Source organism: Chenopodium quinoa, unplaced genomic scaffold (assembly GCF_001683475.1).
Source record: "Chenopodium quinoa cultivar QQ74 unplaced genomic scaffold, ASM168347v1, whole genome shotgun sequence".
Taxonomy (NCBI): Eukaryota; Viridiplantae; Streptophyta; class Magnoliopsida; order Caryophyllales; family Amaranthaceae; genus Chenopodium; species Chenopodium quinoa.
Window position 1 is genome coordinate 1,239,164 of NW_018743863.1, and position 72,089 is coordinate 1,311,252.

The window sequence follows — 72,089 nt, forward strand, 5'->3', positions numbered from 1 at the left end:
AGAAAGATAGCACGTGCGTGTCTTGAAACTTTCCGGGGTTCGTGAGAAGTACGATTCGAGGGTAAGAATGTTTTTTCCTTTATTTCTCTCTCTCCCTCTTTATGTGTTAATCGCTTTATTAATTGCATGTTTATTTATTTAGTTATATTAATTATGCTTGCGGTCTGAGCGGGTTTTGGTTCAGCACGGTGCTCATGCATTGTAAAACCTAACACAAAAGACATTTTCAAAAACCATTCAAAACAAACCAAGTTCAATAGTCAAACCAAACGAAAGTAAAATCAAACCATGTCAAATAAAGTCAAACTTACAACTTGGAACCAGTGTAGGCCTTTTCAAAACCAAACCATTATTAAAACTAATTCTTTAGTCTCTTCAAGCAATAATAATAATTAAATAATAAACACATATTCGAAATAACACTAGAATAGGATTCGCTCTTCACTCAAACCCTAACATGAATATGCTGCAACGCCTGAAAAGCTTCTCTTTAAACTGTCCCTACTAATCACCATAAGAAATAGGTCGTCGTAGGGCCAAGATAAAGACAAGGCCAAACAAACATACAAACACATCAATCAGCAATGCTGAGTACATAAGCGTAAACGAAACACACTAACATGTATGCAATTTAGCAACATTCAAACTTATCTCGAGCCTTGAGTTTAACATGCAACCAATAATACAAACACAAGAAAACTAATCATTTATTTAATTTAATTGTGCATACGCATCAAACAGGTTTCCCCCCAAACCTGCTCCATTAAAGGTGCACTAAGACGGGAGCTAACCGTGCCAGTATAAATGGAACCATTCGTAAGTGGCAGAATTCGTGCGTATAATAAAAAAAGGAATGTACAGCGTCATGTACTCCTTGTAGAATTTATGATTAAATATAAATTCACATGCATAACTCCCCCCATATATTCATACTCAAGGTATATAAGCTCCAAGAGTTTTAATTTGGTGCTTAACCTCTTTTACTTTACGTTATTTACATATTTTAAACTTAGTGATGACTCTCAAACCATAAAACAACCAACATACATAATTCATTCAAGCAATCAAACATACCTACTTAATTCTTGAATAATTAGTGACCACATATAATTTAATGTTGAACCCTTTTTAGACTACCTCAGTGTAAAAACACCTTTAGTGCAAGTAGGCACCACAAATCCTGTCACTCAGTGTATAAACACCTTAAGTGCACGTAGGCACCGAAATATAATTAATCCTCGTGTACTAAGACACTTAAATAGCTCAATTCCCATGCTTAAACCATCAATAAAAATTATATGAACCTTGATAAAATTCCATTTCAATATTTTCAAACCCAATTAAACATTTAGTTTAATCAAACATGCTCTTCATCATGCCAATAATAAAAGTGTAGTTCATATATAACAAGCCAACATCATTAATTCCAATAAATAATTCATTCCAAGCTTCATAAACCAATCATCAAATCCAATCCAATTACATAAAACAAATTCAATCCAACAATTCCAACCAATTCCTAGCATGATACTAACTTTGAATTAATCGAAATAAATCCTAGCATGATTCTACACGCTTAATAAAATTTTGAGTACGCATACGTAGCACAAATAAGCCCTTAAAGTGGCCAAATACACTAGAACACTTCCCAAACAAAGTCTCCTACATAGAGGGACAATAAAACTAAATTAATGACCCTTGTATAAACAATCTCAAGCAACTTTAACTCACTTTAACTCACTCTAAATAATCTGAAAATTATTTTAAAACCCCTAATTAGTCTCTCTTTTAATGGGTAATAAACCTTTTCATTAAAATCACAATATGATGAGTGCCATTTATGACACTCATAGGGTAGATTTCTTTGTAGTTTTATGCATGTTTTTAGCCTTTTATGTCGTGTTTTTAAGTAATAATGCTTGCTTTGCGTAATCAGCATTTGGCTTATGGTATATCATTGGAAATATTTCAAGAGCTATCCAACCATTTAGGACTTGCATAAATATTACGAGGCTTAAAAATTAGATTTGCTCAATTTCAGGCTGCGATTATGAGAAGAGAAAATCAGGTTAAGGTTTATAGTTTTTGAGCTAAGAAAAGTGTTTGTGCTATTGAAATGGCTAAAATGGCTTAGGAAATGATAATTTACTATAACCAAAGACTATTCAAGTAATTCTTCGATCCATTACGCGAACAAGACCAAATTAGGCAATGAAGGTTGTTTCGTTATCGGGCTTTTTTTTAGGAGAGAAATTTTTAGGTCTCTACAAGAGGGAGTACATATATGGATAGGGTTTCTAATCCAAACAGGATACTCTGAATTTGACCCAGACCTGACTGAAAACTCAAAATCGCCTAATTGTTAGGATTGGAGATCGAACCTAAATCTTTTAGTTAGTTCCGATCTAATTAGGTTAGGTTCTAGTCCTGTTCAATCAAATTGAGTTATTGTTCAAGTTAATTAATTTTTCACACCACTTGTGGTAAGATAAGGTAAGGATGATAATTTTACTTGCTATGAGTGATGGGGATTTTAGGTTGTATCTGCCCCACTCCTGCCTCGCATCACCCCATACCCACTCCACTCCGTTTCATACCTACTTTAAAAATAAAGATTTTGAATAATATTCCTATTTAAATCACAAATCACTCAAAAGAGTCATAACCAACAAAAATAAAGTTAATTTTTTTTAAGAAACAAAATTAAAGAAAATTGAAGTACATAACTCTAATTTATAACTTTTTTCCTTTTTTTTAGTAAATACTTCCTCTGTTCCCCTAATATTACAACATGAGGAGTGAACACGGATTTTAAGAAGATGAGAGAGATAGAGAGGAATAATATAGGCATCCATGTGTTGAGGGGTGAGAAAGAGAGAAAACATGTGCAAATAAGAAAATGTTGTAATATTTGTGAGCTTCCTAAAGAAGTAATTGTTGCAATATTTGTTGAACGAAAAAAGTAAATTTTAACCAAATCATGTTTATATAATTATTGCATTTAAGTATTTTTAAGTAGGTCTTGGTAGGGATTAAGCGGGTCTTAATGTGGATTAGTTGGGGTTTTGGTGGGTATAACTTCCTAAGTGGGTGTTGGGGGCAAGGATGATTTCATTTGTACCCAGTAGGGTGAAATAGAAATGGGGACAAAAAAACGCGGCAGGAAAGGGGACGGAATTCTAACATTCGCTCTTAATGGAGACTAAAAAATGCGTCACGAAAGGAGAGGGAAGACCGACATCCGTTTTGCCCCCGTCCATTGACAACCAAAACATACAACGGGTGCATATACGACTAGTATTAATTTATTAATAGCAATGTCAAATTTCAAACCGAAACCATTTAATTACTTGACCGAGCCAAATGAGAACCGAATAGTTTATTTGAAACTGAAAACCGAACCGAACGATATTTTAGTAAACCCGAAATAGAACCGAACCGAATAATATATGTTAAAATGTATATGAACCGAACCTATTAACAAATCAAACTAATTCTAAATCGAACTGAAAAAAGAATCGTACCATTGTTAACCTAAACCGTTTTTAACCCGAAATCCGTATCAAATCGCAACTCGTTTACAAACTGGGTTAGTGTAATAAATTGGTAGCCTTAGTAGAATTAATTACTCTTGGCATCTTAATAATATAAACATATAAATTATAAAGGAAGAATAAAAATCACGTTAAAAAAAATTTAAATGAAATCTAATCATGCACACATGTTTGCTACGGAGTACATTATCACTAGAGTGCCAATTAAGTTATTAATTAGTTCGCTATTAATTTATTTTATGCTATCTCTAAAATGATTAAACAAGAAGTAGATATATAATAACCTGATAATGAAACAATAATATATTAAAAGAGAACGTATTACGTGCGGCTTGTCGCACAAAACACTTCGTGCGTCGCAACACAAACCCAACAATTAAAAAAAGAGCGGGGGTTAGAAGCCCGGTTGTACCGGGCTTCGCGGGCTCGATTAGTTTCTTAGCCTTTCACGCCAAATTCAGTCTTTTCACTTGCTGTTTCTTAGGTTTTCACGTTATTTTCAATTTTGAAGAAGAATATCGAAGAAATTAATCAATCGATAATCAAAATAAATCAATTAAAGATCATCGATCGATTATTTTGAAGAAATCAAATAGCAAAATCAATCTTGGTAACCTCAACAAAATCAATTTTATATCAGTTAAGTTTATTAAATTGATTTAATGTTTCTTTTGTTTTTGGGTTTTTGCAGTGGCTTTGACGATGTATAAAAATTTACCAAGGTTTGAAATTACTTTCAATGATGAGTGCAAAAATGGATTGGTATGTATGTAGTTCATCGTTATATCGTTTTTTTTATAGTTTTTCTTGTATTAAGAGTAGATGATATCCTTATAAGACTGGATGATATTCTCTAATGACTAAAAGATATCAGCCACATTATTAGCAATTTTTAAAAACATAAAATAAAATTATTTTATATCCTTAAAAGACTAGATTATATCATCCAACTAGTGGTTGATATCCTACAAAGACTAGATGATATCCTCCAAAGACTAGATTATATCATCCAAAGACTTGATGATATCCTCTAAAGACTAGATGATATCATCCAAAGACTAGATGATGTCCTCTAAAGACTAGTTGATATCCTCTAATGACTAGATGATATCATCCAAAGACTAGATGATGTCCTCTAAAGACTAGTTGATATCCTCTAATGACTAGATGATATCATCCAAAGACTAGATGATATCCTCTAGTCTTTGGATGGGCGGGTAAGAGTGAACACAGATGCTGCAATTATGGAGGGGATTGGCGTGGGGCTGGGGCATTCGGGATTTGGAGGGGAAGCTGCTTACTGTGGCAGATCTGTTGTTGAATATATGAAGCTCGCTGAGGCTCTGGCAATAAGGATGGGAGTGAGGCTTGCTAAGAGGCTTGGATTTAAAAACATAGAGTTAAAATGTGATGCTCTTGAAATTGTCAAGCTATACGATTGGAGACCCCTGGCAGAACCCCAACAGAGATAATGACTGAAGATATTAGATATATGTGGTTTGAAGAACCCTAGCAGATGCTGCAAATTCCCTCGTGAGTTTCTTCCTTCTTGCTTCATCATTTTCTTTATTCTTATTAATATTGATCATTATGCTTATGTTATACTTTATGATATTTATATGCATGATTTAAGAAGTATATGAATGAAATTGGACTGAGTTATATGATTTGATTTGATTTAATGACAAGAGAAATACGAGACCCGGGTGTTCAATCAAAAGAATAACACAGTGACAATCACCGTGGTTTGCTGCATTCCTGAGAAAATCATAAACAAGCTTTGCTGCAAAGCTAGCAAATCCATTAAGAGCATCGAGATCAAGCCTCCATCCAAGCCTTCTCCTCCCTCAACTGCCCAACCTAACAAACCTAAGCCTGCTCTTGCTCCAGCTCCTGCTCCAGCACGCGAGCCTAAAAAAATCCAAGTCCACTCCTGCTCCAGCACCTAAGCCTGAAAAGCCTAAGCCATCTATTTCAGACATGGTAATAACATAACAACTCTATATCCTACTCTAAAAGATGATCATACATAAAGATACAGAAGATGAATAAGGTTGAATAAGGTAATTCCTATATCAATTATCTCTAAAGTAAAAGTAAATTAAATCTAATCTAAATAAATAAAAAAGAGTTTAAAGTAAACCTATTAGCTCAAGTGGTAGAGCACTATGCGGATGCATAGAGATGTAGGTTCGATTCCTACATAGGTTATCTTAAAAAGTAATTATAAAACACTCTAAAGTTATTCAAAATACATCAAAAGTAAATCAAAATATCCCAAAAGTAAGTAGAAAAACTAAAAACGTAAATTAATATATCTCTAAAGTAAATCAAAATAACTATTAAAAGAAATCAAAAGTAGAGCAAAATATGTCAGAAGTAAATAATAATTACTCTAAAGTAAATAAATAATGTTAAAAAGTAAATCAAAATATTATTGAAGTAAATCAAATTAGCTCTAAAGTATACGAATAATAAATTATCTTGAAGTGATAAATGACTAAGGAAACTTTGTTATAACACATAAACTCCAAGTCATTTGACTTTCATATCTTTACAAGATGAGTCAAATTTTAAGAAACAAATATATTGAGTTTGATATAGAGGTTTTCAAATTAAAAGTAAATAAAACTATATCTAATGTAAACAAAAAAGGAATATGATCAAAAGTAAATAACTAAACTTTATTACGAATTATAATCTTTAGATTACACAAACCTACGTGGAATTTGAACCCACATCTTTTGTGCAATTGCACAAGGCTCTACCAATTGAGCTAGTAGGCTAATATATATTTAACATTAAAAAAAATCAAAAGTAAATAAAAAAATATCAAACGTAAATCAAAACGTCTATACAGTATGCGTAGTAAACTCGTGAGGGGTTAGAAACTCTATATCATTTCCAGCAGCTCAAATAAATAGATTAATAGAACTATAAGTAACAATTCCCCTTAAATTTTGAAGTTGATTCTATCACCAATGATGCAGCAAGGAAGGGCAAACAATAAATAAAGGTAGAAGACAAAAAACCAAACATCAAGTAACAAGACCACAATGGATCCATATTAATGTTGGGTTTCGTAGCGACCAACAATACGCAGAAGAGAAACTCACCCAAGATCCGCCCACTAATTAAAGCTATATCTAACCATACAATCATATAATTAAACAACAAAATAAAGAGAAAGGGAAATGACATTCTTACCCTCGACGCGTGCTTCGCTCCTATAGAGCTCGGACTTCAAAGCCTTAGCTCCGCAAGTGCGTGAGCCTCCGACGGAGTCCACCCTCGAGACCCGACCCGAACGGCCTCTACCCCGAAGGTTAGTCGAGCCTAGACCAAGAAAAGACTAGAATATTGCGAACTTAAAGGTTTTCTCACCTATGGGGAGATGCCTTATTGAGTTAAACTCAAGTGAGTTTTCCCAAACCCAAAACTTGGGTATTTATAGGGAAAGGAGACTTGATCTCCCTTCTCCCATCAATGTGAGAGATTTGCATTTTTCCACCAATTTATTTTAATAAAAAACAAATTAAAATACAAAGCAATCAACAAGCTCCAAGTGGCAAAGGGAAAGGAATAGTAGGTGAGGACCATTCAATGGGGGGACCAAATCCCCTTGCTCACCAAGCAAGCCCTTGAAATCGGTCCCTACACGAAACCGGCATCACCACGCCACTTAGCTGGCTTGCAGCCTACCTTGGCTGCCAAGGCTGCCAGTTGGCGCGTAGCACCAAGGTTGAGCAGCCCACCCATCCAGCACGCAACATACGTACAGCCAGCCAGCACACACGCATGCAATGTTGCTGCTTGGTGCGTGCTGTTGCTTGGTGCTGCTACGCTAGCATGCACAGCCCAGCCAGCTTGCACGCTGCTGCGATGTTGCTGCTTGGTGCTGCTCGCTAGCAAGCACGCACAGCTACGCACACACACACACACACACAGCACGCTGCCAGCAATGCGTGTGTTGTGCGAGTGCGATGATGTTGCTGCTATGCGATGCCCAGCATGCACAGCCCATAGCACAAGCACGCATAGCGTGTTGTTGTGCGAGTGTTATGTGTTGCATGCTTGCGGTATGCCTAGTGACGTACATGGCATCTTAAGCTAGCCTAGCACTCGCATTGCTAGGCAAATGCGAGGCTATGGCTTAGCTCTAACTTGTCGCTTGCTTGATTTCTCATCTCGTTGAATTCTAAATTCGACTCAACTTACGACGCTCGGTTTCGACACTTTAAGCTCGATGTCCGACGTCTTTGTTCGTAATATTTTAATGACTCATCTAATCCTTCGGATTGATTCGTCAACTTGGATCGATTATTCGATTGGGTTCGACCCGAAGGGTTCAGTCAAGATTAAGCTGTAATATCAATTATACATTAATATTACTAATAGGAAGAGGCCTCCGCCTAGGCATTCCGATCACTTGACCTCACTGAAGAATTAGCTTTCTAATAATTTCGAACCCTCTATCAGAATAATACACTTGTTGGAAGGACACCATTCCTTTCAATCTCCCACTTGTCCTTCTAGACAAGTGTGCAATTAGTGTATAGCCTTTTTCCTATGTCACTTAATGTCTCTTCATGAACTATAAGGTAAGATTCTTCGTCATCCTTATTAAGTCCAGAAGTGTTTCTCAATTCCCGTGTTCGACTGTCAATAAGCAGATGATTTCCAAAATCCATATGAGCAGGACCATGCATTTTCACAGTCTTGCTCTTCGACACTACATTTTTAATCTAATACAACGGTGCAAAATTAGCTAATACAATGGCTAATTTCATACCGTTGTATTAGATGTAGTCTAATACAACGGTTTATACTAAAATAGGTCTAATACAACGGTTTATACTAACCGTTGTATTAGATAAACTCATCCGTTGTATTAGCTCAGCTAATACAATGGATTGAGGAGTCTAATACAACAGATTGAAGAAACCGTTGTATTAGACCCTCTTGGGCTTTTTTTCTTGGGCCTTTTATTCTCTCTTATTCGCTCATTATCTCATTCACTCTCATTTTCATTCCGCTCTCTCTCGAAACCTCTCTGTCTCCCCTCATTCTCTCTCTCTCTCTTTCTCACCCTCTCTCGCCTCCCATTCTCTATCTCTCCTCAACTCTCTCGTCTACCCTCTCTCTTTCTTCTCAACTCCCTCATTCTGGGTTTTTTTTTCGTTTTCTTGATTCTTCATTCGTTTTATTCATTTTTTTGTTGGTTTTTTCGAATTCTTGTTTTTTTTTCGTTTTTCTGGGTTTTTATATTTTTTTCTGGGTTTTTATTTGGGTTTTTTTTCTGGGTGTTTCTGGGTTTTTATATTTTTTTTTCTCGGTTTTTTCTTGATTTTTTTCGTTTTTTTCGTTTTCAGATCTATGTTTTCGTTTTGTTGTTTCATTTTCAGATCTATGTTCTCCAGATCTTTGTTTCGTTTATAAGGTATTATCCGTTGTTTTTTTTTGTTTTTTAGATCGTTTGCACATCTTGTTTTCGTTTTCTTGTTTTCGTCTTCGTTTTTCTTGTTTTCAGATCGTTTTTTGTTTTTTAATCGTATTTCAGATCGGTTTTTTTTTTTCGTTTATCAGATCATTTTTTAGATCTTGTTTTTGTCTTCGTTTTTCGTTTTTTTGTTCTTGTTTTTTTAGATCGTTTTTTTGTTCGATTTCTGGGTTTTTTTCTAGGCTCGATTTCGTTTTTTCTGGGTTCGTTTTTTGTTGTTTTTTCGATTTTTGGGATCCTTTTTTCTAGGTTCAATTTCGATTTCAATTTTTTCGATTTCGATTTCGGTTTTTTTCGATTTCGATTTCGATTTCGTTTTTTCTAGGTACGTTTTTTTGTTTGTTTTTTCTGGGTTCGATTTCGTTTTTTCAAGGTTCGTGTTTTTTGTTTGATTTCTGGGTTTTTTTTTTCAGATCTGGGTTCGATTTCTGGGTTTTTTTTTTTTTTTTTTCAAATTTTCATTTTTCAGATATTCGTTTTCAGATTTTTCAATTTTTCGTTCTTCGTTTTTCGTTTTTCAATTTTTCATATCTTAGTTTTTCAGATTTTCAAATTCTAATCATCCAGAGATACAATACCAAAATTAAGATGCAAAGTTGCAAACTAAGAAGACATTGATCAGTTGACACTTCTGGACTTGGACAATCTGGATAGGACTTGGACAAAAGACCTAATACAACGGAAGAAAGATCTAATATAACGAATTGGGGAGCAATCCGTTGTATTAGGTTCAGTTATTCCAAAAAAAGAAGAAAGGAACCTAATCCAACGGATTGGGCAATCCGTTGGATTAGGTTCCTTTTACCGTTGTATTAGACCTAATCCAACCCTAGCAAATGTGACGGTTGCTAGCCGTTGTATTAGGCTTAATACAACAGTTTTTAACACCTAATACAACGGAAATAGGGGTTGGATTATCTCTCAAATGTAGTAGTGCGAGAGGCCTTGTAAACAACAAAGACATGTTCTCTATTGTTAATAGGGGGACATTCTCAGTCTTGCATTGTTAGCTTTCCTTACTAAGATGACCTAGCCGCCCAAGTGTTGCCGTTATAATCCCCATTTACGGCAGACGTTTGACAACATGAAAACTGACTAGTACTTAAACAAGAGAACCTACAATACTCATGGTCAAGGAAAAAGGTTCCGATAGCTATAATGAGAAATATACTTATGACGATTTTAAATCTCTTAAAGTATTCTCATAGGTCGATCCGGTATAGTTCCAAACCAATACTTGTGTAAATGATTTATGACAATCAAGTCCTCATAGCACAAGAAACGGTGCTATAAATCATACTACACACTAATCTCAAGTGGTCATTAATCGTCCATCATTTAAATGACCTTGATTAGGAATAATTATCGATTGAAATATTCAATGTTTGCTTAACAAGTGTTTCTTTATCCAAGACATTGTCTTAATACCCTGTTTTGAATATTCTCAGGTGATGTCGGTTTTGTGTGGGGACCGATTTCAAGGGCTTGCTTGGTGAGCAAGGGGATTTGGTCCCCCCCCCTTTGAATGGTCCTCACCTACTCTTCCTTTCCCTTTGCCACTTGGAGCTTGTTAATTGCTTTGCATTTTAATTTGTTTTTGATTAAAATAAATTGGTGGAAAAATGCAAATCTTCCACATCGATGGGAGAAGGGAGATCAAGTCTCCTTTCCCTATAAATACCCAAGTTTTGGGTTTGGAAAAAATCACTTGAGTTGAACTTAATAAGGCATATCCCTATAGGTGAGAAAACCTTTAAGTTCGTAATACTCTAGTCTTTTCTTGGTCTAGGCCTGACTAACTTTCGGGGTAGAGACCGTTCTGGTCGGGTCTTGAGGGTGGACTCCGTCGGAGGCTCACGCACTTGCGGAGCTAAGGCTTTGAAGTCTGAGCTCTATAGGAGTGAAACACGCGTGGAGGGTAAGAATGCCATTTCTCTTTCTCTTTCTTTTGTTGTTTAATTATGTGATTGCACTGTTAGTTGCTTTAATTAGTGGGCGGGTCTTGGGCGGGTTTCTCTTTCGCGTAGTGTTGGACGCTGCGAAACCCAACAACGGTATCGGAGCCACGCTCATTTTAATTATTGTAACTAATAATTAATTGAGGTGATTTAAAATGGATTTAAATTCTGGTTTTGCTTTCTAATTAGATTAGAAGCTCGTTTTAATTAGTTTTAATCTCGTATTTTACTAATTTTGGCTCACGAACCCAGATTTTGACTCAAAAATAGTGATTTTTGGGTGGAATCAATGTTCTAAATCGTTTTTGACCCTCTTTGAAAACTGTCTAGAAGCCAAAATCCACCCAAAAACATGTTTTTCGAGGGGTTTTTCGTTTTTGACGAAATTTTTTAAATCTGTAAACCTTGATTAATTATGGCATGTTAAAGGTAGATTAAATATATGGTTGCATCACTAATCTACTGCAATTATAAACCTTATTAAGCATGTTTATGAAGTCATAATTGGTGCTTATCTTGGTGAGTTCATTTTTCATATAAACTTGAAATTTTCACATTTTTGCAAATAAATTGCTTCAAGTGTGAATGTTTATGGTGAACTTGCAATTTTGCTGATTTTGCAGAGTGGTGTTATTTCCAATCGCAAAAGTGAAACCACTTAATTATGGTTAACACTTCAGCCTGCAACGTTTGCAAATGGGTTGAAAGGAGTTAACTCTATGTGATAAGCAAAGGACCTTCAAACCCCTAACTAAAGACGCAAAAAGATAATTATACCCCATGATAAACGCTCCAGATTTATCACCGAGATCAACCTGGCCAGCTAAAAAAAAACAAAAGAAATCGAAGATTGAAAATAAAAAGCCTTATCACGAAAATTCAATTTGACAGGTAGAGAAAGAGCCACACAAGCTTTTGTAGACCTCTCTTAGCCAGATACCGCTCAACTCACCTCACCTCACCTTCTTTCTTACCATCCGCCTATTTTCTTCTTCTTATTTTTCGACCTCAAAAATTTTCCTGATTTCATTCTAGCCATAATAAGGTACGGTTTTTTTTTTTTTTTGGTTCTTATGAACTCACGTAATATCTCAATTCAAACACTTTATACTCCAATAAATTTAGCATTTTCTTATTCTGGGTTGTTCATTTTATCCTTAAATTTTGCATACTTATCTGTTTGTTCAGTGAATAGTGTATGATTCTTTTGGGACTGTAATGCCACTTTGTTAAGTAGTTTATAGTTGGGTTTACAAGAATTTGTGCTGTTGTTTTGAAATTCTTATATTTGGGATTGATTGGTTGCAAATTCTGATGATTAAAATCCTTAATCTTTAAGAACAATTATAATAATGGCAACAATGGCTTCCTTAGTGACTTTGGGAAGCTCTGGAACGAGTTGTTCAGGAAATCTGGAGGTTTCCTTTTCATTAGTTAATAAAATTTCGATTCCTAGAAGGGTTTGTAGTTGTAATTTTCGGCATTTAGGAGGGGGGAGGAGATGGCAATATGTATCGGTGTGTAAGCTTTCTATTGTTACTGATTACATTTCTGAGCAAGGAAATGCTGTTTCTCTTGAAAATACATATAAAGGGAGTAAAGATGAGGACCTTATCTTGAAGCCTTCTCCTAAACCGGTACTAAAATCGGGGTCTAATGGGAATCATAAATTGGGGGAAAATTCGGTAGGTTGGGAGGAATCAAAAATTGATGCAGGCTCAAGTAATGGGAAATTAGGTAATGTGGAGGAGAAGAAGAAGGTAATTGAATCACTAGATGAGGTATTAGAGAAGGCTGAGAGACTAGAAACCGGAAGCTCGGAATTAGATAGTACAAATGAGAGCAAACCTGTAAATAAACCATCTCCCAGTGTAAGTACTTCAACAAATGGTAAACCTGTAAATAGTTCGGCTAAAGGGAAGCCTAGCGCTGGGAAGAGTGTTTGGCGAAAAGGGAATCCAGTTGCCACGGTGCAAAAAGTAGTAAAAGAACCTCCTAAGATTGAAAAGGTTGAGAAAACGGAAAGTAGGACTAAGGGAGAAGAAAAGTTAGACAATCAATCACCTCAGACCTTGAGACCTCCATTGCCACCGCAGAGGCCTGATATCAAGTTGCAGGCAAGGCCGTCTGTGGCTCCTCCACCAGTGCCGAAAAAGCCGGTTTTGAAGGATGTGGGAATGTCCTCCGCAGTTGATGGGAAGGACCAGGCTGTGAAATCGAAAGAGAGAAAACCAATTTTGGTTGACAAATTTGCCTCAAAGAAAACAGCTGTTGATCCAATGATTGCTCAAGCTGTAATTGCCCCACCTAAACCTGCGAAAATACCTTCAGGAAAGTTTAAAGATGACTACAAGAAGAAGGGTGTTACAGCTGGTGGAGCAAAGAGGCGTATGGTTAATGATGATGATATGCATGAAGATACTTCAGAACTTGGAGTATCCATTGCTGGTGCTACAGCACGAAAAGGGAGGAAATGGAGTAAGGCAAGTCGTAAAGCTGCTAGACGTCAAGCAGCGAGAGATGCAGCTCCTGTCAAAGTGGATATTTTAGAGGTTGGAGAAAAGGGCATGTCAACGGAAGAATTGGCAGACAACTTGGCTATCAGTGAAGGTGAAATTCTTGGTTACCTATATTCCAAGGGGATTAAACCTGATGGGGTACAAACTCTCGATAAGGAAATGGTAAAGATGATCTGTGAACGGTATGAAGTTGATGTTTTGGATGCGATTTCTGATGAATTGGGAGATATGGCTCGGAAAACGGAAGCTTTTGATGAAGATGACCTCGACAAACTTGAAGATAGGCCTCCTGTGCTTACTATCATGGGTCATGTTGATCATGGAAAGGTGAGTAGATGACAATCTCTGTAAAAAATTTGTCATTAAGATTGCTCATTTCTTACAAGCAACTATCTAACATGGTTGGTCTATCTTGGCAGACAACGCTCCTGGATTATATACGAAAGAGCAAGGTAAACGTTCAACCAAAGCATTGACTGTGTTTGTATTTTTGTCATTATAGCTGCATTTATAACGTCTCAAAACAAGAGTTTTTGGTTCTAGCAGATGATAATTTTACTTTCATCCTTCCCTTATCTATAGAATGTCTTTCCGTACAGAAGTATATTCTTAGCTGTACAGAAGTATTACTCTTTCCGTTATGCTATGTATCATATAATAATTACTCATAAGACTATGCATTAAGTGTTATCTATAGAATGTCTATTTGGTCTATCCATTAGTCTATTATTTATTAATGTCTTTACTTCATTCGAGTTTATAACTGCGTAATTAGGTTTTCTGTGCAAGTTTGCAATGAAGGGTGTCATAGCTGAATATATAATTATTTTAAGAAATTATCCATGCCAAACCTTGTTTCAAATGCATGGATCTGTTGGGATATGATATTAGATTTTACTTTATTTTGCAGGTTGCAGCTTCTGAAGCAGGAGGGATTACACAAGGGATTGGAGCTTATAAAGTGGATGTACCAGTTGATGGCAAGTTGCTACCTTGTGTCTTTCTCGACACTCCTGGTCACGAGGTTAACTGAAGGCCCCACTCTAATTTTAATTCATAAGTCAATTTGGTATTATGTTGGCTTATTTTTTCATATATGCTCCAAACCTGCTCTGTTAACAAGCAGAGTATATGATAATTTATCCCGTGGCACATATGTCTGCGAATAATTAATTGTTATGAATCAGTTGCATCAATCATGTTAATTGATGTATTTTACATTTTCCTTCTGTAGGCTTTTGGGGCAATGAGGGCTCGTGGAGCAAGAGTGACGGATATAGCTATTATTGTTGTAGCTGCTGATGATGGGATCCGTCCTCAAACAAATGAAGCCATAGCACATGCGAAAGCAGCTGGTGTACCTATTGTGGTTGCAATTAATAAGGTAACCATCATACTCATAGCAGGTTCTTTTTGGTAGTTATTGAGTACACAATATAGCCTAAATTTCAACCGGACCTTCTAAGGATTGATGTTGGACAGTTGGACACTATCTTGAAAATTATGTATCCTTGTAGCGTGGAATTGGCATAGGTTGTGAACATGTGTTTAGGATTGCTTGAATTAAACTGGTTGACTTGTTATGTTTGCATTTTAATGCGCATTTAAATTTTAGTTAGTTTATCTTAACTAATTCTTTTTGGTTACAGATAGACAAAGATGGGGCTAATCCTGATCGTGTCATGCAAGACCTTTCATCAATTGGTTTGATGGCAGAGGATTGGGGTGGTGATATCCCAATGGTCAAGGTATTTTTAGTAATAAAAAATTAAATAATTTCCCTGAATTTTTATCTACTACAACAATTTGACCAGTACTTTTGGCGGGACATAGCTTTGACCATTAATATTCATAATTGTGTAATAGTAATTATTATAAAAATTAATACTTCTTTCGTTCCTTTTTATTTGTCCCACGGAGTACTTGGAATCTAATATTTTAAAGATAGATACATACTTTAAAACATAGTCATGTGGGATCTTATTAGATTCGTCGATTTTTGATATCCAAATATATAATTTTATATTTGTTTGTAATACGTAGCCTAAGATATTTTAAACACAATATTTCATTGGAAACCATGCAAATTTCAAATAGGACTGTTAAAAAGAAACAGAGGAAGTATTATGGAAATATACATCGTGACCAATCCAACAACATATTTCACAAAAAGGGCATTATGTATATTTGTAAAATAATCAATTCAAAGTTAGTGTATAAATTATGCAAAAGTCAAAATGTTACTTTTAAAAAGAAAATCAAAGGGAGTATAAAAAAATATTTTTTCAATGAATATCCTTTGGCAGCTACTTTTTTTTTTTCCTTTTATTTTCTAATTCGTATATATTAGGGTGTGTAAGGGGGTTGGTAGGGGCGGGGGGGTGTTCAGAGGATGCTCATCCTTGTATCTCCATATTACAGATCAGTGCACTGAAAGGTGAAAACGTGGATGAATTACTAGAGACAGCCATGCTTGTTGCAGAGGTAAGATAAAGCTAATGGTTCTTATTTAAGATTGATTTCAATTCTTGGTTACACTATTAATAGTAACTTACAATGTCGTATACTTCTGAATGACTCTTACTGTTTCTGGCTTACTCATTTCTGCACATCTTTATTGTTATCAAGTTTTGAAGGAAAGGGATTTTAGTTTGAGACAAATATATTCATCTGCTAATGTACACTTTAAATTAGTAGAAGCTGTTATTTCTTCATTAGTTCTTTGTAATAATATGAATTGGAATTCTATATTAGGTTGGTGAACTCATTGTCTCTAAAATTCATTGCATAACAGAAATACACCTAGATATCAAGGTAGTAAACCAAGGCCGATTATCCTGAGCATTTTAAAGTTACGTTACTTACATATACTCTTGTCTCTCTAAAAGTTTACTCACTCTGTCCCACAGCTTACTCATTACTTTTGATCCATGATTTTAGGAGAAATATGATGGCGGGAATGTGTTGAGAAAATCATGCATATTTTAACACAGTGGAAAATTTTAAATATTTAATATAAGAAGATAATTATTTGGATTTTCAATATATATTGTGAGTTGTCGTATATGGTATTCAATGAGACAATGAATATGTTTCTTTAGGTAGTTTCCTGTATGTTGTATCCTTAATTTGGTTATCCTTTTTAAATGTCCTGTATTGCTGTATATGCAACTCTGATGCAGATGAGGGGTCTTGTCTTCTTACATGATGCATAATTATGTCTTGTCTTCTTACACTTGATTGTTCTTGTGTTAATTCCTTGCTAGCTTTACACACTCCTTTGCTTATTAACCTGTAGCTATGTTTGAAGAGATCCTTACACCCTTACCTACACACTGTCACTTCATAGTTTTATCTCTCTTTCTTATATTGTTCTTTTCTCTTTCCGTGTTATGTTTGAAGCTGCAAGAGTTAAAGGCAAATCCTCACAGGAGTGCAAAAGGCACTGTAATTGAAGCTGGTCTTGATAAATCAAAAGGACCTATTGCCACTTTTATTGTGCAGAAAGGCACCTTAAGAAAAGGGGATACAATTGTCTGTGGTGAAGCATTTGGGAAGGTTGGTAACAATTGCTGTGAACTTTAGTTCTTGGAGAGTTACCGTTAGACATTTACTCACTTGTTTTTTCTGATTGAAGGTGCGTGCCTTATTTGATCATGGAGGGAATCGTGTGGATGAAGCTGGTCCATCTATCCCTGTTCAGGTTTGCTTTTATGCATAGCTGTTTTTGATTCGTGTGGTTTTTTTTTCCTGGTGATGCTTTACCATCTCCAAAAAATGAAACCAACTATGGTAATTAACAACCACAATTATAAGAATATTTGGGTATCTAAAAATGTATGGCAAATTTGCCAATGCAAACTATTTTCTAGTTGATTCCCATGATGCCATTACCAATTTGCCAGTATGTATCACTGCCTACCCAACAGGACGCAAGTGCACAAAAGACTAACCTAAGAGTCCTTTTGAACCAGTTTTTCTAAAAATGTACCTTTGTGGCTTATTGGACGGACCACTTCTCCGACAATATCTTCTTACCTACGAGCAAATTCTTACCAGGTTATAGGATTGAATAATGTTCCATTCGCTGGTGATGAGTTTGAAGTAGTGAGTTCTCTTGACATAGCTCGTGAAAAGGCAGAGGCTCGTGCAGTCTCTATAAGGGATGAGCGCATAGCTACTAAGGCTGGAGATGGTAAGGTTACCTTGTCATCTTTGGCTTCAGCAGTTTCATCTGGGAAGATGGCTGGTTTGGACTTGCACCAGCTAAATATTATTCTAAAGGTTGATCTCCAGGTAAGGTGTCCATTTTTTTCTTGCCATACTAATTTTTAATGATGTATGCGTGATGGTTTTTTTTTTTGCGATAAGTGATTGGGGGTTTGAGTATCAGGGGATGGACTGATTTATTTATTTTTTTATGTTCATATATTTATGTTCATATGTTTATTGTTTCGAAGTTTGTGTATGTTTTCAACATAGTCTTCACTTTTCATTTATTTATTTATTATTTAATAATTAGCATGCCATTAGTTTGTCATTGCCCTTAATTTCCACCTTAGTGCCTAATCCAGGATTCATTGGCTTGAAAAAACCGGCTGTAGTATGGTTAATTCCCTAACAAATTTTTTGGGATGCTATAGGTTCTTATGGTTTGGTAATTTGGTTTAGAAAATGGCAATTCTTGTATGGTAAAAACTGGCGGAGTCTTGATAACGTTTGAAATGCATAGGTTATCCAAGATTAATTATATGTTTCATGTGAATAAGTTTTTGATCCATAACTCCATTGCATGGTGTTTTGCTTGTTAAGATGGGAAACAAGTTGTGCAGATTCAAATTGTATTGCTTGTCTAGCGTTGTATGTGAAACTTAAGTTCAACCTCATCACTACAGTATAATAACCTGATGAAAACAAAGCAGTTCTAATGATCCTTCTATTTGTATATTTCTGAACCAAAAATCTAGGTATCTCTTTTAGGATGATGTTCAATCTCTAAAAGATATTAGGGAGAATTTGATTAAGCAGTGAACTCGATCTATCTTTCACTTTTCAGTTTTAGAGCTTGTACTTGACTGACTTTCTGGTTACCGTGGATATTAAACTACTACCTTCATGCTATTTGAGAGAGAAGGGAAAGGAAAGGAGAAATTTAGGCTTGTGACACGTTGATTTATTTTCAAATGGCACACCTCATGCATTTGAAGAAAACATGTATATGGGCTATATGCTATGTAAAAAAGGAAAACATACAGGAGCACCACATTAGATAATATACTTCGTAGTTCGTATATTATATCACTATTATGGATTTGAAGGCCACTATAGTAAAATAACCCTTAATTTTATTTTATTACAATCCCTCTTAGTGATTAGAATATCTGGGAGAGAGACAGAGATTATAACTAAAGCTCTCAAATCTTGTAATCTTTGATAGGGGTGTTGGAGATTCTATAACATTGTTGAACAATGTAGAAAGGTGTTTCAGTCATGGTTAAAAGAAATGACGTCAACTAGCTGTCAAAATTCAATAATTCAATAGGGGTATGAAACACAGGTACCTGTCAAAATTCTCGGAATTGGGACCGAAGTATGTTGCAACAAGCTCCTCTAGATTTTGTTCGAAATTATATTGATTACGTTATCTGTTAATCTTATCTATTAACTTCCTCAAAAATGTTCCATGAGACCATGTTGCAAAAAAAATGGAGGAAGTATTACTTAGAATCACATACTAATAAGACAAGGGCTAATTTACCAGCTATGTTAAATTATCCTCAGTAAAGATTTAACTACAATAGGTATACAAACCATATTCCTGGGCTATATTGAATCTATAATATTCCTTGTTTACTTTCTTCATATTTAAATAGTCCCTTCCTGGGCTGTATTGAATCTATAACATTCCTTTATTTGATTCTGCAGAGGACTCAATGTTAAACCAGCCTTGAGTTCTTAACTGCAACCAAATTTTCAAAGTGGGTTTTAAGCTATCGTAATGCCTTAAGATAAATTGAAATAACATTTGTAGGTCTCAAAATTTAAATAAAATAAAATAAAGACGGCATCTTGATGTGTCGAAAGCTCCTTGAGGCATCTTAGAGGCAATGACCCTCTTCTTTAGTGGACAGTACATTTTAGACGACTCAAGCTGTTTGAGTATACCCAATTTTATACCCATAGATTCCTTTTATTTTTGTCTGAATACATAATTGGGATAATTCTTTATTTAAAGAGGTCATCCATTAGTGGCTATCTAAATCAAATTGGAGGTTATTATTTGTTATACTGCTTTCCTTGCACTGTCGTGCCGTGATCGTAAGGGAGTATTTGATCGTAAGGGATGGAGGAGGAAGATTTTTGTGGATGACTATACGGAATAATCACTTTTGGTTGATGTAGTCGACCCCGCTTATGGGATTAAGGCTTTGATTGATTGATGTATGATATTGAAGTTCTATCCCTTTAAATCATGAGCTGCTGCTGTATAAAAGTCTTTCACCCTTAGGCAGAGCTTTTAGTTTACTAATAACTCTGGATCAAAGACATGCTTGATTGGAGCTGACAGGCTTTAGATAATTTGGCATAATAATTTTATTGATTATGAATCTGGAGATTCTTATTGTAACATCACAATGAATATATATGTGGAATATACCTTTTTATGTATGTTCTTCAGAATGAGACCAAGGGATTTTCTCAGAAACATATCTTGTTATAGTAACAGCCTGACTTTCATAATGACTTGATTAGAGAATTGTGTATTTATTGGTTGACTTGATGTGCTTTTGGTTGTTTAGGATGCAGAACTATTAGTTAGCATGTGTCTGTTAGTTCTATAAGTAAACTTCTGCTTTTGGTTTCTTTTCTCCCTTTTTTTTTTTTTCCTGTTTTTTTAATAATTTATATTATATATATATATATATATATATAAATATATATATATATATATATATATATATATATATAATTTTTATTTTTTTTTTTTTTTTCTTAATATCATTGCGGGACGTTTCTCTTATCCATTTGCTATTTTGCACAACTTATTATAGGGCTCAATTGAAGCACTGAGACAGGCTCTGGAGGTTCTTCCTCAGGTTAATGTTTCTTTGAAGTTTCTCTTGCAAGCAACAGGAGATGTTAGTACTAGTGATGTTGATCTTGCAGTTGCTAGTCAAGCTATAATCTTGGGGTTCAATGTAAAGGCACCTGGTTCTGTTCAAAAATATGCGGATAACAGAGGTGTTGAGATTCGGCTATACAAAGTCATTTATGATCTAATTGATGATATGCGACGTGCAATGGAAGGATTGTTGGATCCTGTAGAGGTAATTTTGTTGAACTCTGCTAATTGGGGTACATGCATTTTGCGGATATATACATTCATGTTGTAGGGAATCTCGTTAGACATCTGGTGGTCTTTTGTTTGTGTTAATTTAATTTAATTTATATTTATATTTTGGGAGGGGGGAAGGGGTTGAGTACTGGATGGTGGTTGGATGAGGGTCTTGCAATACATAGCTGTTGTAATGAATGCCCAGTATTCTGAAAGATAAGACATTACCGGTTTGGCTTAAATTTCCTCTAGGTGAATAGATATAGGACGCACCTGTAAATTTCATGATATTGAACATACTAATTTAGCATAGAAGCTCTTAATGAAAATCAAAGATTAAATATTATTGGCACACCTATATGTTGCCCTTATTCAGTTATGAGTGGTACTGTCAATTTCGGACACAGGGTTACTATCCTAAAAATTGACATGAGTGTGGAAATATATATCTGATTATAAGCATCTCTTTTACAGCCTTTCTTTTACAGATAATTGTATCAACATTTGAAGTTTATAGTTTTTGTTAAAATTCTTTTATGTTCTTGTGTCAGCATATCTTCCTCCTTGTGGTTCCAAAATAACTGAGGTATCTAGTTGATTTAACTCTTGGCTAAGGAATTCATACTCGTTGAAGTGTGGAGTTTTGACGCAAGTATTTAGGTATATTGAAGAGTGAAAGTAACCTAGGTGTTTACGAGCCCTCTCCCTGTGTTTGTACATAAAAAGGCTCACCAGTGAGGAGTGGGATCATCAGTTGTCACTAGCTCATTACTAAAAGCAGAGTGTACACTAATTATGGATAGGGGTCAGGTATATAACATAATAAGGAATTAGTCCACCTTATCTACAAATTGACATCATTGATCAAAAGTATGGTATAGGTTTATCAAACATAGGTATTACACTTTGCTTTCCCTTATTTGAAACAATAATAGTCAGTTATCTAAGGTTTTGTGAAGTTGATGAAAATTATGTGTTGAAACTTCTATTGCCTTGGTAATTTATTACCCTTCTATTGCCTTGGTAATTTATTACCCTTCTATTGCCTTGGTAGTTTATTACCCGCTTCATCCCAACTCAGAATTAGGGCAAGAAACTTAAGGAGGGAAAAAAGTAGATAGAAAAAGTTAATCGGTGGATGTGGTCATGTGGGTCTTATGGTTACTGCTCATACAGCTCCTAGCCAGCAAGCAGTTAGCCTTCCTCTACAAAGAATGGTTCGTCTTCAATGCGGTCTGCTTTTTTTTTTTTTTCTTTTTTTTTTTTTTTTTTTTTTTTTATAGGAAATGCATTGGTATTCAAAGCTTTCAGTTACATTGAGTTGGTAATTTGAACTAAGAAGTAAATGTGCATTGATAAAGTTAGTGGTAGGTTATATATAATGAGAAAATTAGTCGAGTTGACAAAATTATGGAGTGTAGAAAATATAATTTCTGATCAAATTTTATGAGAATATTACATCAACTTGATAATTGTATGATATTATCAAGTAGACAAGTAGTCATGTTAAATATAGGGCACAAAAGATTATCTTCAAAAGACTTAGGTGCTTAAACATTGCTTCCTCCATGGGCTCCATCGTAAAATTACTTTTTGATTTTAGCTCATGTTTTAGAAGTATTAGTATGTATGTAAATTAAAAAAAAAAAAGTATAAGTTGACGGAGAGAAAGATAAAAATAGCAACATATAGGAAAAAATAAGAAGATTCATTCCCTCCATCTCAAAATTTCATTTTTTAAGAACAGGGCACTAAATATATGTTTCCAAAAGTCTTTGGTGCTTAAACATTATTCCCTCTATCTCAAAATAAACTTCATGGTTGGTTCGGCACAAGGTTTCATAATTGCTGTATGCTTGTAGATAAAATAGTTGAATAAAAATCTGCACATGAAGTGAAGAAAGAATGAGAAAGTACAGTAATGTTGGTATATTTTGGGATGGAGGGAGTATTTTAATAAAGGTATGTATTAGTAATAAATTTTACCTAATCATTGTTTACGGACAAATTACCAAAAAGCCCCATATGCTTTTCAACTAAGATCATAGTATATTTAGACTAGCCACAATTTTGTATGTGTTGATGTGTACAATCATGATGATATACTTGTATTAGATTCCATGATGAAAGTACCTTTGTTCCTGCTACTCCCTTTCTGCATTACATCTACTTATGAATTTTAAAGCTTTGTTACTGTTTTCATTATGACTGTTGCGACAATACTAACTCGGAATCTCATAAGATATGGAAAAAATAAAATAAATATCTCTTATTCAAGGGTTTGCTCAGCCCAATAAGCACTGATAAGTGCTATAAAAGAATGGAGTATTGTTAAACAAAAAGATTCCCTGAAGCTGTATTGCTTACGATGAAAGATTGTCATGTTGAAAGTAAGCATGCATATTGATATATGTCAACTTTAGTTATATATGGTTTACATGAACTGTTGTTTCCATCCTGGAATATACGTGTTCTTTTCTTGAAGTTTCTATTAATCTTTTTTCAGAATTGTGTTTGCGCTTCCATGTTTGAAATTTAAATTTCAGCGCTCAATAGTTCTATGGAATATGAATGTAGGAACAAGTTACAATTGGTGCAGCAGAAGTCCGGGCCACGTTTAGCAGTGGCAGTGGTCGTGTTGCTGGGTGCATGGTGACTGAGGGAAAAATTACTAAAGGCTGTGGGATTCGAGTTTTACGTAAGGGAAAAACTGTTCATGTTGGACCCCTTGATTCTTTGCGTCGAGTGAAGGAAACCGTGGAAGAGGTACTTATCGAATTTGCTTTTTTTCTACAGTTTAGATCACTGATGTTGGTAATGAGTAGGGGTTTGTCATTGGAGAAAACATCAAGTCACCTTTTCACCCCCATTTCTACATATCCTATTTTAATAACATTATAGAAATGAGAATAGTGCGTTTTTCGAGGTTGAAGTTCCTTCAATGGATACAGGTCCATTCTCGATTTCTACTTTCTGCCACGAGGCCTTGTGTGAACTAGGCTTACTGAATCGTAGTGTTTTATTGTTTTAGATGAAGGGTCATTTTCAAACAACCTCCTTGTTTGCAGGGAAGGAACCTATTTGAGGCATTAGGAATATTTTAATGTTGATCTCTCACTTCAATCTTCATGCTGTAAAAGCATGCTATCTCCCTTTAAGTGAAATCTAATTTGTAACCACTTACTAATATGTTCCTTCATTTCGTATTGAGCTTAGTATTTACTAAGTTTTTTCTTTTTATTATATTGGATAGACTCTTACATCGTTGCTTTGATTGCATATACATATTGCCTGTGGAAGTTAACAATTTCTCACTTTTCAGGTAAACAATGGGCTTGAATGTGGAATTGGATTGGTGGACTATGATGATTTTGAGGTTGGTGATAGACTTGAGGCATTCAATACAGTGCAAAAGAAACGAACCCTTGAGGAGGCTTCAGCTCAGGTAACAGCTGCTCTTGAAGGAACTAGCATGGCTCGATGAATATGAATGAACATAGTGCTCTTGTACAATATCAAGGCTAGACTGGTTATTTTACTTCAGCGAAGATATCAGCTCGCTCCTGCATCCTTGAAATTCCGAAAGCTATGATCTATTTGCTCCGAGCATTCGATCCTTTGCGGATGTTCAATGACCTGCTTGGCCAATTCTGTATGAGATCATGCTGTACATAAGTGGTATATGTGAATCACATCCATATGCTTCTCTCTAATGTAGTTGTCAAAATTCCTCCATATTTTTTTGCTGACAGCATTTTGTAACAGCTATAGTATCCACCTTGTAAAGGAAAAGATGTTCAAAATCATAAAGGAAAGAAGGTGAAACATTGCCTGCTTCAGTAACCATCTCTCCAAATTGTATATCTCACATTTTATTCACGCTAAAGTCTTCTCTGTCCGAAAGCCAACAGATAGATGCTATACCACAATTATTGAGAATTTCTTTACAAAATATCTTTTTCTAAAATTTCAAGCTCTTTTTAATTAGTTTTACATTTATTTTTTGGATTTTTTTTTTATATTTTTTTATAATTTTTTATATTGACAACAAATTTATGCACTCTTTCTCTTAAAAAAATAACATACAATAAAAATAAAGAAATTTTGACTTTTACGGCCACTATAAAGCATAATTTTTATTTTTGCTACCTATCTAAAAGTTTGTTTTATTTTACTACCACCACATTCACAAAAAAATAGATTTTGTTACCACTTAATAGTTTCCGTTAGTGGTTAAGCTATTAAATTTTTTTCTTCGTTTTGTGTGTTGAAAAATGTTTTGTTAAGGTTTTAGGAGGTTATTTTAGCTTTTAAGAAACCAAATTGAGCTCAGAATTGGTAAAAAAATAATGTAAATACCTCATTTTGCATGTAAAAAATCCATCAAGTTGCGTGCAATTATTCTTTTTGCCGTAAAAATTGCTCAGATAAGGTTTTAGGGGTCATTTTAATCCCTAAGATCCCAAATTGAGCTTAGAATAGACAAAAAATAGTGTTAATGTCTCATTTTGTGTGTTTAAATTGACATTATTAAGCTCGAAATTGAGATAATTAGACACGCAAAATGAGACATTTACATGATTTTTTGGTAATTCCAAATTCAATCTGGATCCTTAAGGGCTAACTGAACCTTAAAACCTTACCCGAGTAATATTCGCGGCAAAAAGAATAGTTGCATGCAAATAAATACATTTTGACACGTAAACTGAGGCATTTAGTTTTTTTTGCTAATTCCGGGCTCCATTTGGCTTTTTAAAGGATAGAATGACACTCTAAAATCTTAAGAGAAAATTTTTCAGCACGCGAATCAAGGAAAAAATAATGGCTGACCAGTAACTAGACCTGATCAATGGGCGGGGCATAAAAAATCAGCCCATTTATTGGGCCGAGCCTAGATTCGGGCCAAAATTTTCATGCCCAAAATGGTCGGGTCGTGCGGGCTTTTCTAGGCATTTTCGGGCCGGACCAAAAAAATGAATTAAAATACCAAAAAATGCATTCCCAAGCCCACAAAAAATATAAAAAATTCGGGCCAACCCAAACCCGACCCGATTTCAGTCCTAAAAATGCTGCCCGAAACCCGCCCAAAATCGGGCTGGGCTAGTTTTGATCAGCTCTACCACTAACGGAAACAATTAGGTGGTATCATTTTTTTTTTTTTGGTGGTAGTAAAATAAAATAAATTTTTTGATAGGTAGCAAGAATTAAATTGGTGCTTTTTAGTGGTAGTAAAAGTCAAATTTTCTTAAATATAAATATATGTACTTAACTTTTAAAATATATGCGAGAGAAAATCACAATTGTGTACATTATGTGATTAGTTTAATTAATGAAAAAGCAAGTGTTTGCTTTTATCTCTAACAAATCAAGTATAGAGGGAGATAATTAAAAATTTTGAATTTTTATTTCATGTATTTGAGGAAATTTTGTGAATAAGTACTATTTACTTATGCATTTTTTTCGGGCAACCACCTTTTATGGTCAAAGTTTGTGAACAATTATTTTAAACTTTGTTTATGTTTTGTGAACAGTATAAGTAGACAAAATGGTAATAGTTTCATTTTGGGGTCCATGTTGGGTTATACTCTAACATGTTGAGAGTTGTTAATGTAAATATTGTTCTTTACCAACAAGTCAAATCTCCAATCTTATTATAGGATATTTAAGGGCTGCCTGGATTGTTACTGTTTTAAAATTGATAACCTCGCTAACGTAACACATCAAATAAGTAAAGAGGTTATCCTAGAAAAAGTTTTAAAACAGCTGAATCATCAAAGAAATGAATAAGATAATCAATAACAAAAGATGTATACATTAATTAAAAGATAAAGTCATGGATTCAATTGTACTACAAAAAAAAAAAAAAGAATTACCTCAATTTTCAAAGAATTGAAACAAACGGACGATCTTCAATATATGCTAAATAAATTAAACTATCGCTTAGCTACTAAGCCAAGGGAAAACTAAGAAAATGCTAAAGAAGCTTAGAGAATAAAAATGCTTTGTTGGTTGATTAGTTGATTTCCTTCTTCTAAAGTCCTTCCTCTATTTATAGGCAAAGGCCCTATCAATATCTCCCCATGGTCTTCTTGTAACCGCTACTCAGTTCATTCTTCTTGGCGCTGGTAGCTGATTTGAATTTTACTCTAGCTGCACAAAGGCTGCTCCTTCTTGACTTTGGACTTGTTTACCTGGACCTGGTATTATCTTCAACATTCACTTGGATGATGATCCTTTCAGTGCAAGATTGTCTAACATTTAAAGCAAGGCATCCTTCATTTGGTCAACCCTTTGATCAAACTCCCCTAAACATGTCAAGGTCAATGCGGGTCAATAACATTTTAATTTTGAGTGGAACAAATGCCCTCCTAATTTGTATGGTTGATGACATTCTGAACCGTATAAATTAATAACTCTAGCTAGGCAATTTTAAGAAGTACTCCCTCTATATTTTATTACTTGCTCAATTTCTCAATGCGCGGAGTTTTAGGAGAAATAGTAGAAAGTAATAATATATGAAGGAAGTGGGGTTGGTGGAAGAATAAAGTATGATAGTTGGGAGAAAAGAAAATATGAAAATATTAAAGTATTATAGTGGGGGGTCCCACTAAGAGAGAAGAAATTAGTAAAATATTATTAAATGTTTCCAAAAAAAGAAAAGGAGTAAGTAATAAAATATGGCTGCAAAAGGAAAGTGAGGCAATTAATAAAATACAGAGGGAGTATTGAGACAATTTAATGCTATGATTAATAAGAAGGATTAATTAGAAAATAACACCACAAAATTCTACAAAAATGGATTATAACACCACCAAATCTAAAACTTTTATTATAACACCACAAAAAATCCCAAAAATTAGATTTCACCACCATGTAACGGATTTTTGGATGGAACCTGTTACTAGGACCCACTATGAACACGTGGCAATAAGACATTGGTTTAAAAAAAATAAAATGAAAATAAAAACAAAAAAAAAAAAAAAAAAAATAAAAAAGCCTTAAACCCTAACCTAACCACCACCCCATCACCGACAACCTTGACCCCACCGCCGACAACCCAGCCTAGCCGTCGGGACCACCACCTAACCCCCATAGCCCACCAGCCAAACCCACCAACTAAACCCCATAGCCCACCAGCCCATCGTCCACCAACCGAACCCACCATAGCCTCGAAACCACCACCTAACCCCGACAAACCCCACGTCCACCTGTTAAACCCACCACAGCCCTACCGAAAATCCCACCACAACCATCAATCGAAACCCTAGCCCCCACCATCTTTTCATTCTCTTTCTGATTCCAAATCGCGAAAACCACCAATTGCAAAAACCACCAATTGCGAAATCTCTCCAACAACCCTCTTTTATGGTTGTGGTAGGAGCTAGGGTGGGATTTGCGGGGGCTATGAACCTATGGTGGGTGGGGCTGGTGGGCAATTGGGTTTTTCGGTGGTTAGGTGGTGGTTTCGAAGGTGAAGGAGGAAGTTTCGGTGCGGTGGCTGGGTGGGCTTGCCGGTGACGGGTTGTAGGGTTGCCGGTGGTGAGGGTGATCACTGGGTTAGGGTTTGGAGTTTTTTCTTTTTTTATTTTTCTTTTTCTTTTAATTTTTTTTTAAATTTAATAGAATGGTGACATGTGTGTATTGTGGGACCCACTAATGGTTTTTTGGATGATTTCTGTTAGGTGGTGGTGACATCAATTTTTTTGGTTTTTATGTAGTGTTATAATAAAATTTTAAAATTTTGTGGTGTTATAATCCATTTTTTTGAGAACTTTGTGGTGTTATTTTCTAAAATTTCCTAATAAGAAATTTGAAAGTGGAGCAAGTAATAAAATACAGAGGGAGTATTGAGTCAATTAAATGCTATGATTAATAAGAATTTTTTCATGATACCTCATTAAAATATAGGAATATATACACACATAAGAAAAGAATACTTCAAGAACATATATCCTTATAACGAGTGTCCTTTACAAAATATAAGCCCTAAATATTTATACAAAAATATGTTTATCAGCGGCCAACTAGAATTAAACATTGCTAGGGATGTCATCGATATCCTTCTTCAACCTTGGGATGTCTAGATAGCCCTCAAACTACTTGTCACTAGGCTCAGCTTAACCAATGACCAATTGACTCGGTTGTTGAAGTTGATCTCAAAGTCCCTTGTACTAGATAGTGTGGATTCCCTTGTTCGATCCTTGAGTTGTCTTGACTCGATAATAGTCACTAACATAAGTGATCAATCTTTTTGTCAATCATTGGCTAGAGCTAGGGCAAGGAGAAATAACCCTAACTTCCTTAGCCCAGCCTTAGCAAACCAGAGTAACTAACGTTGGCCAAATCGCTTACATCAATCTTGAGGAGAATGTAATTCTTACCAAGTCATGGTTGCCGTATGTGTTAAAGGCATTTGGGATGGCACGCCCCTTATCAGGATCTTATGTGATGTCCAGTTTGTCTCCCCATCGTCTACAAATTCGTCGGTTTAACTTATTGCGTTTGCAATGTATGTAGTTACACATCCATTTGGTGTATATGTCCTTTGTCAGGTGGTGGTTGGGACATTTGCATTACCTGGGTAACTCAGGGACCTATTTGCTCTAATACAACTCGAGGTTAATCTATTGCAAGGCCTGGCTTGTGGTGAATTTCTTCTCCATTATTTATTATTTGCACCTTAATGCCTTAAAGATCCTTTGGAACAACAAGGTTAATCTCTTCAATCGGGTTGATGATACCCCCTACCATTGGAAGATTTTTGTTGGGTGGATGAAGAAACTTTTGATCTTTAAGAGAGAAAAATAGAAAGTGAGTATGCTCATATTTTAAAGAGAGAGAGAGAGAGAGATTCTTCATAAATAAAGTTGGTGGGGAGGTTGAAATGATCATTGAGCGATTCATTAATTTGGGAGGATGGATGGTTTTCTTAGTGGATATAAAACCACGTCTTTACCAATGTCTCACACCATATGATACTTGCCCTTACAATTCCTGGTTCTCGGTGAATTGAGATAAAAAATGTACTCCCTCTATCCCATATTTATATGCTTGTATTCCATTTTAGGTGTCCCAAAGATGTTATGCCTATTAGAGAATCTTTCTATTTTTAGTCTATAATAATCTTTGACAAAAATACCTTCATCCCCCTTATTTATTGACCCAAATGTCTTCCATTTTTTACTGAGTTGGCATTAATATTAGGGGCAGCTCCCTTGGTTCTGATGAATTGGTTTTCGTTATTTGGTCCTTCTCTTTTTGACATAATTACTCCAAAAATAATACTTTCTCTCTCTGTCTCTCTAAACTTCTCTAGAAACTTCATCTTCAACCTTGGTTTTGTTCCTTCTCTCTCTTCATTTCTTGCGATTTCATCCGAGTTTTAGCTTAAACTTTCGATTTTCTTGCTTTAATTTGTCCCCTTTATATAACCCCTTAACTAATTTCACCTTATGTTGGTTGTATAAAATTAAATAAAAAAAAACTTGAATATTGTTCATTTTCTCACTCTTTTAAACATTCCAAATCTGGTTCTTTGGCTTGCAAATTGTGATTATATCACTGATTTCACTAAATTATTAAACTATGAAGAATAAGTTGGTCGCAATAGTTGTTGCGGCGGTTTTCAAGCGAGCTTGTTGTTCTCGGCGGCGACCCTTTTGAGGATTTCAGTTACAATCCATAGAAATGGGGTTAGATCGAAGAAAATGCAGAGAAAAATTGAGGGAGAATCTTGGATTATTGATTGATTGTTTTGTTGGTTTGTTTGGGTGGGTAACTATCTGTTTCTTCTTGGACATAGTTGAAGCTTGTGAATGGAGAAAGAAGATAAAGGTGATGGGGTTATAGTAGTACATGTACAAGGATTAAATTAAGAAAATGTGTTTGATAGGGAAGTGGATGTATGGGCGGTTAGATGGTGTTGATGGATGGGGGAAGGTGGAGATACGGGAGAAGAGCCATTGTTGGTAATGTAGTGAGAGAAAGTAATATATTGGTGAGGGATTATTACTAGAAATGAGAGAAAAGAGAGAGAAAAAACAACTTTCATTTAATTTCTTTTTATTTTTTGTAAATGTTTATTGCATTATTAAATGATAGCCCACATGGGTGCTTGTACTTCCAATGATAATATTTAAGGAATCTCTCATTTTTCTTAATATCCGTGAAAATTGAAAATAGGCATGTAAATATGGGACGGAGGGAGTATTAGTTACCCATATATCAATTTTGGTTAGTCCAATATTATATTTGTGTGGGTAATTTCAAAAGAATTTGAATTGAAATAAATTGCAAGCCGGTTTAATCAAAATATCTTTCATTAATAATAAAGCCTTTTACAAGACTTGGCGTTAACATATTGTCTATAGACAATATTTTTTATGAATTTAGATCTTTACAAAAGTTAAGATATGGTTTTGAAATATGTTTGTGACACTTAGCTTAACATATCTCTAAAGAGAGCTTAATATATATTAAACTAAGGGCATGTTAACCCATCATGTTTGTGTTCTTAAAAAAAAAATAAAAAAAAAGAAAAAAAAACTTGCCTTCCCAACTTCCTTGGGGGCGATCTTCTAACTCCTTTTTGTTGTCTCCTTCTAGCGACAAGAACATCAGCTCTCTGGCGACGACGATTGCTTCCCCTCTATGCTGATTTTGTAGCTTGATCTTCTTCTGGTTATGGTGAAAGGAATGGTGTTCCGTGGTTTTTTGGATGTCCTGCGGGAGAGTTGCAACACCAAGACTGGCCTCTGGACGCCTGTACCTGCAAAACAACGGAGACTCCTGTGGGTGGGAGTTCCACCTCCGACAATCAAGTCAGAATGTGTTCGGATGTAAAAAGTGCGGAATGTAAAGGGGGATCAGGCTCCTCTTAGGAGAGAAGTGATCATCCGGCTATCTTAGATAGCCTCGAAATATGAGCCTTAGCTCTCAAGAAGTGCAATTAAAGCTCAACAATTAATGTACACGTGTGTTTTAGATTTTCTGAATGATGTTCCTCAGGGGGGACATCTTCCCTTTTATAGGATCTCGTAATGTGTGCCCCGTACTAGGTTTTAGAAACCTAGGACTGACTAGGCTTGTCTAGGTATTTGGGCCGTTAAAGGCCACTTTCCTAGTTGGCAATTTGTTTGCCACGTGTCGTGGCCTGATTAGTCCACCTTGGACCTCTCACGAGGTGACATGTGGTGGGCTCTGGTTGGTCCACATGGATGACACATGGCAGGATCTCATTGGACCACGTGGCGGGTTAAATCCCCTAATCATTTTCCCCTCACAGAGGTGATGTGGCTTGCCACGTGGCGCCTGTGACAAGTGTCACACTCTGATTGGCCAACGGTTTTTACCATCTTTTTTTTTTTAATTTTTTTTTTAATTTTTATTTTGACTGTCCCTTGAAATTCACCCCACTATAAGTAGGGCATGTCCCAATCATTTTTTGGATATTTCCAAAAAATTCAGACAGAAATCTTGACTTGAGAACTTTGTCTTTTTCTGAGAAAGAACGACTGCCGCCTACTACCAGACCGCCTGCTCTTACAGCCGCTGCAGATTTTTCAAGCACCTTCATCTTCAGAGACTAAAGGTAACCGCCTATTTTTCTTTCGTACTTTCTCTTTGTTTTTTCTTTTTGAAAATGGTTTCCCAAAAGCACACGGCACGGCGTAGGTTAGTGATTAGCCGGTCACCGGGGACGGCTGAATCTAGAACTAGGAGTGCCGACTGCCCCTTGCTGGATCACCCTTTGCGAACTGCCCCATGCCCGACTGTCTATGTGTCTGTGCGGGACACCATGGCAAGAACTAAGAGAACAACAAGGGCGACAAACTCAGACAGCTCCTCCTTCTATGCGCCTGTCAGTGAATTATCTGACGTGCCGCCTGGCGCCCCAAGCACCCCTAGTGATTCCATTTTAGAAGAATTAGGGGAGGAGGCTCAAAATGACATTCCGGGCTTTGATGATCTAGCCCATCAGGGGGACGCTAGGTCCGAGAGCTCAGCCAGCGACTCTGAGCCAAGTACCTCCAGCAAGTTCTCTGACGACTCTGAAAAGAGGCACTCTCGGCTACAGACAGCGAGATAATCCTTCTCAGTAGAATTAAGAGAAAATTGGGCGGAGCCGTTTGCTACCCGCCGAGAGTAATATGCCGCCTACTATCATCATGTTCCCGCAAGCAGGCAGAAAATGATGACGGACAAAATTGGGAGCTTCAGAGCTGACCATGTCATGGGGAATGGTTATGTCCTATGCACGCCGGATGCCGAGGACACTGTAGTTTGGCCAGAGAAGTCCAGCTACGGGGACGCATGTTTTGGCTACTATGAGGCGGCTATTAAGGCAGGCCTAAGATTTCCTCTACATCTGGCTGTGGAGCGAATCTTCGACGGATACCAGTTGGGTGTCTGGAAACTGGCCCCAAACTCTTGGTTCAACATATTAGGCTATGTTACCAGCTGTGAAATGCATCAAGTAGACCCCAGCTTTGAAGCATTCCCCCCCATGCATTACCTCAGCCAGACCCCAAAAACAAGCGGGACCGACTAGCACTAGTAGAAAAAATGAAATAGGCACCGCATTTTTCGCACCGGTTCTTGAAAACCGGTGGGAAAAGAAATGGGCGGGATTGGGAAAAAGACTTTTTCCACCGGTTCTAACCAAACCGGTGGGAAAAGTATGTTTTTCGCATCGGTTCTAACAAAACCGGTGGGAAAAGTGAGTAATTTGTACCGGTTCATTTCAAACCGGTGGGAAAAGTGTTATAAAATAAAAAAATAAAAACCGCTTATATTCTTCTTTCTTTCTCTTTCAATTCCTCAATCTTTCCTCCTCTCTCGTCTGCACTACCTCTCTCTCCTCTCCCTCTCCTCCATTAAAACGAATCTCTCTGTACTCCTTTCTCTCTCTGTACTCCTTCATATCTGTCTCGCTGTACTCCTTCCTCTCTCCCTCCTCCATTTAAGCGTTTCTCGCTGTACTCCTTCCTCTCTCTCTCCTCTATTTAAGCGTACTCGAAATTCTCCATTGAAGGGGCTTCTGAGCTTTCTCGCCTCCATTGAAGCAATCTCTAAGGTTAGATGCTTCTTTTTCTTTAATCATCTAATATTAATTTTGACAATCTAGTGTTGTTTCGGTTGAAAACAATGGGACCTTGCCGAAGGTCCGCTGAAATGGAGAAGACTGGATTCGGTCCAAGTTGTGTTGGGCCGAAGGTTTCCTGCGCAGTGAACACACGTAAACTAGCCTCGGGGGTGTTTCCGAGGAAGGCCCCTCCGATGCTAAAGTCAGTACAATGTGTAAAAGGAAGACACTATGCAAGAGAGTTTGTAGCTTGAGGCTTTTGTGGAATATTTCTGAATGCAAGAATGAGCATATGAATCTGAACGTGAATGTATGAATGTGTCAATATGATGGCTTTTATACCTCATCATACATGGTGAGATTGGGCCCTAGCCCAATTGGCATGCTTTGTGGGCTGACCTTTGACTTTTGTGCAATTGGAGAGTTGAACCTTGACCTTGGGCTTTTAACTGGATCATTTAGTGCTTAGGCCCAATTTTGACTAAATTGGACCCAAACAACTTGCCCCCCAGACCCGATTTGGAAGGATGACGGGTCGGGTTTGATTTAACTCAGAAAAGGAGGGAAGTAAATGATTTAATTGATCCAAAAATTTGAATTTAAACCGTAATTAATGAGATAACAACGGTTAATGATTTGCGGAAGTTGGACGGATAATGGGCAGTTTATTCACAAGACATGTGTTTAATGGTTACTTAGTGGGTATTTAAGAGAAATTAAAGCACAGACTCTTCGTATCCCGTACCTGGAGATATAAACAGAGGCGCGTCATTCTCCTCACTTATTCACCAACACAAACCCAGAATTCCTCGAGAGAGAAACCAAGAACCCGCATCAAAACTTCGCAAATTCCCCGAGCATTGAGCTTAGAAACTGAGACTTGCCACTACGAACTCGTAAATCGGCAACTTTCGCTTCAGATTAAGGTAAATTCCTTTGATTTCAGTTTATTTTTCTTCGAATTCGAACTCCTTCCCCTTTTCTTTCGACTTTTCTCTTCGAAATAATCCATGGCAAGAGGAGTTAGAGGTAGAGCCCGTGCTCCAAGAAGAGCAAGGCCGATTCCCGATCCTAGGAACAGGATTGGGACCTGGAATGGTCGAAGGCCGGAGTCTGACCCTGCTGAAGGGATTAGGGCGACTCCCCTTTCCTCGGCTCCTCCTCAAAGAACGGATGAGCCGAGCGCTTCTGGACGGGATGATGAAGTTCCCGCTGTCCTTTGGGATATCCTCCCTGGGTTTTCAGAATGGGAGAATGCCGAAGTCGTTTCGGCCATGATAAAGAACCGCCCCTACTCATGGTGGGTAGAGAACGCCGATCAATATCGATTTGCCGAGCAAATTGAGTTGCATTACGGCATTTTTGAAGCTGATGGATATTGGTGCCGAATTCCCTCAGCATCCGATAGAATCCATCGTCCACCCCCGGGGTATGTGGGGGTGTACACGAGACAACTTCAGTACGGGCTGAGGTTCCCTTTGGACGTTTTCGTCCGAGACTTGCTGATCCATTACAACATTTCCCTATGTCAGCTAACCCCCACCAGCATCCGAAGGGTGATGACATACTTATGGGTCTGCAAGTTCTTCAAGTACGTGCCGAACCTGCACTGCTTCAGAAAGCTCCATCGGCTAGTGCCAAATATTCAAAGTGGGCACGGAAGCCATGGTTCTGGGTGGTACCGGATTGAGTCCCGGCCCCAATACTTGACCATGTGGCCAAATGACTCTTCAGACAAGGACTGGAGAGGTCAATGGATTTGGGTTAGGGCACCCACAGATCCGGGCCACCCTTGCGTCTTCAGCGCTCCCCGGTACTTAGCTGAGCCTGATCCCGAAATGGGAAGTCTAGGTCCCCCCGCAGATAACGGGGCGGATCCGAACCTGGATCAGCAACATATCTTCGGCAAGCTGCCGAACCCGGGGGAAGTGGTCGAATGCAGCATATCCCGGAGACTTGGCTCCCCGATACGCATTACGTTTTCCAAGAGAACATGCTAGCAGCTGTTGGCCTCAGCCGAAAGTTTAAGGATGGTAAGCTTCTTCGGCTGGGGCCGAGGCTTTTTAACTACCTCTTTTTCTTCTCTCGCTTTGCTTTTTTTATGCTGTGCCGATATATCTGAGCTAAACTTTCCCCTTTCCTTTTTTCAGAGCGGGACGAGACCAACGTTGGCATTAACTACGCTCGTCTTGGTGTTAACCGAGAGCGAGTTGTAACTGAACGGGCCCCGTCTATCATTGAGCCGAGGCATAGGGAAGTTCATCTGGACTCTTCCCACTTCCAAATTGAGGCTGTTGCTCTGTATCAGAGGCAGAAGCCTTGGTGGAAGAAGAGAGACCCTTGGTTTCAGCTGCTGAACGAAGAAGCTGAAGCTGCCCGCACAGCCGAAGAGGTTGCACGGGTACTCGAGGCTTGCGAAGGAGGAGAAGGGTCCTCCAGAGCTGCTGAAGCCGAAGCTGCAGCTAGAGCAGCTGAAGAAGACGAGGCTTTGCTGAAGACCTCGGTGAGCTTTCAGACAACTTTTTCTTCTTCTTTTTTTTTTTTTTTTTTTTTTTTTTTGTTTTTGTTTTTACTCACATTCTTCTTCCCCCCTGTCTGTTACAGTCTTAAGAGAGTAACAGACACAGAGAAGGCAAAGCTCCTGTTCGTCCCGAAGACCAAATACAAGAGTCTTCAGACTCAGATATGGACGAGCAGCCCCTTCTGAAAAGGCGCCGAAGGATGGCCATCATCGACCCTCATGACTTTCAGCAGAGGCCGATGACCATCGGCGTCGCAATAAGGGAACCTGAGGAAGGCAATGGATCGCCGAGGGTTCCCCAGCCAACACCCCAATCTCCTCAAAAGACCCCTCCGCCACCTCCTGAGATGGAGGTGGATCAGAGAACTCCCGAACCTAAGGGAGGGGTCCAAGAAGAAATGAAGAAGAGTGCTGATGAGCACGAAAATAAGGATGCCGTGATGTCCAGCGCTGAGGGCTTCACGGCAGACATCGCAAGAGAGGTTGAGGCTTTCGTCCTCACCCCTGAAGAAGAGGAGGTCATAGTAATTGACTCCTCTGAGAAGGATGATGCTGAGACAACCAAAGCTAATCAAGCTCCATCGTCATCCTTCCCTTCTTTCCAGACTCTGCATTCTGGAGAAATGGGTTTCTCGGCCCCCCGAATTCCAATCCCAGACCACATCTGGGACCTCATATGGGGTCAAAACCGAGAAGGAGCTGCAGCCTACTTCGGCAATTTTGCTGGCATGTCCGAAGTAGACAGGGCAAGGATCTGGTCGCTGAAGGCCACTGCTGGGATGGGCGAATCCAGCAGATCAGTTCCTGACCCAGCCAGGTCTAACCAGCTGCTGATGATGCAGGTAATTTTCCTTCATTTCCTCCGAAATTCAGCTCTTTATATATATATATTTTTTTTTTTATTTATTTTTGTCTTCCTGTTTTCAGTTCGTGCACAATCAGACTCTCACTGTAGAGCTGATAGATACCCTACAAGATAGGGTAGACGCTGCTGTGCACGAAAAGAAGGTGGCTGAAGAGGAAGTTAAGCTTGCTAAGCTGAAGCAAGCAGCAGCTGAAGAGAAGCAGCAGGAGGTTGAGGAGTACGGGAAAAAAGCTGCCGAAGCCCTGAAAACCTTCTGCGATGCTATGGAGAAGGAAGTTTTTCCCCCACTGATGGAAGGGGAAAAATTCCTCCAGGAGCATATGGGAGTGGACGTCTCCAAATTCAAGGCTGCTGTTGAGAGCCGAATTCAAGAAGGAACTGCTGCACAAGCTGAAGTGCAGCAGCGTCTAGAGGCTCTTGAAGCCAGCCGAATGGCTGCTGAAGAGTTGCTCCTGGCCAAAGACGTCCAACTCTCAGAGGCTGCTGCTGCTGCTGAAGCCCAAAGAGCTAAATTCCAAGAGGCTGAGGATCAATTGCTGATCCAGAAAGTTGAAGTGGCCCAGGCTCAGACAAAGGCTTTCCAAATTCAGCAAGAGCTGAATGAGCTGAAAGGTTCCTCCTCCAAAGTCGCTGATGAGCTGAAGAAATCCAAGGAAGACTTAGAGGAGACCCAGAAGAAGCTGGCTGATGCTGAGGCTTTACTCAAAGTCCGTGTTTATACCCAAGAGGAATATGAGATGGGTTTCAGAAACGGATTCCGAGTATGCCGAAGAGTCTGCCTTCATGCTGAGCCGAAGCTGGACTGGTCTAAATGTGCTGAGTGGGTCCAGAATCCCGAAGACCCTCACATGAAGTATGCAACTCCAGCCGAAGCTGAAATTCTTAAGGCTGAGGAAGCCGAAGAGGAAGCTGAAAGACTGGAGTTGGAAGCTGAGCAGAGGGAAAGGGAGGCTCGGCAAAGTGCAAAGCCCGCTTCTTCTGCTGCTGGGGCTGAGGCCACCATGGGGCTCAACGCTGATCAGTCTGATCCTCAGGCTGAAGCATAGGAACTCGGGCAGTCGTCTTCAGAATCTTGCGGTTCATCATGTGCTTAACTTTAGACTTGCCGCTTTCTGAGTTTTTTGCCTTGTTTTTTGCTTCAGCTTGCCTTGTCGTACAGCAGTTTTATTTTTTTGCTTATGTACGTATTTCGGCAGCTGTTATTTTCCGCTTGTGGGCGGCTGCCGATACTGAATTATTGAACTTGTAGCTCAATTTTTGAGCATGAAATATTAATCTAATGCTCTTTTCTTCAGTTGCTTTATTTTGATGCTCTTTTCTTCAGTTGCTTTATTTTTGAATGCTTTACTGTTTCTTTTCTTCAACTCTGCCGAACATAGTTGCTTTGAGTGCTTCTTGCCCCCCCAGAAATTGGAGTATGACTTCAGTTGAATAAGCAATTTCTGCACTTCTTCAAAATGGGTATCCGAAACACAGGGCCAACTGAAGGCAATGCTTCTGGGATACAAGTCTTACTGAAGATTGACTGTCTGAAAGTTGGATATCCGAAACACAGGGCCAACTGAAGGCAATGCTTGGGATATTAGCTTTCTGGGACTAACCTCTTTAGAACAAGTCTTACTGAAGTTTGACTTCAGCTGAAAGACCAGCGTTCTTAAAGAAGACGCATATCCGAAACACAGGGCCAACTGAAGGCAATGCTTGGGATATTAGCTTTCTCGGATACAAGGCTCAGTTAAGGCAATATCCCAGAATTGTCCATGGACTAATGTCTTCGGAGAACAGGTCTTACTGAAGTTTGACTTCAGCTGAAAGACCAGTGTTCTTTAAAAAGACGAGTTTTGTAAGCCATCTGAAACCCAGTTACCCGAAGGCGAAGGTTTCAGACGAGGCTGATTTAAAAATTTTCAACTGTTGCTGTTATCCTTGATTTTCTGTCTATCTTTGAAAAATGGATACCCGAAACACAGGGCCAACTTAAGGCAATGTTTCGGATAATGGCTCTCTGGGATACAGGGCTCAGTTAAGGCAATATCCCAGAATTGTCCATGGACTCGTGTCTTTGGAGAACAAATCTTACTGAAGTTTGACTTCAGCTGAAAGACCGGTGTTCTTTAAAAAGACGAGTTTTGTCAGCAATCTGAAACCCAGTTACCCGAAGGCGAAGGTTTCGGACGAGGCTGAATAAAAAACCCTTAAAGAGTAGATAGAACAAAGAAAATTTTGAAAGGATAAAAAGTTGTAAATATTTATATAAATGGCGGCTCCAAGGCCTTTCTTTAGTTCAAAATGTACTTACAAAGATTGTTCTGCCCCGAAGGGTTTACACATGGTATTTTTTCAGTACATCAGCGTTCCAGTGATTTTTCAACTCAGTTCCATCTAACTGCCGAAGTCGGTATGTCCCTGGCTGAAGCTCATCATAAATTTCATAAGGTCCCTCCCATGTAGCTGAGAGTTTCCCATGGATTCGGCCTTTCTGAACTGCAGCAGCATTCCGAAGGACAAGATCTCCAATTTTGAGAGGCCTTGCATGGACCCTTCGGTTGTAAAATTTGCTGACTCTCTGCTTATAGGCCGCCATTTTATCTCGAGCTGAGTCTCTTACTTCGTCGAGGAAATCGAGAGATTCCCTCATCAGTCGCTCATTCTCAGCCGAGAAATGGTGCACTCGAAGGCTCTTTGAGCCAATTTCCACTGGAAGGACGGCTTCGGCACCATACACCAGTTCAAAAGGTGAGTGGCCCGTTGCCTCTTTTTCAGTTGTCCGAAGGGACCAAAGGGTTTCAGGGAGCTCCTCTAGCCATTTGGACTTTTGATCTTCCACCCTCTTCTTGAGGGCACTTAAGATCTGTTTATTTGCTGCTTCGGCTTGTCCGTTACTCTGCGGGTGGCATACTGCTGAATATGCCAGTTTTATGCCGAACTGATCTGTATATCGCTTCAGCGGTAAGTTGTCAAATTGCCTCCCATGATCGAAGACAAATACTCTCGGGATGCCAAAGCGAGTGATGATATTCTGCCAGATAAATTTTCTGACAGTTTGCTCTGTAATGTTCGAGGCTGCTTCGGCATCGATCCATTTACTGAAGTAGTCGACACCAACTATCAGCCATTTTTTCTGGTACACAGCCTCTGGAAATGGTCCCAATATATCCAGTCCCCATTGGGCAAACGGGAGTGGATTAAGGATCGGCTGAAGATCCCTTGCTGGCTGATGGATAACTGGAGCATATTTTTGACATTTTTCGCATTTCCGAACCAGCTCCTTAGCATCTGCGATCATGGTGGGCCAGTAATATCCAGCCCTCAATGCCTTGTGGGCTAAGGTTCTTCCCCCAATGTGGTTCCCACAGATGCCGAGGTGAATCTCCCGTAGGATATAATCTGCATCTGTTGGTCCCACGCATTTCAGCAATGGGGCTGAGAAGGACTTTTTCAGGAGTTCCCCCCTGAAGACAATGAACCTAGAGCTGGTTCTCTTCATTTTGGAGGCCAAAGCTTTATCCTCAGGAGTTTCTCCCCGAAGCTTGAAAGCTAAGATGGGTTCCATCCAACTAGGCTCTGGGTCAGCGCAGCACACTTCAGGTGCTTCGTCGACACTTCTCTCTCGACGCACTTCTACATATACAGACCTGTTCAGCTCGGTAAAAGATGAACTAGCAAGTTTGGAGAGTGCATCGGCTTGAGTATTCTGACCCCTTGGGATCAGCTGAACCTCAAAAGTTTTCAGCTCTGCAATGACTGATTTGATCTTGGCAAGATAAGCTATCATGGAGGGCTCTTTGGCCTCATAGCTGCCACTGATCTGATATGCAACTAGCTGGGAGTCTGTTTTTAAGCAGACATGATCGGCTTCCAAGGAGATGCATAATTGTAGGCCGGCGATTGCTGCCTCATATTCGGCTTCATTGTTCGAGGCCTTAAAAGAAAATTTTAGTGCATACTCAAAGGATTTGCCTTCGGGAGAAGTTATCACTACTCCTGCCCCCGAACCGTTTTCGGTGGAAGACCCATCCGTAAACACGGTCCAGACTTTCTTTTCACTGTCCAGCACTTCTTGGTATGAGCATTCGGCCAAGAAATCCGCCAGGGCTTGAGCCTTAATGGCAGCCCTCGGACGGTAGCTGATGCTGAATTCGGTGAGCTCAAAAGCCCACTTGGCTAGCCTACCGGATTTTTCAACCTTGCCGAGAACTTTTTCCAACGGCTGATCAGTTAAGACCACTATCTGATGGCAATCAAAATAGGGCCTCAGCTTCCGAGCAGCTACTACTACCGCGAAAGCAACTTTCTCGAGTAGAGGATAGCGGGTCTCGGCATCTGTCAGTGTATGACTGACGAAATAGATCGGTTGTTGACTCTTACTCTCTTCCCTCAGCAATACTGCGCTGATGGTGGCCGGGCTAACGGCCACATATAGGTATAGAGTTTCTCCTTCAGCTGGGCTAGCCAGCGTTGGGAGTTGAGCCAGATGCTCCCGAAGCTGTTGAAAGGCATCTTTTTGCTCTTCCTCCCAAACAAGCTCTTTTGTTTTCGGGAGTTTCAGGGCTTTGAAGAAGGGTAACCCCTTATCCGAAGCTCTGGAAATGAACCTCGAGAGGGCTGCCATTCTTCCGGTGAGCCGCTGAACATCCCGCTTCGTTTTCGGCTCAGGAAGGTCGAGCGCCGCTTTGACTTTAGAGGGATTGGCATCAATCCCCCTTTTGCTGACCATGAAACCCAGGAATTTCCCTGACTTCACGCCGAAGACACACTTCTTCGGATTCAGCTTCATTTGATGCTTTCTCAAGGTGGCGAAAGTTTCAGCCAGGTCCTTTACATGGTCCTCTAGTTTTCTGCTTTTGACGATCGAATCGTCAACATAGACTTCCATGTTTCGGCCCTTTTGATCGGCGAAAACTTGATCCACCAGCCTTTGATAGGTTGCCCCCGCATTTTTCAATCCGAAGGGCATCATTTTGTAATTATACACCCCAGCGTTCGTGACGAATGCTGTCTTGGCTCGATCGTCGGGGTGCATAAAGATCTGATGATACCCCGAGAATGCGTCCATGAAACTAAGCAAGGCATGGCCACTTGTCGAATCGACTAGCTGATCGATTCTCGGCAAGGGATAGAAATCCTTTGGACAAGCCTTATTTAGGTCCGTGAAGTCAACGCACATCCTCCAGGTACCATTGGGCTTCTGAACCATCACCACATTTGCCAGCCATTCCGGATATTGGCAAGGTTCAATGAACCCTGCCTCCAATAATTTTTTGACTTCGGCTGCGATGTCTCGGTTCTTATTGGCGGAGTAATTCCGCTTCTTTTGCTTAACTGGTCGACACGTTGGGTCAACATTAAGCTTATGGGAGATGAGGTCTGAACTTATCCCGGGCATATCAGCTGCCGAGAAAGCAAACACATCTCTGTTATCCCGAAGGAGCTGAATAAGTTCACAACGGGTGTTAGGATCAAGGTCCATCCCGATTGTTACACATTTCTCAGCATCTCCTTCGGCCAACTCAACTGTTTCAGTCTGTTGGTCCATGTCCATTGCCGATGGACTGGACTCTTCAGAATCTGGTCTGCTGCCAATGTCAGCAGGTGTCCCAGTCTTTGTGTTCTTCGGCTGGCTCTCTGAGTCTTGCGGCTCAGCTGAAGAGTCAACCTTTTCCCTTTCGGGACCTTTTTCTCTGGGCACAGATCCTTGGGCCGAAGCACTTAGGCCTTTCGGCTTTTTTGTGCTTGGCTCTCTTTCTTTTTCTTTCTCCTCCTCATCCTTGTCGTCATCTGGGCGACTACTGGATGGCTTGAGGTAGTTGCACCTTCGGGCGTCCTTTTGGTTGCCCTGTATCCTTTCGGGGAAGCCGGCGTCTGAGACGTAAATCATCAGCTGATGATAAGTTGAGACGACCCCTTGGATCTCGTGAATTATGGGTCTCCCCAAAATCACGTTGTACACTGAAGGAGCGTCGATGACCAAAAACTCAATCATGACGTTCCGGGCTGCCTCATCGCAACCGATGGTGACAGGAAGTGTCACCTTCCCATCTGGATAAGTTGAAGCCCCATTGAACCCGGATACCGGATAGGGTACCGGCGTAAGGTGCTTGGGCTTCAGCTTAATTTGATTGTAGGCCTTTCGGAACAGAATGTTTGCTCCGCTGCCACCGTCAACAAGGACCTTACTAACGTCGTGGTTGGCCACCGTGGCGATGATCACCAACGGATCCTCGTGAGGGAACGTAATCCCCCGGCAGTCGGCGGCTGTGAACGTCATGTTCGGCACCGGCGACTGGGGAGATTGAATGTCAGCGTTGTTCACCTGGTGAGTCAAAGCTCTAAGGTGACGCTTGTGCTCCCTCCGAGAGTATACTCCTCCCGAGATAACATTGATCGGAGGGAATTTCCCCTCCGGTTTTTTACTGTTTTTCCGGGGGAAATCAAGGTCCTGCCGAGGGTCCTTTGCTGGCCTCTCGGATTCTTTTTTCTCGCGGTGATCCGCGATGTATTTTTTCAAGTATCCCTTCCGGACCATGTCCTCTATCTGGTCCTTCAGCTGGATACACTCCTCAGTGTTGTGGCCCGAAGACTCGTGGAACTCACACCACTGATTTTTATTTTTTCGCTGATACCACTCTGGGAGTGGTCTCGGCTTTCGGTAACTCTGCTCCTCCTTCGTCACACTGTAAATTTTGGCGCGTGGAAAAGAGAGCGGAGTGTAGGACTCGTATCTGCCTGTGTATGAGGCAAACCTGTCCTTCTTTAGGTCATTGGCCAAAGATGGCTCCGGAGCCTTTGATTTTCCCTTTGCCTTATGGCCTTGGCCTTCAGACAAGGGTATTTGCCTCTGTTTCCCTCCCCCGGATTGAGGTTGGGTTTTTGCTTTATTCCATTCTTCGGCTCGGATGAACTTATCCGAAGCACTAAGAGCTTCCTCCAAGGTCTGCGGGGTATGCATGACCATGAAGTCTAGGAATTTTCCTGGCTGAAGGCCATTCTGCATTGCAAAAACAGCTAACCCCTGGTCCAGCTGGGAGACGCTTGATGACTCGTTACTGAAACGGGTCAGGTAGTCTCGGAGGCTTTCGGTTTCCCCCTGTTGCAGACTCATGAGCTCTGCGGTAGTCTTCTCTCGGCGGTTTGCCGTGGAAAACTTGCTCCTGAACTTGGAGGACAGATCATCCCAACCTGTTATGGAGCCTTGCCTTACTCCCTTGGAGATCCACGCTTGCGCGACCCCCTTGAGAGTGGTTGGGAAATATTTGCACCAAGTCGCCTCGGATCTGGGGCAAAGATGCATATGAGTCTCATACGAGGCCACGTGGTCCTTCGGATCCGTGGTCCCGTCATATGTGATATGCGACGGTATTTTAACCGTGGGTACGCGCTCTTCCAGTATCCATTGCTCGAATGGTGAACTAGCGGGTAGCATAACGGCCTTGCCCTTGTTCCTGGCCGAAGGGACCGCGCTCCGCCCTCTTAGAGAGGTAGGAGTGGTTTTCGTCCCTGGCTGGGAAGTCTGGGCCTCGGCTGCAGGGAACGAGAGGCGACTACGCACGCTCGGTTCCTGGCCACCGAGTCGGTCAAGGACGCTTCTGCGAACAGTCTCAGGTTCTCGGCGAGTAGATTCTGGCCGAGAAGCTGAGCTGCTGCTCTTATGCGCCTCTGGTCTTGAGGATGAGGATCCTTTAAATACTTGAGGGTTCTTTTTCCTCTGTTTTTCATTTTTCCAAGAATCCTCCTCCCACTCTTCCAGTTCCCGGAAGGAAGGAAGCTTCCCACCGTCATGGTCTAACTTCCTCCGCTGATGCCGGGTATGCGGAGGAGTTCGATCACGAGGCGGTGGCATATTCTGTGCCCTCATTGCCTCCATGAGTACTGCCAGCGCTCTTGCCACCTCTTCCGAACTGGGCCCCGTCAAAGGGGTCCTCGGCCGAGTGTGGGAATGAGGCCGCGCAGCCGATGGTTGGCTTTGGGACACTGAATATGTCCTATGATCAGACTGACCCCTGCTAGACCGAGAGTGGTCCGGCCTATATTGAGAGTCATGCATTACGGGAGATAGGGAATCCTCCTTGCATGATCTCCCCCCCGAGCCGGCACCCTTGGGAGAGTTCCGGTCCGGCGAGGGCGATGGTGTAGGGGTTTTAGGCTTTTCGCCCGCTCCTTGACGGAGGCTTTTGCTCTTGCGGTTCTTAGCCATGGCTGCTAAGATAATTGCAAGATGATCTTGGTTAGGAATTTGGCTTAAAGATTTTTGAAAGTCTTCCCCACAGACGGCGCCAAATTGTTTCGGTTGAAAACAATGGGACCTTGCCGAAGGTCCGCTGAAATGGAGAAGACTGGATTCGGTCCAAGTTGTGTTGGGCCGAAGGTTTCCTGCGCAGTGAACACACGTAAACTAGCCTCGGGGGTGTTTCCGAGGAAGGCCCCTCCGATGCTAAAGTCAGTACAATGTGTAAAAGGAAGACACTATGCAAGAGAGTTTGTAGCTTGAGGCTTTTGTGGAATATTTCTGAATGCAAGAATGAGCATATGAATCTGAACGTGAATGTATGAATGTGTCAATATGATGGCTTTTATACCTCATCATACATGGTGAGATTGGGCCCTAGCCCAATTGGCATGCTTTGTGGGCTGACCTTTGACTTTTGTGCAATTGGAGAGTTGAACCTTGACCTTGGGCTTTTAACTGGATCATTTAGTGCTTAGGCCCAATTTTGACTAAATTGGACCCAAACAAGTGTTAATCGTGTATTTAATTGTTAGTATATACTCAATTTAGGGTTATTCGAAGTTGGATAATTGAACTATTGGTTATAGAAAGTCGAAGAATTTAACGTAATTTTTGGAGTCTAGTTTGATAATTGAGTCAATTTTGGTTGCTAATTTGTGAATTGTAGTTTATTTATTTTATTTTATAGGAAAAACACAAATTCACAAATTCTGGGGGTGGGAGAATGGTTTCAGGGGTAGTGGTTTCGAGTCTACGGCGGTTTTGGGTCAGGGAAAGGGGTGGGTGTTTTGGGTGGGGAAAGGGATGGGAGTTAGGGTGGTTTTGGGTTGGGGAATTCAAGTTTTGGGCAGTTTCGTTGGTGGGGCTAGGGCGGGGGGTCTATTGCGCTCATGTGGCTCTAGAAGGAGGGTGGTTTCGGTGGTGGTGCAGGGGGAGGGGGTGGCTGTCGGGGCTGGGTTGGGGAGTGGCTGTCGGGCTGGGTGGGGAATTGTTTAATTAATTTTTTTGATTTTAATTAGATAATTGAATTTATTTTAGATTTTGGGGTTTCATTGTTGTATTATCGAAGTTAATATGTTAGATTTTGGGTCAAATACCTAGCGACAAACTCCTATGTTCCTTCACTAAAACACAATCAAGAGATAGAGTGCAATGTGTGCTTAGAACGTGTGCTCGCTAAGACAGCAGCCTCTGAGCGAAAGTTTGGTTTGCTATCAGAATGTGACCACCCATTTTGTATAACTTGCATCAGGTTTTGGCGAAACAGCTCACCAACCTCTGGAATGGATGTTAATTCCACATTGAGGGCTTGTCCTATATGTCGCAAGCTTTCGTATTTTGTCATTCCAAGTGTGCTTTGGTATTTTTCGAAAGAGGAGAAAGATGAAACTGTTGACAGTTTCATGGCCAAGCTCAAGTGAGTATTTTCTTCTCATTTCTCGTTAATTCTTGTTTGTGTTTGTTCAAAATATGATGACATCTAGAGTTAGAGCCAGTAGAGGTGAGTTTCTCTGGTAAATTTTGGCCTTTGCATCCAAATAGGATATACTTCATGCTGTGTCTGGTTGTTGCAATTCTTATTTCTTTTTCTGAGCTTTGAGTTTTGGGGGGTTCTTGTCTTGGTCCAATTTTTTTAAAGGTCATTTTATGAATGATCAAAACATAATGAGTTATAACTAGATTGGTATAATGATACAAAAATGCTTAGAAATTTATGGGTTTGTATCCTTGCAAATGAGAAATATGGAAATGGAAGGAAAACTGAGAGGATATCTGGTCATTGTCTAATCTGACCGGACTCACAAGAGATTACAACTGTTTTCTTCCAATATATTTTCTGATAGTAGAAAATTTAATGTGTTCTGAATCTTCTGAATTTTGAATTTCCTTTGCGCTTTGTTTATTGTATTATGGAGTGTTGAGATCAGGCCTTATTTCAATTTATGATTGAACTAAGTAGTCATGAAGTTAAAACAAGATAAATGGCAAGATAGTATGTGAGGGAAAACCCCTCAATGTGAGGTTCAAGATATTCCTACCAGCAAAGGAGACTTTTGTTGATATACATGTACCCCTTCTGTTTTGCATAGTCTTCATATAGCAAAGAAAACAATTGGAAGTACTGACTGGTTTGTGGAAGAGTTGTATTTTGTGTAATAATTCTCGTCTAATGATTTCTTTTTAAATCCTGTAGGTGAATAGTGGTGTTTACCTATATGAAGATTCTATATGGATTATGGTGTTTTCAGTTTTCACAATTGTTAATAGAAGACTTTTAGCCAGATTGTTGCTGATATTTTTTACGGTAACCTTTGATAGGAATTCAATAGGAGTGTGTCTGAGGGTTTCTAAGTGACCCTACTTTGGCATCAAGGGTTCATCCGTGACGATGGCAAGTGAAACCCTTTCCCATTTCTCAATATTGTCCCCCCTCCCCTTTAAGAGGCTTTTTTTTTTTTCATGTATTATTATTTTATGTTCTTGAATTTTTTGTTTTTTTTTTTTTATTTATTTCTTTTATCTTTGTTTTACATGTGTTACTATATGACTTAGAGCTAGTTTGCTCTGACTTTTCTTCTCGAGACTTGCAAACCTCAAAAAATTACAATAGCTGATTTTGATTCTTATAGGTTTTCAGGATTGCTTGTTTCCTTCTAATATGCATTTTTTTATTTTATTTTGGGATTACTCTTGCATCATTGATGTTTCTGGTTACTTAAAGTATGTGTAATATTAGGGTTTTTATAGGAAGTCACCTACTACAATTTGACTCTCCTCTTTTATCAAGCACCCTTCTCCAGTTTCAATGGGAAAATACTGTAAACATGGAAGGAATTATTAGTTACATTATGGGTCTTCTGTTTGAACTCTTTGAATCTCTTACTATGAGCATCTTTCTTTGGCTTAATATTTCCCTCATTAATAGCTTGCTTTTACGGGAGCTTTTTAACTTTATTTTAAATCAAATATGCACTTTTAATTTCTGTGCAATTTAGTGTTCTTGGACTTGGTATTATACTTTTTGTTGCCTCACATTACGCATCATGTCTTTTGTTGACAGGTCAGACTATGTTGAAACAGTGAAAACAGCTCGTTGGGGGTATAGTACTCGTCCTGGGGCAATGTCAGTTCAAAACAAAAATCCACTGCAGGTTGGCTTGCTGCTTTTCCTGTTTTTGAACCTCATTGGCAAGTATGCATGGTAGGGGGACTGTCAACAGGTACTTCTATGTTCTCAATAGATCTCTGGCTTAATGAGTGTTTCATTGTTACTTGTGTGGTTGAAAGGCATGAAATGTTGCCTATATTAAATGTGTTAGTAAGGGTTTCTTTGATAGGCTTGAGATGTATTATGGTGAGAAATTGTATTACTCCGTATATTTTTTTCTTCCTTTTGTTACTATGTTGCTACCGTCATACTAGTTTTGATTCTCTTTTTGTACTCTTTAATGAATCAAGATTATTCTACGTACTGTGCTCATTAGAGTTTCATTGCAAAAGCATGAAACAAATTTCAATATGATGTTATTAAGAGTATTAATGAGAAAACATGAGATGCTATACACACTATACTATCAGTAGTCTTATTATGTCTCAATTGTACATTTGAAGTTGAAACATATTCTCATGCTTTCAAAACTTGTCTGTTTGCTGTGAGCATGGCAGTTCTTTACCTTATGCACTTAAACATAATAATTAGAGCTGAAGTATCTTGCTGGAGCTATTTCACCATCTCTTGAAATTTAGTGTTAACAAATGAACACTGGAATAAACTAGTAATTAAGGCATTATTAAGTGGGAGATAAAAACAGTGCACCATTTTAGAAGGTTAAGTAGCTAGATGGAATAGATGAAAATGATGGATACACATTAACACTAAATAAAAAACTTCATTTAATGAACGTAAGATCGCAAAAAATAATAATTCCGTCTTTGTTCCTTGGAAAAACATATCTTTTGAGGAAACTGCACCAGATCGGGCTCTCAAAAGCTCATGTGACCGGAGGTGAATAATTTATTGTTTCGACAGGGGGTGAAGTGGGGGGTGTTGTTAAGATATATTGTGGTAATTTTGTTCTGTGGATTATGTTGCAAAATTTAACTTCATAAATTAAGAATTTGCTAATACCTCAAGAGTCTTTTACAGGTGGGAGTGCACCATGCTGGAATTTTCTATGAATTTGTACCATGGAATAGGTTTGTTGAGTGGGAGATTGCATTATGTGGCTATTGGAAGATTTCGGCTGATAATGGATCATACCTAGTAGGCTGTAACTCGTAACAGTAGGCAGCACCTACAACAAGTAGCAAAATGCACCAGCCAGAACTGCAAAACAGGCAGCATATAGCTATCGGAACCATTTTTTTTTTTTAGTTTTTTAAAGTGTAATATTACAAGTTATTGAAGAAAATATATGTGTTTTATGGATATTATGAATATTATGAATATATATAAGTATTTGGTACAATTTCAGTTAAAAAAAATGCAATTTTTTTTTATTTTTATTTTTTTGGGCACTTTTAGCACCGGTTTTGGAAAAGAACCGGTGCTAAAAGTTTTATAAAAATTTTTTTAGCTACTTTTTGCACCGGTTCAAATCAAGAACCGATGCTAAAAGTGTGGTTTTTCGCACCGGTTCTCAACCAGAACCGGTGCAAAAAGTCCTCCAGCTATTTGCTAAATCGCATGTTTTTGCCACCAGTTTACTCCAAAACCGGTGCGAAAAGTTATTTTTGCCACTGGTTGAACCGGTGGGAAATCTTTGGGGATTTAGCATCCCCCAAATCAAGATCGGTTCAAAACCGGTGGGGAATATGTGGTTTGAACCAGTGGGGATTGAGGTTTTTCGCCTAGTGTAGTACCAGTTGTCTAGCCACAAGGGCTATATGATGACTTTGGGGAAGGAGAGAAAATGGAAAGATTAGAGGAACACTTTCTACATTGTCTCCAGCCTTGACACAGTCAGGAATTAAAAGTTTAACAGGTGGAACAGGAACCCACCTTTCCTAACAGGCGGATCTGAGCTGCCGCCTGTTCCTCGTAGAGCCAGAGAAGAGATCCTTGACAAAGGCTTCTTTAAAGTGGATATACAAGCAAACTCCGAGACTGGGGTAAGGGAGTTCATTCCTTAAAATTACATTTCCAAATATAATTGGCTATACGATGGGACATATCTGGTCGCCTATGGCCTTAGCGAAGAGATGCCGAGAGGTAGTTGACCGCATGTTCAAGTGTTTTGTAGGACTTGGTTGATTTTGTGTCAAACTATCTCTTTGATTCATCTTTTGCAGATAAATCCATGGAAAAGCTCTCGGCATTAAAGAAAGCTGCTGCCTAGTACCGCTCGACCATCCTGGGCAAGCGGTCACAGAAGAGTCGCCTACTTTGCAGGCGCCCAAGGTGAACTTCTTTCAACTTTGAACAAGCCTCATTTAGCTTTTCAGTCGCCTACTTCTTACTTATTGTGGTTATTGTTGTAGGAAAACTTAGCAGAGCCTTCCTCCTCCTCACAGTCAGATCCTAAAATTAGGAAACATGCGGCTGGTGATGTGACGACTCCTGGGAGGGCCAGGAAGCACGTGGCCTCAAGGCCAGGGATGAACCCACCTCCAAAATCCCCAGCCGTCCATGAGGGCAGTCGGCTCGAGAAGGAGAAGGAGAAGAAGGCGACTGTTGAAGGTATCAAAGACTTATTTCCTTTCCTTTACCCTTTGAGGGTCAAATTCAATTAGTAGTCGTCTAGCACCTCTGAGAGCAGCCGGTCTATTGGCCGAATTTACACCAAGTACTTACAGAGTATTGATTGTGCAAATGTCTCTCAAAGGCCCGATTTTGGGCAAAAATTTTCGGCCCGAAATCGGGTTGGGCCTCGCCCGACCCGATTTTGTTTTTTTTATGACGGGATGGGAATGCTTTTATCTGTATATTTAGTTGATTTTTTAGGCCCGACCCGAAAATGGCCCAAAAAGCCCGCACGACCCGAACATTTTGGGCGGGTTTGGGCACAAAAAATCCGGCCCGAAGCTTGGCCCAGCCTGGCCTGCCCAATGATCACCTTTAGCTGCCAGCTCTTTCAATTTTCTTTTTGATGCCATCAGATATTAACTTGTATAAGGCTTTAACCAGGCTGTTAGCTTGGGGACGGCCGATTGATGCAAAATAGAGAGAGATCCCTTGGTCTCGCAACCAATTCTTGAGAGCAGGCGTCTCAAATGGAGGACCATTGTCAAAGACCATAGACATGGGTACCCCATACCGAGTGATGACATTTCTCCAGATGAAGGAGATAACATCTTTTGTTTTAATGCCTTTGACTGCCTTCGCCTCTACCCATTTGGTGAAGTAGTCGATAGCAACCAAAATATACCTCCGTCCGCCTATGGCAGACGTATACGGACCCAGAATGTCCATGCTCCATTTGGCGAATGGTACTGGGCTATGGATGACCGTAGATCAGTGGCCGGTCGGTGTATGAGCTTGCCAAACCTTTGACACTTGTCACGTTTTTACACCATCTCCATAGCGTCTGCTTCTAGGGTAGGCCAGAAGTATTTTTGTTGCCTGGCTCTCTTTGCTAGGATCCTGTCGCTTATGTGGGAGGTGCAGAAGCCCGAATGCAAGTCTTCTAAGACCTCTCATCCCCTCTCTAGGGTAACACATTTCAAAAAAGGTTGGAGTTAGCCTTTCTTGAAAAGCTCTCTATTGTGGATTTCAAAATTTGCCGCACGCTTTTTCATTGCGACCACCTCTGGGTAGGTATCCGGCAAGGTGCCGTCTGTTAAGTAAGCCCGGATGTCGTCCATCAAGGTTGAGCCTCGGTCTATTATTCCAATGGGATCTTCAAAACTTCTTTTTTCCATAACTTCCCAAAAGAGAGACCTAGGTGTATCATAAGAGGCGCATGATGCAAGTTCGGAGAGCGCATCCGCCTGATTGTTCTCGGATCTAGGCACCTGACTTAGATGAAATTCTTCAGGTGTCCCAGCCTCTTCTTTGATCGCCTGTAAGTACTTGATCATAGCCGGATGTGTGGCTTCATAGTCACTATGGTATTGGCTAACAATCAATTGCAAATCAGAACAGGCTTCCACTTTCTTTGCCCCAGCTGCCTTACACATGCTGATGCCGGCTAGTAGGGCTTCATATTCTGCCTCATTATTTGAGGCTTGGAACTTGAAACATAGTGCATATTTATACTTGTCTCCTTCAGGATACTGACATATGACGCCTGCACCACAACTATTCAGGGTGGAGCTCCCGTCCACATATACCTTCCAAACCTGTTCAAAGTTTTCAAGATCAGCTAGCCTGGTCATTTCGACAATGAAGTCGACAAACGCCTGTCCCTTCACTGCCTTTCTTGGTTCAAAAGAAATTTCAAGGTTTTGAATTTCAATCGCCCATTTGATCATTCGGCCGGATGATTCCATGGTTTTCATTGGTCGCTTGATTGGTTGGTTTGTGTAAACCACCACCGGTTGCGCCAGGAAGTAAGGTTTTAACTTCTTGACTGCCATGGGGTACCTCAGCTCTACATTCCGTAGAACATGACTGATGAAGTAGACCGGGAGCTGGGTGCTGTCTCTTTTAGTAAGGAGAATAACACTGAGCGCATGGTCAGAGATGGCTAGGTACATGTACAACACTTCTTTTGGCAAAGGACTGACCAGCCTTGGTAAAGAGTGCAAGTGTTCCTTAAACTTTTGGAAGGCCGCCTCTACATCCGCCCCCCATTCAAACATAGTCTTCTTCTTGATTGCTTGGAAGAAGTAGAGGCCCTTGTCGCCTGATCGACTGAGGAATCTCCCCTATGCCGCCAGACAACCTGTTTATTTTTGAACTTCTTTTACAGTGCGGGGTGACTACATGTCTATGACCGCCTGAATTTTTCCGGGTTGGCCTCTATCCCCCTTTGATCTATTAGAAATATGAAGAACTTCCCAGACTCAACTCCAAAAACACACTTATTGGGATTAAGCATGACCTGGTGCCGCCTGAGTGTGGCGAATGTTTCTCGGAGGTCTGTAAGATGGTCCGTTTGTAGTTTGGATTTGAGTATCATATCATCAATATACGCCTCCACATTTCTTCCAATTTGATTAATGAAGACTGTATTAATCATTCTTTGGAAGGTAGCAGGCGCATTCTTCAAACCAAAACCCCTGATCGGTGACGAATGCCGTCTTCTCTTGATCTTTCTTCCATAAGGGTATCTGATGGAAGCCTGAATAGGCGTCCATAAAGCTCATAAAAGCATGGTCGGCTGTAGAGTCGACTAGACTGTCGATCTTTGGAAGGGGATAACTATCCTTCGGACATGCCTGGTTCAGGTTTGTGTTATCTACACACATGCGCCAGGTACCATTCGACTTCTTTACAAGCACAACATTGGCAACCCAATCAGGGAAGTAACACTGCTGAATGAACCTAGCATCTAAAGCTTTTTTACCTCAGCGGCTGCCGCCTGGCTTCTTTCTTCACCATGGTTCCTCTTCTTTTGGCTTATCGGCTTCTTTTTAGGATCCATAACAAGTTTGTGGATGGCTAGATCCGAGTTGATGCCTAGCATCTCGTCCACTTCAAAGGCAGAGATGTCTTTGAACTTTTTCAATAGGTTGTGGTGGTCTGCACCCAATTTAGCAAAAGAAGCCGTCCCCACCTTAACTGTACGTTCCGGACGAGTGTCATCTAGAACAAAATTAATGTGCTCTCTAGCCGGCTGGGGACGGAGTTCATCCGACCGTTCTCTGGTCAGTGATTTCTATTGCTTTTCTTTTTCACGGCCACCAATTGGTCGGCCTTTCGCTTTTTGCCGCATGTCATGAGAGCAGGCGCTGCTTCCTTGATTTTATGAAGGTCTATAGTTTCTCCCACTGGGGTCGGATGCGACCATAGTGGGTTTGACGTCAGAGAGATAGCACTCTCCACCGTCTTTTGGTCTCCCTGTAGGGAGGCGACTGTTCCATCATCCCTTTCAAACTTGAGAAGCATAAGGGTGGGACGACCCAAAATCATTTTATAGGCGGTCAGCTCTGCAACAACTAAGAACCGGACCACCAAGTGGCGTCCCTCTCCCTTTTCTCCCAGCCAAATGGGTAAGTCTATTCGACCTACCGGATGCACAACTCTGCCCCCAAATCCCACTAAGGGATGAGAGAACTTGTGCATGCTCTGAGTTTTGTACTTAAGCTTGGTCAAGCACTTGTGTTTGATGAGATCAGAGGAACTGCCGGTGTCTATGAGGATTTGACCCACCTTTTGGTTGGCCACTTTGCATTCGATGACAATGGAGTTATCATGCGGCCTCCTGACATTGGCACTGCCCAGGGTTGGTTTACAGGGTAACATTGGACCTCGTAATGTAGGACTTTAGCACCAGTTTGTCAGCCAGACGGTCCAACAGTCGCCTGAGACTATAGCAGTCGTTGGTGTCATGGCTAACATCCTCATGAAAATGACAATACTTATTTCTGTTCCGATTTTGGCGGAACCTTTCATAGAAGCCGAATTCTCAATGGTCACCCTGTCTTCGAGATGGAGTGACAATCCTTGTTAAACTCATATTTGGAGGTATATGGTTCAGATTCTTTCTTTTTCTTCTTGGATGGCTGTTTAGAGGTATCAGCCACCCAGACTTCTTTTCTTTTCTTTTCTTTTCTTCTTTCTTAGCCGCCTGTGATGACCGACCCTCTCTTTTGTTGGACTTCTTTGAATCCGACTGTTTACTAATGTGGTAGAGCTCGGTCACCTGTATATAGGCGTTCGCCTCCATCAATGCTTCTTGGAGGGTAGAAACCCTCTTTCTGGCAAGGTCAAACTTAAAGGCCAACCCGTCATCGAGACCTTTGAAAAAGTCAGTATAAGCCACCTTATCAGACACTCCTTGAATTTGAATTCTCATTAGGTTGAACCGCCTGACGTATGACTGTAGCCCTTCTTTCTCTCCTTGCTGTATAGCCCCCAAGTCAAGATTTGTTTTCTTTGCAGGGATGTTCATTAAGAAGTTAGACGCAAACTAGTATGCAAGCGTCTTAAAGTTATTTATGCATCTGGCTGGCAGGTTGTCGGACCATTGTTGGGCGACGCCCTTCAATGTGGCCGGGAAGCATCTACACCATGCGGCATCATCCAACCTTTGAAGATACATAAGGTTGGTGTATGCCATAAGATGATCTTTTGGATTGGTGGTACCGTCATAGGTACCTACCAACACATTTTTCACCTTGGCCGGGTGGCCAGCCTCAGTTATTTCTTTGGAAAACGTAGAGGGGTTGTTCCCCCAATCTTAGCAGTTGGAGCTGCCAATCCAAAGGTTGGACATTATGTGCCGCCTGCCCCCTAAAGAGGGTCAGCTGCATGTAATGTTGTCCATACGAGATGTAGGGCTGTTGAGGCACATACGGGGCCGCATGGAGCATCTGAGGGCTAGAGTGAGCGGACATGCCGCCTGTCTGGTTCTCTCGGTTTGATTATGAATACCTCATTGTGGTATTCTAAAAGCTATCTTGCAAGTTCGACGTCGAAGCCAACTCTTACAATTGCATGTTCTTCTTCTGCTGGATTAACATCCGGGCATCAGAATAAGTTTTCTTTGAACCATCCGGCTGTACATGTCGGAAGGCCTTCCTCTTCCCTTGCTCAAGGAATCGGAGTTTAGCCAAATTTAACAAGGGCCTCTGCCCCTCCCTAGGTTTAGGGTAAAAAGTGGCCTCTCGGTCTTTGACCGGCTTATTCCTCCCAGAATGAGAGGGCTTCTTGGCCGACAGGTCCTAAGTGGAAGCAGCCATCCGTTTGTCAATCAGGTCCTTAATCTCCCCTTTGAAACTTGTCATGAGAGTCATGAGCTCGTTTCAGGTGATAGGGATGGATCTTTCGGCCACCTAGGGTTGATCATCCGACTGGCTGACTGGTTCACTAGGGCCCGCCTATTTGTTATTCCGTTCCCCTCCTTTCGATGGGACGGATGCGCCTAGTCCTTAGGGACCCGTCAGGGGTTGTGTGTGTGTCGACCTCATAGTCGTCATCTGTATCCTGTCTGTATAGACTTGGACGTCGGTCATAGGCTGTTTATCATTAAGAGCGGTACAGGTTCTTGTGAAGCCATCTAAGAAGTACTCTCCTCATAGACGGCGCTAAATGTTCCGGGGTTTTTTTTGATGTTCTGCGGGAGAGTTGCAACACCAAGACTGGCCTCTGGACGCCTGTACCTGCAAAACAACGAAGACTTCTGTGGGTGGGAGTTCCGCCTCCGACGATCAAGTTAGAACGTGTTCGGATGTAAAAAGTGCAGATTGTAAAGGGGGATTAGGCTCCTCTTAGGAGAGAAGTGATCATCCGGCTATCTGAGATAGCCTCGAAATCCGAGCCTTAGCTCTCAAGAAGTGAAATTAAAGCTGGAGTTACTGCTCAACAATTAATGTACACGTGTGTTTTATATTTTCTGAATGATGTTCCACAGGGGAAACATCTTCCCTTTTATATGGTCTCGTAATGCGTGCCTAGTACTAGGTTTCGGAAACCTAGGACTAACTGGGCTTGCCTAGGTATTTGGGACGTTAAAGGCCAATTTCCTAGTTGGAACTTTGTCTGCCACGTGTCGTGGCCTGATTGGTCCACCTTGGACCTCTCACGAGGTGACACATGGTGAACTCTTGTTGGTCCACATGGATGACACGTGCCAGGATCTCATTGGACCACGTGGCGGGGTTAAATCCCTTAATCAACTGAGGTCAAGTGATTGGAATGCCTAGGTGGAGGCTGCTTTTGATCAGTAATATTAATGTGTAATTAATATTAAAACTTAATCTTGACTGAACCCTTCTGGTCCCACCCAATCGATTAATTGATCCGAGACGACGAATTAATCCGAAGGATTAAATGAGTCGTTAGAGTATTACGAACAAAGACGTCGGATATCGAGTTTAGAGCGTCGAGACCAAGTGTCGCAAATCAAGCAAGCGACAAGTTTGAGCCAAGCCGTAGCCTCGCATTGGCCTAGCCATGTGAGTGCTAGGCTAGGCGAGGTCACCAACCCATGCGTATCATGGGTGCCTAGCATCGCCTAGCACACGCACATCGCATTGCACAAGAATCGCAAGATGCGTGCATGTGTGTGTGTGTGGTGTGGCTGTGCATGCATGGTTGGGCCTGCTAGCATAGCAGCGCCTGCCATCGCATCATGTTGGGCATGGCCAAGCACAACCCGCAAACATCGCAAGTATGGTGCCTTGCGTGCTTGCTAGCATGCTAGGCCAAGAACCAAGCCCCTTGCTAGCCCGCAATCATCGCAGGCATGGTGGCTTGCATTCTTGCTATCATGCTAGGGATTAGCGCCCAGCACTTCGTAGCCTCGCACCAAGAAATGCACTCGTACAACACACGCATTGCAGCAACGTGCTGTGTGTGCGTATGTGTAGCTTAGCGTGCTTGCTAGCGAGCAGCACCAAGCACCACGCCACTCGCATAGCAAGCAGCACCAAGCAGCATCACACAGCAGCATCGCAGCGATGCATACGTTAGATGGCTGTGTGGCCGCGCATATGCATGGGCAAACTAGCTAGTAGCCCAACCTTGGTGCTAGGCGCCAGCTGGTCAGCCGGTCAAGGAGGGGACCAAAGGTGGTTGGTTCTTGGCTTGGGGAGAAAGGTGATTTGGTCCCCCCCCCCCTTGGGTGGTCCTCACCTACTCTCTCCCTCCATGTGACACTTGGAGCTTGTTAATTGCTTGGCATTTCATTTTGTTTTTGACTAAAATAAATTGAGGGAAAAATACAAATCTCCCACATTGATGGGAGAAGGGAGATCAAGTCTCATTTCCCTATAAATACTCAAACTTTTGGTTTTGGGAAGAACACTTGAGTTGAACTCAATAAGGCATCTCCATATAGGTGAGAAAACCTTTAAAGTTCGTAATACTCTAATCTTTCCTTGGTCTAGCCCCGACTAACCTCCGGGGTAGAGGTAGTTCGGGTCGGGTCTCGAGGGTGGACTCCGTCGGAGGCTCTCGTGCTTGTGGAGCTAAGGCTTTGAACTCCGAGCTCTATAGAAGCGAAGCACACGTCGAGGGTAAGAATGTCATTTCCCTCTCTTTCTTTTGTTGTTTAATTATGTGATTAAATGCTTAGTTACTTTAATTAGTGAGCGGGTCTTGGGCAGGTTTCTCTTCCGCATAGCGCTGGACGCTATGAAACCCAACAGCAGTATCGGAGCCGCGCTCATATTAATTATTGTTACTAATAATTAATTGAGGTGATTTAAAATGGAATTAAATTCTTGTTTTGCTTTCTAATTAGATTAGAAGCTCGTTTTAATTAGTTTTAATCTTGTATTTTACTAATTTTGGATGACGAACCCAGATTTCGACTCAAAAATAGTGATTTTTCAGTGGAATCGAATCCAAAATCCACCCAGAAACATGTTTTTCGAGGGGTTTTTCTTTTATGACAAAATTTTTTAAATCTTTAAACCTTGATTAATTATGGCGTGTTAAAGGTAGATTAAATGTATGGTTGCATCACTAATCTATTGCAATTATAAAATTAAGCATGTTTATGAAGTCATAATTGGTGCTTAATTTGGTGAGTTCATTTTTCACATAAACTTGAAATTTTCACATTTTTTCAAATAAATTGCTTCAAGTGTGAATGTTTATGGTGAACTTATAATTTTGAAGTCCCTAATATGTTAATGATCCAATCTTTAATTGTAAATTTGGTTGGAACTTTGATTTCTAAATTCCATGTTGAACTAATTTTTAGATTTAATCATTTTTGAGTTCATTAAAGTCCTAAAAGTTCAAAACTTGTGATTGAAATTTAATTAATATTCATATTGGAAGATGTAATTTTTCAATTAATTCACAAGTTAGTGTTGGAAAATTTTCATTAGATGAATGGGTTAATTTTTCCAACCTCTTTAATTTTGTCAATCTCATTATTAATTTATGTATGGTTTAATTAATTATGAGTTTAACCCTTCAATTTTGTAGCATCATGATAAACCGAAAATTTATTTAAATAATGGTTCTCGAATAATTTTGGTTTGTGCACTAAATTTGAATTTATTTAAGTTAGACTTTTTATATTTTCATTCTTGCTCAATGTTGGTTCTAAAATAAATTTATAATTGATTTTCGGTCACACACATATCGGAATTAAAATCCGAGATAAAAGCACGCAAATCGAGGCAAGAACCGCCAAAGCACACCACAGGCTTGCCGGGCTGCTCTCGCAACCCACATGTGGCTCTCGTGGTGTGCATGGGCTGCTTATGTCTTGAAGTGATGCTAATTAGTGGCGGTTTTGGGCTTGGTGCACGCATGTTGCTACACACATAGTGCGGTGTGTGCTTGTTTGGTGCATCGAGGATGCAAGGGTGATGCGCACAAGGTGCTACAATAAGGGTGCCTTGGGGCTGATATGTGTTGCTAGGCAACATAAGCTCGCATGATTTAGGACCTTATAGGCCATGTCATGTGTGTGTGCAAGTGCGCTGATGTGGCCGGTGTAATGTGTTGATATTGAGAGCACTCCCACGTGCTTAGGCCACAAGCGGTTGTATGATGCGACCACGCAAGGGACCTCAAGCCTTAGTGCTAAGCACTTAGGGATCGTAATGCATCGTTGGGCTATGTGTTTGCTATTTTGCCGTTTTAATTAATTATTTAATTATTTTAACGAGGCTAGGCCTCGGTTTTGCCGGCATTTAAAACTATTTTGGCAAAATATGGGTTAACCGGCTTAATTAATTAGATTAATTTAGTTGGATGCGGAATTTAGTGGGAGCTACGTTAATTGCTTGAGCTAATTTATTGCGTTTGATCACATAATGTTAAACAACTTTGACTAGTTTGGATTAGGCGTGTTAATAGGATTAACCACCTAAGTTAGCTACTAGTTTGCGCGTGTTAATGCATTGTTACTTGTTTATCGTTGTAAAATGCATGGGCCATTCACATATAGTGAATGGATGAATGGAATGCATATTGCCTCACAGGTTTTGTGAAAATGGGAACTAGTGGGGCCCGACTAGGATAGTAAATATGGACCGCGATCTGTTATGTATTTTTGTAAATCTAAATACAATCTGCGTATTTTTGTACCTTAATATTTTGATTAATCCTAGTCGTAGTAACTAGTAATTGCATTTTTGGTGGAGATGTCTCGAAGACGGTGTTTCTAAGAGAACAAGCCAAAGAAGTTGCATCGGAGACCCTTGGAGAATTGAAGACTCAAGGGGTCATACTAGTTGCCAAATGCATGTTTTACTTATGTTTTCTATATATAATTATGTTTATATATGATTGAATGGTATGATAGATGCATGTTTAGGATTTCAAATGTTGCGATGATTAATTAAGTTCACTTAAATCAACCAACATAGAAACCCTAGGTCCCTATAATATTGAGCCAAATTTTCCATTCCAAGAACGACACTTACCGAACTAATGCGCGTGGTGATGGGCTACGCCAATGCGAGGCATCATTGCTTCCCTAGGAACGTAACGTATACTAGGTATACAAGTCGTCTTGGTCAAGCTCAATGATATCAGTAAGGAGTCCTTAGATGTCGTGGCAATGGAGATAAAATGTCAAGGAAGCATTACATGCGACGTTTTATCGAACCAAGAGTAGCTTGGAGCTGTTAGCAATTGGATTTGCTTACCCTAAAATATTAAGTGTTAAGACAAGCCAAAGCATGCTTAATTACTTTTTGATTTTTGGGATCTTGGAATCGTTTTATTCTCGCTAAAAAGGGACAAATTTTAATGCGTGGATAAGACGCTTTAAGGGTAAGAATGTCTTTTCTCTTTCTCTATCTTATGTTGTTAATCATGTGATTGCATGTTCAGTTGCTTTAATTAGTGAGCGGGTCTTGGGCGGGTTTCTCTCCCGCGTAGCGTTGGACGCTATGAAACCCAACAGCAGTATCGGAGCCGCGCTCATTTTAATTATTGTAACTAATAATTAATTAAGGTGATTTAAAATGGATTTAAATTCTTGTTTTTCTTTCTAATTAGATTAGAAGCTCGTTTTAATTAGTTTTAATCTCGTATTTTACTAATTTTGGCAAACGAACCCAAATTTCGACTCAAAAATAGTGATTTTTGGGTGGAATTGATGTTCTAAATTGTTTTTGACCCTATTTTAGGACTGTCCAGAAGTTAAAATCTACCTAAAAACATGTTTTTCGAGGGGTTTTTCGTTTTTGACGAAAATTTTTAAATCCTTAAACCTTGATTAATTGTGGCATGTTAAAGGTAGATTAAATGTATGGTTGCATCACTAATCTTCTGCAATTATAAACCTTATTAGGCATGTGTATGAAGTCATAATTGGTGCTTAATTTGGTGACTTCATTTTCACATAAACGTGATCTTTTCACATTTTTGCAAATAAATTGCTTCAAGTGTGAATGTGTATGGTGAACTTGTAATTTTGAAGTCCTTAATATGTTAAAGATCCAATCTTTAATTGTTTATTTGGTTGGAACTTTGGTTGCTAAATTCCATGTTGAACTAATTCTTGGATTTAATCATTTTTAAGTTGATTAAAGTCATAAAAGTTCAAAACTTGTGATTGAAATTTAATTAACCCTCAATATTCATCAAATAGTGTATGTCAAGACTTTGACATGAGGGTCAAGGTCTTGAAATACTATGCGGCATAAAACACCTTTGCTCCCCCGAAGAAGATGCACTCTTATTTAACATGCCCAACGCCAATCAAATATCTGAGGGTCGACATCGAAAATGTGTTAAAGCCTGAACGTACACTTGAATAGGTCTTGCGGTTTACTTAGGGTTCAAAACCAACGTTCAACTTTCAAACATCTATTTTCAAAAGAAATATTCAGCCTATCTTTAAATATCCCCCCTCAACAAAGCAAACTATTTAGATATACATTTTCAAACATCTATTTTTGAACCTAAAAATAAACAACTATAAACTACCTCTACTTATTTTCAAAATATTAATAGACCACTGTGGTGTATTATTATTTTGAATTGCAATTAAGAGGGAAAACTGGGAAACGAGGAGGAGGTAAATGTCTGAAACGAAAAGATTTTGAGCTTTCAAAAGATGTTTTCAAAGATATTTTCAAAAGCTTTGACGCTGCATAGTTAAGGATATTTCAGATAATAGTAAAGTGTTCATAAATTGAAAATTGTGGTGTTTTCCAATACTCATCAAATATTGTATGTCAAGACTGTGACATGAGGGTGAAGGTATTGAAATACTATGCGGCGTAAAACACCTTTGCTCCCCCTTTCAATTTTCAAGGGAAATATTCAGCCTACCTTTAAATATTCCCCCTCAACAAAGCAAACTATTTAGATATACATTTTCATACATCTTTTTTTGAACCAAATAATAGACCACTGTAAACTACCGATGAAGCCAAGGATAAAATAGACCACTTTGGTGTATTATTATTTTGAAAATGCATACCACTATCGTTGAACAGTGAAAAGTATATATTTACATATTAAATTACCTCTAATATTGTTTAATTCATAAAGTCCAAATATAAGATTACATAAATTTAGATATCCTCATATTTTTGCATAGGTTTAATACTAGCAAGTCTTTCAACCATATCCGGAGAAAAGACCCTGATATAAAATTTTCTATTACCAACATAATAAATAAACATTATTTCACCATCAACCAAGTAATTTTCATTAACAAAACTTTGCCACCCAATACCAAACCACATATTACTTTTGGTATCTCCAATAACCTTCACTAGCTGCATAAGCAACATACGACTATTAGGGCCTCGAAGAACTTCCACAGGACTACAAACTTCAGCCAACAAGGAAGTCCATTCCTTTGGAAATACCTACATTATTCACAATTTAATTACAAACAGAAAAAAAAAACAATAAATCATACATAATATTTAAGACAAAAACCAAATAACATACCAATGTAAGTCTACATCCATTTCCAAACACAAAAATATGACATGGGAGGTTACTGTACATCTCTATGATTTAGAAATTATGATTAATATGTTATGCTTAAGAAGAATTTGTATTTATATACAATCAAATTCCAATAACAATAACAATGTACTATGTTGTCAAAGTGTTTTAATTATGTGTACACATGTTTGACCTAATTCAAAACCAAATATGAATACAATTAAAGTTTCATAATATTCCTCAATCTATTTTGACTAAAACGATTTAATCCTAAATTAATCCTCAATGCATTCTGAATTAAATAAATCTATTTTATTTTAATTGACAACAACACTTGACTAATTGTAATAGTTAAAATCCAGTACAATTAATAGTCAAGTATTACTTTCAATGTAACTTATCTTAACAATAAACCATAACTTTAAACATATATTATAAATGAAAATAAGGTATGAACTCCATTAAAAAGAAGGGGACAAAAAACATCTTAAAATTTAAAAAGTTAAAACATAATATTCGCATAATATTTGATGAATACCGGGACAGAAAAATGGCAGTAAATAAAATATTGACGAATATATCTTCTTATATTTTTGATAAAACCTTTCCGATTTTCAAATATGGCAGTAATTAAGGTTTTGAAATTCGTTTCGGAAATAACTTCTTATATTTTTTATAACACCTTTCGGATTTTCAAGGTATATATTGACCTTGTTTCCCGCGTCCCTATTGCCAAATACATGCATATGTACTTATTGCCTTCACCCATTGAATTGTCAAATCACAACTCTTCACTCCACCTTTTCACCTTCTCACTCCTCTAAAACCGTCACTTCATCCAATACTTAAGCCCTCGTTTTATCTCTCTCTCCTTGTACTTATTGCCTTCATTCATTGAATTGTCAAATCATAACTCTTCACTCCACCTTTTTACCTTCTCACTCCTCTTAAACCGTCACTTCATCCATTATTTAAGCCCCCCATTTTCTAACTCTCTCCTGTCTCCACCTATTTAACCTTCATCTGCACCTCAAAGCCTCATTCTTTACAGCAATGGCGCCCAAAAGAAAGTACATTGCATGTTAAATCTTAATTCTCTTTGTTTAGTTCCTGAATTATTTCAAATTTCTCTCCCCAAACTTTCCAATTTCTCCCTCTCTAAAACCTCCTTCACTTCCTCAATTATGGTTGGTTTTTTCTCCATATTGGCGCTATACGCCACCTTAAGAAATCCCTCGAGAGATACTAAGGCAGCAGATTATTAAAATAAGCCCCCTCGCGGTACTTGTTCGCTATTGGTCTCTCGCCAGTATTTAGCCTTGGACGGAATTTACCGCCCACTTGGGGCTGCATTCCCGTTTAATGTTATATACCCGTTTCGTGATTGCACTTCTCTGATGATCAGTAACATCCTGGTTTGCCCCGGTACAATCGATTCTCTTTATTTATTTTTCAAGTTTTATTTACAGATTAAAAGCGAAGATGAATCTATCGGGGTGAGTTGCTACGGCTGTTAGACGAGCATTGTCGTGAGGAGAATGAGAAGCGTCGGAGTGATGAGGCTCGTTCGGAGTTTGACTTCCTTTATCTTCCTATTGATTTCAAGCACGTCTTTATTTCTTTATATTTTCTTGTCTTTTTCTGGTTTTATTTCATTTAATTGAATTTGGTTAATTAACATAGGAGGAGAGGTAATTTGGGGTATGCCTTTGTGAATTTTACAGCCCGTTGACAATCATAATGGTGAAGATAAGAGTATTATATCTCCCTCAAGTTTCGATAAGCCGAAAATTGGTTATCGAAACTTGAGGGAGATATAATACTCAATAATCTTATCTGGCCTTACTATCTGTAATTTTGATCAATTGGGATGGTTAAATTATTTGAAAGATTCATCACTTGCAGAGATTTCACTCACGGCCAAATCATGTCCAGGCAGCTTAATCCCATCTAGATGGAAGTCGGTGTCATCATTTTCCCTGTTACAACGGGAATCAGACCTGTATCTTCTCGCCCGAGCAGCCTGATGTGAAAAGTTTAGATGAGTGTCATGAGAACTTTTAGCGGAACACCAATCCAGACAACAGAAGCCACAGTCACGCATATTATCATTGTTCCTCCATGGCATTTTTTTGATTCATATTTTGAATTCTTTTACTAATTGTTTCTAAAGTGTAATCGGGTGATTACGGGTAGAAGAGAGGTGATCTTGTAAGTGCTTTAGGGCTCTAAAGGAAGAAATAAAAAAAAAAAAGTTTAAAAAACCTACGGGTTGAACAACCCTAGGCGGAGACGTAGGCTTTTTTTGCCGAACATCGTAATAATATCTGTCTCTTTTACTGCTTTTTTGCTTTATTTTACTGCTTTTACTTCGGTTTTATTTACGCAACTAATTTTTAAGCCTTGACACTGAATAGTTAAATCAGTTTATTACGCCTTTGAATAACCCTCGGTGGAGACGTCGACAATTTTTGCCGAACTTCGTAATAATATATGCCTCTTTTACTGCTTTTTTGCTTTATTTTACCGCTTTTAACTTCAGTTTTATTTACGCAACTTGCTTTTAAGCCTTCAAGTAAATCTCAAAGCCTTGGCACTGAATAGTTAAATCAGGTACGCCTTGAAACTTCGTTCAAGACCTTGAACTTTAAAACTTGCGACAATTGGCCATACTCTTTTCAACCCCCCCCCCCCTTCTAGAGTATTCTTGTTATTATTCCATCACCCTATTGACCCTTCACCCTTGCCGGAATTCAACAAGGGGAGATAATATGTGCTATAACAAGCTTTTGACCATGTTGTGTTTACTCTTGTTTATAGGTTATACTATAATTTTTTGTGGTTGAAGCTTATATCAGTTGTGATTTTGACTTGGGAGTGGGCTGTATGCTTTTCTTGTATGTTTGATGGAGGTCAAAGCCATTGCTAATATTCAGGTTGTATTGTTCAAGTCCAACATTTTCAAAGTTTGTTTTCTGAGTTATAATCGGCTTTATTTTAAAAAGACAAATTCAGATGAAATATTCACTTGGCTCAAGGCCTTGACCATAACCCTTAAATGAAATACAAATAACTGAGCTCATTGATTTCATTTTCTTTAAGGCCACTTTAGTTCAAAACTGATTCATTCAAACATTAGTTTTGAAGACACTCTACGAATTATTTTACAAAGCTTTGAAAATGATCTCAAGACCTTTAACCTGTATTATTAATACAACAAACACTCTACGAATCATTTATCAGCCAGCTCAGGCATTCAGCCCCTCCTTTGCCTGGCCTTGAAGTTAACCCCAGGCACTGGTATATCATGCATCTGCATCCAAACAAAGTTACGACAGATTCAGATTCAAAGTACTTAGGTGAAACAATTACTTTAAGATCAAACCTCACATTATTCGATCTAGCTTGTAGGGGTCCAACACTATCCCTTGCATCCCTTGGGTGTTGTTCACCGTAAGCAACATCCAATAGCTTCAACCACACAACCCAATACAAATGGAAAAAGGTTACTCTAAACCTTATTTAAATTGAAGCAGAACACAATGCATACTATGCAATATAATACATATACAAAAGTGCTTACCCCTAGTTTCCCGTAGTCGCCGGACAACAATTTGTCTGATTTTGCTGCCTTCCCAATCTGATGCATTGTCCACACTTTAATTCTTGGAAAAACATCCCATTGAATAGGATCCCTATCCAACCGATCCGAGAAAAATATCTGCCAAATAATAAAAGCAAAACAAGCAATTACTAAACCACAAAAGCACAAGATCAAAAAAGAACAAGCAACAATACACTGAAACACATACTACGGCAAATATTGCACACCCGTGTTAAGTCCGTTGGGACTCCTAAGCATTTTACTGATTGGATCCATCCGTGTCATAACCTAGTATGCCAATTGCCTTGGTAAATGCATATCTAAAGCAAGATGTAAAAGACTGCCAAATCCCATCTCACAAACCCAACGTCTTCGCCTGTCATCAAATTTCTGACATATGCGCCCAATTGACTCGATGCGACAACTCATGTTAGGAGGCTTCCAATGAAATTACAGTAATTAAGTTAATGTTCCTATCCCACACCCACTGACAACTGAATCAACATGCAAACTTACCCGACTTCTGGCCTTTGAATGTTCAGCCATCACCTCCGCCCTACCTTTGACGACCTCTCCATAGCTTAATCCGTCATCCTAAGCACACCAGTAACTAAATTCATGCATAAACCTTAATCGTGCAAACAAAGCAATTTCACACACGCAGAATTCCGTAATGTAGTACCTTAAACAATTCTGGATACAAAGGCATGGTCTTCTGCTCACATACATTACTCTTGTTACTGAGCCCATACCCCCCATACCCTTCTTCAGCTTCAGCCCCAACCTTCATGACCACAACATCACAAAACATTAAACCATAATTTAAAACATAATCACATCCCCATAAAACCACAGTTCAAAACATCATCACATCCCCAGCCTAAAGAATATCTTCAAAAAACAAAACCCTCACCATTGTACGTTTACGCTTACCATTCCCCGCTGACATTTTCATAATCTGTCACATAAGAATACCCACAATAACCAATCAAAGAAAATCGAATCTTGACACGATTCCACACCATAACACAATATCACATAGAACGAACGAATAATGACCACCAATGAATGCATAATTCACCTCATTCCATCAAATTTAATGCTGGAATGAGCAGCATAATTACACCCGTAATTAAAGAATTCCAATTATATTCCGCAAATTCCACAACTTCCATTAATTTATTTCATTTATATCCAATTAACAAACATAATCGCAACAACTCCATTTTCTTAATTACCACTTACATTTCGCTAATTCCACAAGCTAACGATTAAAGTTAAACTATTACCATTTTTACCTTTGCTAGTACAAATCCTAATTGGAACTGCAACCCTAGCATTGAATTAATTCTGTCAACAGAAACAATCGACGTACAGAACATCGAGCCCCAACCATAAAACATTCAAAAAACCGAAAAACAAAAAGCCAGTTCGAAATTACATTGAATAAGAAAGAACTTGGATACACCAACAATTCGAGTTGGGACCTCGTCGACTTAAGTTTCGACTAGAATTCGAGTTGGACCTCTTCGAGCCTCTTCGGGTTCGTTTCCGCCCAGAAGTCTAGTTGAGCTTCGACGAAGTCGAATTGAAAACCCAGAATTCGTGCCTTTCTTCGACTAGGATTTCGGAGTTTTCATGAAACTCCATAAACGTCCAATGTTAACGGCGTCAATTGTGAAAAACCCAACATCAGTACAATTGGCAAAACAAGTAAAACACGTCAGCAAAATGAGGCCTAATCACCCATCCACCAAGTCACTTATAGTAGGTGAAATGTCGCCTATACCCCTGTGAGTAACATAGCTTGTTACTCACTGTGAGTAATGGGGGCGCCCTCCTTGTCTAAAATAACAAATCTTGAACCAGAATTATTCTTTTCCAAATTTGTTTTTTGCGGGTTTTGGAGTTTCTTGCCATTAGTCAACTTCCTTGTGATTGAGTCAACCTTAATCACTTCCTCACTGATTTCGAAATTCTTTCTATTAATAATCTTGTTCTTGGGATTCCTATGATTCGGACGCTGAACCAACATCCAAGATCCGTATTGCTCTTTCGGATCTCTCTGCAACTTTGTTGTCATCCTGTGATCCCTCTTTGTTCTCTGGTTCCCCTGTGTTTTTGTTCTGGATAAAAAGCGGACAAGCCTCATCTTTCTGGCCTAGCTTGCCACATTTGAAGCATATCTATCGAAGCCCTTCATATTGAATTAACCAGACTCTTCCATTCAAGCGAAACATAGAGATTAAAGGCTTGGTGATTTCCACCTCTACACAAAGTTTGATGTATTGTGCTCGACTGATGGCTTCAGTATGCTTATCAATATTTATAACCTTTCCAATCTTCTTACCAATTTGTTGCAGAAAACCCTTAGCAAAATACTCCATTGAAAGATTTGGGATTATAACCCAAGCGGCAAGAACCTTGATCGTAGCTTCATCCGGAATGAAAGTTGGAATCCACTTCCGGATAGTAAGGTAGCTATCCCCAATCATCCATGGCCCTTGAGTTAAAACGAATGAGTAATCCTCAAAGCTAGTGAATCTCACTACATAAAACGCGCATCCAACATTTGTAAGAGATATATTACCTTTTAAACACTACTTGAGCTTAAGGCGCTTTAGAAAATCCTCATATCTCATCTCCTATTAAATAATTTAATAACCAATGCATTTTTCCAGGGTTGTCTCAACTTAAGATGGATCATCCTCCTCCTGGTTGGTTGATTCATCGTTAAAAATCTCATCTGTACTTCTAGAAGCACTTAGGGGGTGTTTCATAGAGTTCATCAAATGAAGGCCATAACCACCAGCAGCTTTATTATATGACCCTCCTTTTTTCGACTGCTCTCCTTGTTTAGACAAGGCAGTTTGAGATACATGTGTCTCAAAAGATCCAGAATTGATCCTTGAGGATCTTCAATCTCCTTGCGTTTAAATTTCTTGTTCGATCTATATATTCTTCAAATTAGTTTCTTCGGGGGATAGCTCTTCATTTCTCTCTCATGAGTTTCTCTCATTTTCTTATTTGCGTTATGTAGTCATATAATACTGTAACTTTCCTCTCAAGATACTCTTTAAGTTTTGTTTTTTCTTCCAATTATAATATTTATTCCATAATTTGAAAAACCCTAATTTCAGGAAAAAAAATCCCAAATTTGAAGGAATTGAGAGAAAATGAGTAGATCCATACGATTATGGCGTGGTTAAGAAGGCAGGCGCCAAATGTGAAGGCATTTCTTGCGGTGGTCGCTTGAATGACGGTTCTGGTGTTGCTGAACTTGTTCAACCTGGACATCTTGTTGCTGCTCTTCAAGTTCCTCACTCTTCTACTAGTTCGTATTCATTTTTATTTATTTTTACGATGTAGATTTCTGGCTTTGTTGAATTATTTTCAAGTTCTTCCATAAAAGTTTATTTATTTTATAATCTTGTTGTTGGATTTTTAAAAACTTAGTTCGAATTTTATAATTAAAGCTTTTATAAGGTTTGTTAGTAATGGATTATAATTGGCTGATGAAACTTTAATTTTAATCGATTATTCTTAAAGAGAAATTTGTATATTTTTTTAGATATTTTTATCTTGATTTATACGAAGTATTTATTTTGGCGGATTCTGCATTTTGCTATTAGTTTTAGTTATTCTGATTATAGAATCTTCTATTGGCATGAATTTAGCTTTTCTAGTCTTGTAAGGTGCTGACATTGGGATTAATCATCTTAATTCCTTGTCCAATATGTGTTGTTTATTTAAACTGTTAATATCCCTTTCATCTTTCTGCATAGGAGCCTTTCAGTGTTAATAGCAGCAGATTGGAGCAACACTGATTTGGTTTCATGATTTGTAAATGTATTCTTCAAGGTATAATTTCTTCCCTTTTTTTTATTTTTTTGTTTTAATTTAATGTATAATCCAATTGTTATTTATATGCATTATTATAGGTATGTGGAATAATGATAATCTGTATTCAATTATTGTTGGTTTGTATGATTTTGACACTAAATTTAACAAGTTACGTTGGAGTTGAAGCATTACTGAAAGTCTGAAATAGCATAGAATGCATGTTGAATTTTGGAGTTTAGGACCATATACTTGTTGAATGATGTGGGGGGTATGATTTATTTTATTAGTATTTTTTTTACGATTACAATTTAATTTGGATTTCAACGAAATTCAAATAGAAATAATGCAATTTTGAATTTTGAGGTAGTTTAAGAAGTATAGATTAACACTTTCTTGTTTGAATAATTTGGTCCATATTATTAGTGGAGGTAATTAGTATTATATGAATGATTTGTTGTGTTTGATTTTGTATGTTAGTGGAGATAGTCTTTGTGATGGAGTTATCATGAAAAAAAAAAATAAAAAATGGAAGGGCTGGCATTGTTAATTACGAGTAGTTAGCAGTCTTAGCACTATGTATTGAATTTAGTCTGTGAATTGTGACATAATTAGTACTAGAGAAGGGCTTTTCCTCTTCTTTAGTGGTGGCTTTGGTAGATGGTTTATCATGTGTACATTGTACCCTTACTTCCTCTCAATATTATGATCTACTTGCATTAATTTTTTTTTCCCCTCACTACAACAAGTTATTGAGAAACCAAACAAGGTAGTGAAACGGGTTAAATGTGGGCTACGATCTTGTCTTAAACCAATCAACCTAAGCTTGATTAATTCTACCATGGCGCAATGGTAGGAAGAAAGCAAGATGATATATTACTGTATGGGATACCCCCTGTTGAGCTATTCCCTCTCAACCGGGCTTGTCTAGAGGGGGCGCATCAATCAGTCAAGGGTTGGCATCAATCAGTCTTGTGGGGTTAGTTGTATGGGATAGCTCCTGGTGAGCTATCACCGCGTTCCCAGCCTCGGTCACAGGGTGCACACTGATTGCTAGAAGGACACCCAGAGGGGCTCCCAGCCAGTTAGAGTCGGCTTACTGACCAAGAATGACTCCGCCTAAAGGAGATCGTACACCTATAAATAGGGAAC

At 39.3% G+C, this 72,089-nt stretch overlaps 1 protein-coding gene and 1 long non-coding RNA gene across 2 annotated transcripts; both read left to right on the forward strand.

Annotated features, from left to right (window-relative positions):
• Positions 1-11,895: 11,895 nt before the first annotated feature.
• On the forward strand, positions 11,896-24,712 carry LOC110686506 (translation initiation factor IF-2, chloroplastic-like). Its single transcript, XM_021863128.1, has 12 exons — positions 11,896-13,858; positions 13,951-13,983; positions 14,442-14,555; positions 14,766-14,915; positions 15,181-15,279; positions 15,953-16,015; positions 16,934-17,089; positions 17,169-17,234; positions 17,591-17,827; positions 20,584-20,859; positions 23,445-23,633; positions 24,190-24,712. Exons 1-12 carry the CDS (start codon positions 12,365-12,367, stop codon positions 24,349-24,351), a joined length of 3,039 nt encoding a protein of 1,012 aa, XP_021718820.1. The 5' UTR covers positions 11,896-12,364; the 3' UTR covers positions 24,352-24,712.
• An 8,770-nt stretch (positions 24,713-33,482) lies between these two features.
• On the forward strand, positions 33,483-49,968 carry LOC110686508. The gene is made up of 4 exons (XR_002504227.1): positions 33,483-33,942; positions 46,817-46,981; positions 48,626-48,785; positions 49,712-49,968. It is a non-coding gene; the product is annotated as an uncharacterized LOC110686508 (long non-coding RNA).
• Positions 49,969-72,089: the final 22,121 nt, after the last annotated feature.

Coding starts and splice junctions, on each gene's coding strand:
- LOC110686506 (XM_021863128.1), top strand. CDS start 12,365: ATGGCAACAATGGCTTCCTTAGTGACTTTGGGAAGCTCTGGAACGAGT. Junction 14,556..14,765: donor TCGACACTCCTGGTCACGAG/GTTAACTGAAGG, acceptor TTCCTTCTGTAG/GCTTTTGGGGCAATGAGGGC. Junction 16,016..16,933: donor CAGCCATGCTTGTTGCAGAG/GTAAGATAAAGC, acceptor TTATGTTTGAAG/CTGCAAGAGTTAAAGGCAAA.